Below are 66,327 nucleotides of genomic sequence, written 5' to 3'. Positions count from 1 at the left end.
TTTTAATAATCAAATCAACTGAGAGTTTTTTCTCCATATATAGGATGTTGAAACAGTTATCTGTCTGTGTCACCTTTCACCTGGATTACCATAACTTGCTGTAAATAAGACTGTCCAGTTTCACCCTTCCTTGATTACAGATTGTTCAAAACTGATTTTTTAATGGTGCACAGAAAAGACAGCACATTATCCTGTTTTTGCTCAGTTGCACTGGTTATATGTGAAATAATTTTCTAAGTTTATATTATTAGTTTTCAAATACTCCATTTATTGGCTCCATAATATACTGCAGATCTTTTAACTCCATATTCTACCTTGAGGTCACTGAGTTCATCCTTCCAGTTTCTGTCAGTGTCAGTGACCCTTTCTTGCCAGAGAACAAAAGGTAACCATGTCTTTGCTGTTTTTGCCCTCAGGCTCTGGAGTCTGCCATCCCACATAAAAACCACTGACAGTGCTAAAGCCAATACAGAAGTGCCTTAAGTCTGTATTCTATCTGACAGCCAATAAATGGCAATAACTGTCATTCCAGAAAGACTTGTGGTATAGAAGTGTTTGGTAAAATGCCTTTCTGTCTGGTCTTCTCGTTAACATGCATAGATGTGAAAGTTCTCTGTTAGAAAGGGAAATAAATACATGCAACATTTCACTATGTAATTTCTGTCATACCTTCTTGCTTCACAATATTGCAGCTGAGCAATGGCTGGATTGCATTCTGGCCTGTTTGGATTGCTAAACTAGGCAGAATACAATAGAGACCTTGTATCATTTGAGCTTTTTTTGGATACAAGGGTAAATTTGTTTGAAAAGGTGTGCAATATCTAAAATTGCATTAAAAGATGAAATCAAATAAACTAATAATGTGGAAATCAGAACAGAGTCAATGGTATCGTAACTCTAAGTCAAACGGCGGTAAACTGCAGAGCAAACTTTTAGCAGTATACTTTCAATGAATGTAAATGGACTGGTGCTTTCTACAAAATCAATCATTCCCCCAATGCTAAATGTATTTTTTTAGACCAAACATACTCTATTTTGGAAACAATTTTTAATCTTACAAGTATAAGCCAATGCAATAGAAAACATGATCCAAAAACACATCGAAACTGTTTTTGGAATAGATAAAGCAGGCTAACATTAAGCTTCTGGAATGGTCTTCCCAAAGGTCGAGTTGCAACCCTGTTGAAAATTTGCAGACTACTCTTAAAAGCCGAGTTAATGCCAGGAAACCAGTTAGTTTAAATGAACTCTGCCAATTTTGCCAACAAGAGTGCTCAAATATCCATCCAGAATTATGCTAGAAGCTTGTTGATGGCTACCAAAAGCATCTGGTCAAGGTGCAACTTGTGACCTTTGTGCAACCATTCAATCAATCAACAGTTAAAGAAACAATTAAAAGCCCCTAATTATCATAACATTATTGCCCTAGTGGAGTGTATGTAAACTTTTGACCACAAGTGTAAATAATTCCCCTACTGCACAGACCATGACCATCCAGTAAGCTGTGTGAGAACCTATCATGCATCATTTGAAGATAGCACCGTGTTTTTCTGACACATGGTCACAGGAGCACATGGTTCAAGAAGTAGATAAGATTATTTCCTATAGAAATTTTAGCATTCAGTCAGGTTTTAATTTACTGCACATTGCATTAACTGTTTAGGAATTAACTGATCAAGCTCTCATTTTTGTTAATATAGTAATAGTTTTTATTACTTGGATAAAAACCCTTTGCAGTCTGAAGGCTAGAACCGATGGAAACCCTTTGATGCAGCTGCTGTCTTTAGTTTCTTGTTTGCGCATCTTTCTGCCTTCAGTTTTTATTTAATAACTGAAAAGTATGCGCTAAAGGGCTGAGATCAGATGACTGAGTTGGCAGTTAAAGAATATCTCCTTTCTTTGTCTTTATAAACTGTTGGGTTGCTTTTGCAATATGCTTTGAATCATTATCCATTTGCACTATGTGGACTATGTAAATTAGTTTAAAGCGTTCTTTTTGTACTTTTTACTTAAAGATCTTGTGATTTTTCTATTGCTCTCAGAACATTATTTCCTTCAACTAAACAATACCAAAACTGAAGTTATTTTATTTGGCACAGCCAGCTCTATAAATATTCTAATTAAGGCATTCTATCCACATAAATTCGGACTCTAGTTACTTTAGTTACTCTTGTCACGTTTTACACTGGTTTCCCTCCTCAAATATAGGAACGTCATGATCGAAAGACGAAGCTAGTCGGCTTCCAGTAGCTGTTGCATCCCACAAGGATCCATTTTTGTTCCTCTTCTGTTTTTAATCATACGTGTTACATACATCATGCATTGCCTTGATATTTCTGAAATAGATAAACACATGTTACCATTTGTCTATCTCTGTTATGTGAATGATACGCAGTTTTATCTACCTGCCACACTTGACAGTGACTGTTCTCATGCTGACCCTTTTTGACTGTTTCAATGAGCTGAACTTCCTTCAACTAAACAATACCAAAACTGATGTTATTTTATTTGGCACAGCCAGCTCTATAAATATTCTAATTAAGGCATTCTATCCACATAAATTCAGACTCTAGTTAATGTTTCAGTGGATAGTTTCATGTCTTTTAATAATCAAATCAACTGAGAGTTTTTTTCTCCATATATAGGATGTTGAAACAGTTATCTGTCTGTGTCACCTTTCACCTGGATTACCATAACTTGCTGTAAATAAGACTGTCCAGTTTCACCCTTCCTTGATTACAGATTGTTCAAAACTGATTTTTTAATGGTGCACAGAAAAGACAGCACATTATCCTGTTTTTGCTCAGTTGCACTGGTTACATGTGAAATAATTTTCTAAGTTTAGTATTATTTGTTTTCAAATACTCCATTTATTGGCTCCATAATATACTGCAGATCTTTTAACTCCATATTCTACCTTGAGGTCACTGAGTTCATCCTTCCAGTTTCTGTCAGTGTCAGTGACCCTTTCTTGCCAGAGAACAAAAGGTAACCAGGTCTTTGCTGTTTTTGCCCTCAGGCTCTGGAGTCTGCCATCCCACATAAAAACCACTGACAGTGCTAAAGCCAATACAGAAGTGCCTTAAGTCTGTATTCTATCTGACATCCAATAAATGGCAATAACTGTCATCCCAGAAAGACTTGTGGTATAGAAGTGTTTGGTAAAATGCCTTTCTGTCTGGTCTTCTCGTTAACATGCATAGATGTGAAAGTTCTCTGTTAGAAAAGGAAATAAATACATGCAACATTTCACTATGTAATTTCTGTCATACCTTCTTGCTTCACAATATTGCAGCTGAGCAATGGCTGGATTGCATTCTGGCCTGTTTGGATTGCTAAACTAGGCAGAATACAATAGAGACCTTGTATCATTTGAGCATTTTTGGATACAAGGGTAAATTTGTTTGAAAAGGTGTGCAATATCTAAAATTGCATTAAAAGATGAAATCAAATAAACTAATAATGTAGAAATCAGAACAGAGTCAATGGTATCGTAACTCTAAGTCAAACGGCGGTAAACTGCAGAGCAAACTTTTAGCAGTATACTTTCAATGAATGTAAATGGACTGGTGCTTTCTACAAAATCAATCATTCCCCAATGCTAAATGTATTTTTTAGACCAAACATACTCTATTTTGGAAACAATTTTTAATCTTACAAGTATAAGCCAATGCAATAGAAAACATGATCCAAAAACTCATCGAAACTGTTTTTGGAATAGATAAAGCAGGCTAACATTAAGCTTCTGGAATGGTCTTCCCAAAGGTCGAGTTGCAACCCTGTTGAAAATTTGCAGACTACTCTTAAAAGCCGAGTTAATGCCAGGAAACCAGTTAGTTTAAATGAACTCTGCCAATTTTGCCAACAAGAGTGCTCAAATATCCATCCAGAATTATGCTAGAAGCTTGTTGATGGCTACCAAAAGCATCTGGTCAAGGTGCAACTTGTGACCTTTGTGCAACCATTCAATCAATCAACAGTTAAAGAAACAATTAAAAGCCCCTAATTATCATAACATTATTGCCCTAGTGGAGTGTATGTAAACTTTTGACCACAAGTGTAAATAATTCCCCTACTGCACAGACCATGACCATCCAGTAAGCTGTGTGAGAACCTATCATGCATCATTTGAAGATAGCACCGTGTTTTTCTGACACATGGTCACAGGAGCACATGGTTCAAGAAGTAGATAAGATTATTTCCTATAGAAATTTTAGCATTCAGTCAGGTTTTAATTTACTGCACATTGCATTAACTGTTTAGGAATTAACTGATCAAGCTCTCATTTTTGTTATTTTAATGATAGTTTTTATTACTTGGATAAAAACCCTTTGCAGTCTGAAGGCTAGAACCGATGGAAACCCTTTGATGCAGCTGCTGTCTTTAGTTTCTTGTTTGCGCATCTTTCTGCCTTCAGTTCTTATTTAATAACTGAAAAGTATGCGCTAAAGGGCTGAGATCAGATGACTGAGTTGGCAGTTAAAGAATATCTCCTTTCTTTGTCTTTATAAACTGTTGGGTTGCTTTTGCAATATGCTTTGAATCATTATTCATTTGCACCGTGTGGACTATGTAAATTAGTTTAAAGCGTTCTTTTTGTACTTTTTACTTTTTACTTTTACTCGGAACATTATTTTGAGGTGGGGGTGCCAAAAAGTGTTTAATCAATAACATGACCCAGAATGAAGTCATAAAGGACAGGGAGGAATTTTTATTGTGTACCGTTACAATGTGTGAAGTGTAGGGGAACTGGTCTCAAGGTTTAAGTGACCTTTTCAGCCTGGAATCTGAACCTATATTATAACAATAGAACTCCTTCTGAAACTCCACTCTTGGTTTTTATTGTTAAATGATGAGATATTAGCCCAATTTAATCAAAGACTTCTTTCTCTATCAGCAAAGGAGCAGCCCTACACTGCAAATATGACTAGTATTAGTAGTTACAAAGGGAAAAACAGTAGATAACTGTAAAATAAAGTAGTTCTTGATAAATGGTTCCTGTGACATTGCTCTAAATTACATTAGTTTGTAATACATTGTAGTGGATATGTGTGGAACTGACCCACCCTGCTGCACTCACAGCAGCTGTCCTCTGTATTTCAGCAGCTGGCAGTATACTCTGGCTCTAAGTGTGAGTCATACATTCAAATCATTTTGAGGATCTGACTCACTTCCAACATTTCACTTAATTTCAACTCTACCTAGAATTTGCCACAGATTTATTCCAAATGCCGGCATTTGATCTTACTGTATGCCCTGAGCTATATACAGTAAGTGGACATTAAGACCGCTGGCTCTGCTAAATATTTAGTTGTCTCCCTGGTAACAAATACACTTCTATTTTTAACTCCAAGTCTGCAGTTCCCCTCACAGTCAGGCTCAGCTCCACCAGGTTAAAATGTAACAGTTTGGTGTTAACAAATGATCTTTCACTAATTAGCCTCACTTCACCAACATCTGCAAGTATTTGTTAACTGCTAAATTAGTTATTTACAGCTTTTAATTTCACTGTGAGTCAGCTCTTGGGTGTTTAGCAATGGCACAATTATATTGGCTGTTTGAAATGTCACTCAGGTTGAAGGCACCGCCCACCCTCTATATACTGGAGTCATCTGGTGGGGTGCAGAGAGGCAAGGCCCTGCAGCACTTTCATTTCTTCTCAGCTGTACTTAACCTTCTGCATCTGCCAAGATGATGAATGTAAGTAAAGATTTGACAACAATAGTCAACTTATATTACTTTGATTTTCATATGACTCTTTGGTTTACTGATATCGACAGTCTTAGGCCTTAAGCCTATTTTAAGCATTGAACTGACAGCTGGTCCTAGCTTTATCTTTACCAGGCTGATGTAATTGCATCAGCTAAACTGTACTAACTAAAAAGGATGTTTGCATTTAGTTTTTATTGACCTGTTAGGAGTTCTAATGTTTCAAATTTTTTGATGACCTTTTATGGTCAAAATATTCACCACAGAGCATATGCTTACATTATTTACTTCTCAATTGTTATTTTCTTTTTCTCATCTATAGTAAAAGATCAATGCCATGCCTATACATGAAAGTTAGCCTTAGTAATATAAACACATGATAGCACTTGAGTCTTTCATTTCAGTCACGCCTTCTCTTTTTCCCAGTGTCAGAGCTGAACAAAGGCTGCATTGCATTCTAGCATCTCTGAATTGATAAAATAGTCAGAATACAGTCAAGACCTTGTGTCTGTTTTTCCTTTTTTGGGCTAAAGGGGTGTTATGGTTTTAATGACATTAAGGGATAAAATGAAATAAAGTAATAACCTAGAAACAAGAACAGAGCCAACAATCCTGCAAATCTAAGCCAAACAGGGGTCAACAACAGTGCAAGCCTTAAGCAGAAGTGTAATTATCTCTCAAATAATGTCTCTGGCACTGTTAAAATTCACTTTGTGTTGATTTCACACAGAAATGACAATTATTCATTCAGTTCAGTGAAGTTTATTTTAATAATGACTTTATTACTAGTAACGTGTTACTGTTTTAATAACTTGCCAGCTCGATTTCATCATCACAACAGTGACAGATTCAGTGAAGTGTCATGTCTTACACATTACATTATTCAGATTCCTTCATTAGGCAGAATGTCTGGGAGACATGCAGCGTCACCGCCAGCTCGGACACAAGCCCAGTCCAGCACAGCAAGCTGCGCTGCCAAACACACTTTCTAACAGAGGAAGAATGTTCACATTACTATGCCTCCCTTACTTTCACTGGTTGATCTTTAAATAAATTATATGTTTTGCAGTGAGCTGTGGCGTGCCACGATTTCAGCCTGTTTATAGAAAAGTGCAGATCATTACATGTTTGTGTGTCTACAAAAGGGATATAAATGAAAGTACTGTTATCTGTGTACCAATAAACTCTTATATGGTTGTGACATATAAGTTAAGATGAACAGAATTTGGTTTAATTGGAATTTGACAGTGAACATATGTTACAGAATATGCAGAGGTCCTTGGAAAACTATAGGATTGAGAATCACTGTCAAGAAGAGGTTGAGGTGAACAATGTTGCTCTAAGGCAGGGATGTCCAACTCCAGGCCTCAATGGCCAGTGTCCTGCATGTTTTAGATATCACTCTGGGTCAATACACTGGAATAAAATGATTAGTTCATTACCAGGCCTCTGGAGAACTTCAAGACATGTTGAGGAAGTAATTTAACAATTTAAATCAGCTGTGTTGGATCAAGGACACATCTAAAATCTGCAGGACACCGGCCCTTGAGGCCTGGAGTTGGACACCACTGCTCTAAGGTATTGCAACCTGACAGTTTGTCAACCTAGAAATCTAAATTATTTAATCAACAAAATATAGATACTAAGTCTTCATAGTCATGTTCAGTGGGAAAGTTTGGTCTCTTCACAAGCGAATCTAAAATTGTTAGCATGATCTAATATGATCAAGTATTCATGGTTATTTTTAGTAAGTGTTTGGTTTCTTGTTGACTGTATCTAGGATGTTTCTCTAACAACTGCAGCGTTTAAAACCCACACAAGTAGTCTGGGTTTCTGATCTTGTCCCTTGAAATGGAGGCAGGCAGTGAAGAAATACAAATGAATAAAAAAAAATAAAATCTATAAAAGTTGCATTAGGAATTTAGGTGGAGAGTCTGACAGACTTATCTGATAACCTACATCTTTAGATTACTCTTTTAAGGACTTGTGCACTTGTACTTTTTGACTTTAGTGGTAAATTTTGTCTGTGTAAGCTGTCTCTTCAAAGTAGCTGAACCTTCAGAAATAAAGTTATGGAACATGTCATTTAGTGTTTCTTCCTAAATTTGGCTCAGTTACTTCTATTTGAAAGTGACTATGAGAATTTAATTGAGTCAGTAATCTAAGGTAAATGCGGTTTTAAGCCGTGAAACGTGCTTGATTGTTGCTCTTCTTCCCCTTCCCTTTTTCTGTTTCAAATTCCCCATTAGAACAATTACAATTTCCTAATTGTTACACAAACCAGTATTTTCCTGCCACATGTACAGCAGGAACTGAATTTCTGCTAAGCTTAGTGTTTTTCCACTCCCGGTATCTAGTATTGCACTGAGGAAAATTTGACTCAGTTTAACAGTTGTCCCTCATCATTTTTCAACATTCAGTCTCTGCCAAAATCGGCATACAGAAAAATGTCCCTGGCAACCTCAGGACAAGAAAGAGCTGGAATATTTGACCAGCCAGTCAATGGGGATATAACTGAAAACACATGTTCTGCAATTTCTAGGGATAAAGTGAGGACTGGAGAATTGGCCGAGACTGTAGCCAGTGCTGTTTTTTGCCTGAAGCTGTAATAATAATTGGATCTAATAAAAGTCAGTAGTATTAGTAGACAATAATACACTGTATCACCAAAGTTGCCTTCTTTTTTGAACAGGGTGTGTTTGTAAAGAACATGTCCTTCAAGGTTGGACAAACCATGACTGTTGTTGGAGTCACCAAACCTGAGGCTGGAGAGTAAGTATTGATTAAGGACGAGCTGTGTCATGATTTTGTAAATGAATGAATCACAGTAAAGTTGGAAAAATCTTCAATCAATATTCAACAAAATAAATTCTTGACAGGGTGTCGTTATCGCTGTATTTATCATTTAGTGCAAAAACTGATAGCTAATGTTATTGGCTAAAAAATGAGTAAATTAGATTTTGTCTGTGTTAGCTGTCTCTTTAAAGTAGCTGAACCATCAGAAATAAAGCTATGGAACATGTCATTTATCTTCCTGAACGTGACTTAGTTACTTCTATTTGAAATTGACTTTGAGACATTAAGTGAGTCAGTAATCTAAGGTAAATGCGGTTTTAAGCCGTGAAACATGCTTGATTGTTGTTCTTCTTCCCCTTATATTTTACTTACTATGCTTATTTCTGTTTCAAATTCCCCATTAGGATTAGACTGAGCTACTTATTTAAAGTAAATGAGGTTTGACACATGTCTGTACATTGCAGTTTTGCTGTGAATATCGGCCCCGGCGAGGACACAATTGCATTTCATCTCAACCCTCGTTTCAATGCCCATGGAGACTCAAATATAATTGTCTGCAACTCTTTCGAGGGAGGCAGTTGGTGTCAGGAGCAACGCGAGCAAAGTTTTCCTTTCTCCCTGGGACAGGAGTTCAAGGTGTGAGAGTGTGTGTATATTTTAGCCTTGCATGGGTCATATGTAGTCTATTAGCTTCCTCTTTAGTCTGTATAGTGCCTCTCTGTGAGAGTGACCTCTGGTGGAAAATAAGTGCCACTGCATCTTTGATAACTTCATTATTTGATACTGCACACTCATCTGTGAGACCTTGATCGTTATACATCACATCTATTACAATATTTGATTCCTTTGTCTGTCTGTCTCTCTCACTGATAATACCTTTTAGATCTCCATTGAATTCACTCCTTCAGAGTTTGTGGTGACTTTACAAGATGGCTCAACATTCCATTTCCCCAACCGCGTCGGTGCAGAGAAATACTCGGCCCTAAACTTTGATGGGGATGCTCGCATTCAAAGCATTGACATCAAGTAAAGCGCCATCGTTTCTCATTTCTCATACCTGGATGTGAAAAATGTTCTTTTTTTGTTTGTCTAGCAGCAGGTAATATAAAGTCCTAGGTCTTCAGCTTCCTTGTTAACCTTTAACCTTTATCACAGATTGTCATAGTTTACAGGATATGAGTTTGTTGAGAGAGAGGTCCAAACAGCTATAGTCATAAAAAAGGAGCCTTACAAATTATAATCTTTAGCTCTAAACCTGAACACCCTTTTCTGGAACTCTACCATGAGTAGTTTTAAAGCAGTTAAAGAAAGTTATTTTTCTGTTTGCAGTTTTTTGCTTGCAGGATTCATATACAGTACAGTGTGGTCAGGTTTCTTTAATGTGTCTCGAAATGCTCCACAAGACATTCCACTTTTTAATTCTTACCTGCAAAAACATCAATTAAAGAATTTTCTTTTATGAAAAAAAAAATGACTCTGGTGACTTCTTATATTTGTTCTGCAACACCTTTCATCCTTTCACTGTGAAATTACTTTATAGGTGATACACAGCCAGTGCCGGGCTCTGTAATTTAACCCTTACATATAGGCAATATTTCATGTGTCACAGTAGGGTCTGGGTCTAGTTTGATTTTACAACACCTATTTTTGAAGAAAAACATTGACGCAACACCATGCGTGGTTTTACATAAGGCATAAACACAAAACATCCACAGATTTCTATATTTTTATGTGAAACTGAAAATAAGGAGAACATTGTGCAAATGTTGGGATTTATTATATAACCATGTATAACCACTACAACAAATAAACACTGTCCTCACTGCCGTATTATAAACCTTCTTCACACCCACTGAATATTAACAAGGTGGGAGTTGATAACCGCGTGTTTTCACCAGTAGCGTCCACTATACCCCCTCACTGGTATAGTGGACCAATACCAGCGAGGGGGTCGTTCATGTAATTACAACTTTGATCAGCACCTCTGAGTAGAGCAGCATGACTGGTAATCTGATAGGCTATTATGTTGTAATTAGCCTTTAGCACTCCTGAACTACTGTGGATGTAATGGAAGACGATTTTAATAGCTAATTTTAATCATTTAAAATGAATAATTGCAATAATTATTTTGGACTTTTGGTCTGAAACACAGCAAAAGGTCAGAGGTGGATCTAGAAGGGTGGTATGAGGTGGCATGTGCCACCCTAAGATGATCTCTTGCCACCCTAGTTTTGCATATGACAGTGTTGTTTATTAAAATAACATAGCATTAACACTTTGAACATTGTTACAGTTAACAGTGAATATAAATTCCTAAACTGAATATATTTCCTCCACCATTACCAAATGGTTCAGCCCATAGTGCAGAACGGCTTTATTTCTTGTTGTCAGTAGCAACCAATGCCTATGATTGCGCCAGACCATATTTTGAACGGCACCATGGGAATTTCAGATTTCACACAGGTGGTTGGTTGTTACACTCTGGAAATGGAATGAAGGTGAGTGTTATTAACCCTCTGGGGTCCACAGACACGCTGCACCTCCAAATCACATGACTGATTTAAGCTGACATAGCAACAAGCTGCAGCCGTGCTGAGTCTCTTTTTCACGCCGTGTTGAAAGTTCGGACTTGAAAGTATACACCAGTTTTTAAATTTTAATGACAGGCCACTAAATCCAGAGCTACGATATATATACATATGTATATATATATATACATATATATGTATAAGCCATGCTTTTTTCTAAATACTATCGTCACTTTTTTTGGGTGTTTTTTTTCTTGCTTTTTTAAAGCATTTTCTAAGGACAGTGCAAAAACAGTAAAGAAAGAAAAGAAAAGCAACCTCTTTGCTACTGGATGAAAAACGTACCATGTCGAGCAATTAAAAAAAAAGTCAACATGTGGGATTTGGTTGTTTAGGAAGAGGGGAACGTTTTGGGAGTGATGGCAGCGAGATAGAGCGAGTGAGGGAGAGAGAGCAAGTTTTGAGATGTGGGAGATTTGTGACGTTTAGCGTGGAGTGTATAGTTAGTGTGTTGTGTTGTCTTGTGTAGTTAGTCCGTTGTGTAGTCATTGTTTTGTTTTGCGTGTCAGTGAGGGTACTAATAAATGTCACAAGGGCAGACTGCAATGTAAACGCTGTCTCTGGGCGGAAAAGAGGAGTGATACACCTCCTGTTGTCAGGCCTGCAGGGTCTTGGTCTGTGGTGTTCTCTCCTCTGTCTTGTGGCGGACAAACAAATTATTTTTTTTACTGGCACAAATAATTTGTGGGGCATCTTATTGTGGCACCTGATTGTTCTCTCGTTTTAATATTTTTAAATGGTTGTGCAAAATTAAAAAAAAAGGCAGGTGTATTGGCTGCATTTTTAGATAAATAGTTGTATATGTTTACTTCGTATTTGCATTTCAAGTTATAAAAGTAATTTACTCGACACATGTGAAAAAAAAAACTACTACTAGGATTTTATGTTTTTTGTGTGATTACAGATCAGTTGTGCTAATGAAAAAACAACTACATTCACACACGTGAGGTTGAGCTGAAAAGAATGACACCAAGCAAGGCAAGGAAAAAAATAAAATAAAACAATTAGAAGGTGAAATAAAAATGTAAAATCAAAAGCAGTCAAAAATGGCCATTTATATTTTGGACCTTAGGGGGTTACCTCAGCAAATCATGAAAAATTTGGTTTACATGTTTGTTCATGACAGAGCAGAAGCTGGCAACAAAATGAATGGACAAGATGTTAGTAAACTTGCACATAAGCTTCATTTCTTACAGTGTGAAAAAACTGGCAATTAAAAGCTATACATCTCCAACACTCAGAGTAAGCATCCTTAGAGACCTTCACACCTGCATCAGTGCTCATGATTTTCCTTTTGTCACTGTGTCATAACAGCTGCCTCAGTTTTTTCTTGCATCAATGCTGATTCGTCGTTGGAGAATGTGTACTGTTGTAGTACTTCACTGTGACCACTGGAGGGCAGTGAGTGCTTAGATCCCACTTCCTCTATGGACCACCACTGTGCAATACCAATTCTATGTGCAATAACCCAACTGTATGTACACAACGCTATTTATTACATATTACTTTTTTTTAAAACCGGCTTGTATATTTGTACATTTTATATATATATACAGTGTTGGGAAGGTTACTTTTAAAATGTATTCCACTACAGAATACTGAATACATGCCCCAAAATGTATTCTGTAACGTATTCCGTTACGTTACTCAATGACAGTAACGTATTCTGAATACTTTGGATTACTTAATATATTATCATGCTGTTTACAACTACGTGAATGTACTATTGCTGTGATTTATTACTGTTACTGAAGGTCCGCGACTCCGAACAGTAGTAAAGGGACCTCGGCTAATCACGGTGGGTTCCGTGTCGGGCTGGTAGCCGAAAAATAGCTTTACTTTGTTGTCTGGGTCAACTTTGCTTGCGGGAGACAGAGAGAGGCGTTGAAAGGCTGCTCCAACGGAACTTATTTTTTCCGGAGGAAAACACGAACACAGTGTACAGTTGAGTCTTAATAGCTTACTTACAAATGGGCTCGTCAGGCACTCTTCTTGGCTGCTGTGGTTATTATTATATTTACATGCTTCCAGCTCCCGTTTTGCTCCGTGACAGCTCGGACTTTTCCTTTCTCTCCTCCCTCGCTCACAGACACATAACGTGTATGGTAGTCCATTCTCGCTGCAGCACGGACTACACTGCCCATGAGGCTACATTCTTTAGGGCCATGCCTGTAGCATTCTGCCTTTTAGCTTAGCACAACAACAACAACAAAAAAAAGCGCTCTCTCACCCAGGAAACACGCAGGGAGAGCGCGTCCACCCTGTAACCATGGCAACCGTAACGCTGCCGCCTGGTACAACATTACGTAGCTGTCAAACAAACCCAAACAGTCCTGACCAGCGACAATATGAAACAGGGAAGTACCGCAGTGTAATCCATTTATTTCAACAAAGTAACTGTATTCTGAATACCACCTTTTTAAACGGTAACTGTAACGGAATACAGTTACTCATATTTTATATTCTGAATACGTAACGGCGGTACATGTATTCCGTTACTCCCCAACACTGTATATATATATATATATATATATATATATATATATATATATATATATATATATATATATATATATATATATATATATATATATATATATATATATATCTTTTTCCCTATGTTAATACTGCCCATATGTATATAGCGCTGCAGAACTGTACCCCCCCAGCATGTTTGCACTGAGTAGGAGATGCTCTGTAGCTGATCAACTATCAACTTTGCTAATTCTCTGATCACAGCCAATTATGTAAATAGTGGAAAAAAATAAAAATATGTGTTTTTTTTATGTGTGTGTCTGCAAGAATGTGTGCAAGTGCAGGCGAGAGGCCAACTTTGACAGGTTGCTTCAAGGATAAGCAACCTGTCTTAAACCACATCATGAACCCACACGCACAATATCTGTAAACACACAGTACACTCATAGTAAATTTACAAGTTTCAAGTGAGATCATGCTTTAGAGACAGCCTCATGAGCAAATAAGTAGCCTACTTCCCAAGGTCTGAACTACATAGGTCGATTAGTGTTCTCCTCAGTCATGCTTCTACGATTGGTGCAGATGCCCAAAGTGTGGGTTGCTGGTACAACAGAAATCCAGTTTGAAATTACTCACAAGTATGTACTGGTACGTATTTGTAAATGAATGTATTCATTTATATGAAAAGTTAATTGAAACATAGAAGTTGGCTAGTTTGTGATATAGCAGGTAGGCCACACATTTGTCTTACCTCTTTGGATATAACCAGGTAGCATTAGCAACAGCCAACAGCCTATGATGTTTATGGGTTTTAATAACATTTTCAAGTAAATGCATCACTTTCTGATAGATTTTGTTTGGAGTAATGATTTAAGATCATCCTAAGTGCCTCATGAGCAGTGTTGGTCAAGTTACTTGAAAAAAGTAATCAGTTACTAATTACTGATTACTTCCCCAAAAAAGTAATCCCGTTACTTTACTGATTACTTATTTTCAAAAGTAATTAATTACTTAGTTACTTAGTTACTTTTTAAAAACACAATTTACAACCTGAATAGGTAATAAAGCGATAGATCTTTCAGCCCAATTCTACTTTTTCTGCATAATCCATCATACAAAATGTAATCAAATGGAAACGTCTCTTTTTAAAACTTGTTTTATTAGTTTTAATCTTTTAACTTAAATTATATGCAACATTCTCTGACTGGAAGAAATTTGTTTAACATTTAAACCTATTTTCTGCACATTCCAGCACATAAAATTAAATATTTTTTTGTGTTTACACTCACTCTTTCAAATAGATGCAAGTAAAACACAGCAGAAAATAAATAAAGTCAAAGACTAGTTGCTCTATTTTCACCTGTAAAGCAGGAGGTTTAGGCGGAGGTTTGCCCTGGTGCAGGTGTGCCGCAGCGGTCAGTTGAAGACTCCGCGAGTTTCTCTGTGAATTTCCCATTACAGTCGTAGCGCTAGTGATGGGTAGATGAGGCCTCGTGAAGCGTTTCAGCACATTCCCCAAACTGTATCGATACTGTGTCGACACAGTGTTGCTGTTTTGCTCCATACTGACACCTGCTGGACCTTAAATATCATTGCAGGGAACTTACTTGAGACTCACAACAGACACTGATTCAATGACATAGTCATACGTGTATACACTGTAAGGTATTGTACTTTCCATGGAATCATTTTATATGTTTTACATTGCAAATATTGTAGACATCTTTAAAATATATTGTGAATGACATAAAGTAAAAATTAAAATGAAAGTATTGTGAATATAATATTACCCATTTAAATGTAATTGATTCAGAGTTTATTATAAATTTCTATTCAGAAAAATAAGTTTATCCAATGTTTTTGCATTCAGTCTATTGCGGGTTTTTTTTCACACCATTTCCCCAGCTTTGGAAAACTCACAGGCACAGATGAAGCTGGGGTACACAAAAACTGTAAAGTCAGGTGGAAAAGGTTCTGATAAGATGTCTTCCTCATCCCCCAGTACCTTAAAGGATCCTCTAATCTTGGAATGTTTCTCTCCGACACTCTCCACAATACTAAGGGGTTGGCAGTCCTTTATAATAAACTTCAGGACTGCCTGGTCCAGAACAGTCTTCCTAGATGCTTGATTTCAAAATAATAAAACACATATTAATAAAAAAAAAAGTGTTGATAAAGCTGTTCAGTGTCAATATAGGCCTACCTGTGTTCATTCTCAGTGTGTCTCCTCATTTTCATGTTTGGCTCTGTAATGCCTCTGTAACACTGAGGAGGTGCTTTTGTTTGTAAGAAAGCTCCGCAGAACAGAGGCGACATTTATCCTGCATAAAATGAAATAAATAATTTACACTGCAAGTCACATTGCTGTTTTTCCTATTCTGATAGATTACACTGAAACAAAGACAGACAAACTATTTGCAGTTAAAAGATCAAAATGATCCCACACAGCAGAAACATTTCCATTTTGTTATGGAAAGATGTGTATTTTTATTTATCTTTCCGAGAGTCAATTTGTGGGGGGTTTTTGGTGGCGACTCGTTCCGTTGACAGATGCGGATGCGGTACCTTTTAAACACAGCTTGGCGCGTTGGTAATGAGCGATACAGCAGCTGTATCGATCACGTGACTTTTTCTTAAAGCGACGCACGCACCGATACAGGCATCGGTAGGTGAGCTTGATACATGCGCCGGTGCGTCAGTGTTGCTGGACCCATCACTACGTATCGCATTCGGTGCTTGCTTGGAAGTTTAGGGGGGTTTTTTCGCTGTAAAAAGAAGTTTTCTTCCCACGCACAACGGACACTAATGTTTTTGTCACTTTTTATGGAATCAAACTCAAAATAAGGTCAGTACTTCCACACTTTAAACGCTGCATGCTCATACTTTCTCCCGCACTCGATATATTATCCATTGTTGATCTGCAGACAGCTGTTGTCACGAACGTCGCACTCGCTTACGTCACTGTCATGAGACATTCTCGCAAAAAACTCACGGTTTTAGTAACGCAGTAACAGCGTTCCTACGGGAGGGTAACGGTAATCTAATTACCGTTTTTGCAATGGTAATCCCTTACATTACTCGTTACTTGAAAAAAGTAATCGGATCTCTGCTCATGAGATTTTCTGATTTTCAGAAAGAAGTTAGCCACAGTGCTCCTGACTTTGGGAATGGGGGAGCTTTAAGCTGCTATTGACCAAATAATGACACAGGCTTGGTTGGTGCTATAATTTGGAACAGAGAAATGTGTGAATTTATAGGATTTTATTTATTTATTTATTGTCAGCTCATAATTTTTTAAAGATGTCCCTGCACTACACTCCCTTTACAGTAATTACAAAGCAGCCCGTCTCCTAGTTTCAGCTCTAACAGCAGCAGTTATGTATATAAAGTTTTTTCTTATCCTCACAACAAATTTTGACAACCAAAGATTGTCCAGTCCAGTTAACTTGGACTGCTAGATTCACATTTGCTGATGAGTGGAAGCCTAACATTTAAAGAGACCGCTCGGAAAAAGCTGTAAGGCCTCCGGGGGTCCCCGAACCATACTTTTATAGGCTCACTCTGCCGACTGCAATAACATCCACGCCTCTGTGCTGCTGCCTCTGCATCCTTCCTGCATGCTGTCGGGAGTCTGCTGCTGCTGCCAGGGTTAGTCTTGTACTTTAGTAAGCGGCTGTGAGCGCACAACAGGGAAGAAAACTTGGGTCAACTTTGCAACTTGAGATGTGAAGACGCACAACAAGGAGCGAATAGTTCAGGTAAAAACTGAAACAAGGACTTGTAGGAGCAGGGCAACGAATTGGATTGCCTGCTAATGTGCCTGTATTTATTTTCAGGATGCAAAGGATATTGTTTTGCATTCTGGGCCTGCTTGTAAGTAGCTGGCACACCTTTGTGTTTGTGTGTTTTTCTCTTATTTCATTTTTTGTCATCTTTTGACTGAGCTCATTTCTCCTCAAATAAACTGGCACAAAAAAGGTTTTACCTGAAGTGGTTCACTTGTTTGAGAAGGTAAAGCAAATCAGAAACCTTTTGTAACTCTAGAGGATTCATTTTGGTCACTGTCACTTTTTGACTTTTTGTCACTTGTCATTTTTTTTGGTAAACATGTCTTGTGAGCAGTAATGAGTTACCAGTTAGCTCCATATGACATCTTTTGTGTATCATTTTATTCCTAAAGTAAATAAATAGGTTTTCCCCAAAAGCTGTGAACATTTTAGGGAAATAAAATGAACGGACTTCAGTGAAAGTGGCACAGCTGGATGGTCAACAGTTTTAATAATGTACAATTTATATAAATTAGTCATCAAAAGGAATAGTTAAAAACAAAAAACATGAGGAGGGTAAGCTGGCAGTGAGATTATGGAGGAAAAAAGTCAGAATTCTGAGAAAAACAGTCAGAATTCTGACTTTTTCCTCAAATTTTTTTTGTTCTCAGAAGTCTGGAAAAGAGGAAAAAAAACGTGCCCACTTTTTTTTTCCCCCTGTGGCCCTAATCCTCTCTCGTACAAGCATGTCTGGCCTGTTATCGCAAATATAATTGGTCATGTTGGCACTGCTGATATTGTAACCATAATAATAATAATAACACTATGCCCCGGTCAGGATCTGGGTAGGGGGATGGACCATACGGTAGTGCAATTCGTCCTGATCGGTGATTGGTCAAAAGTCTAGAGTGAAAGAAGGGGACTTCTGATTGGTCAAAAATGTGCAATGAAGGAGACTTCTGTTTTTCATTCAGTCTGTTGTCTTTTTTCTTTATCAGCTGATGTTTCCAGCTCCTATATCCCACCTCATGGCTCAGCTGCTGTCTACAATGACACGAGAGCAACAATTGTACAATAATGTACAATAAAAGCATCTAGATTTTACTCCAACATTGATGAGGATTTTTCTTTTGCTCTTTTGAACCAAAACAGGTTGGAAAATAACCTGAAATGGACAGAAATTGAGAATGAATTTCTTTCTTTTCTTCTGTGTTATTATGATGTGCAAAGACTAGCTATAATAGGAGTCTTTTAGGTTGCACCAATATGACAATGTAATTGTTTTACTTTTATAATGGTAAAATGTGAAGGATTATTCATACCATTACACTGTCATTTACAGACAGGCAAGAAATTAAAGGCATACCCTGAACTCTTGACCTCCTACACAGAGAGACATTAGGGGGTGTCCAAATTCATTGGCTGCATCCTCCTGTGGCCGCATTTGTAGGCCGATTATGTCACAGCGACGCAATGAAGGCCGTCGAAATTCGTAGACTCTTCCAAATGCAGCCGACAAATGCGTCCTCCTTTTCCCCAGATTTGAAGGATGGGTTGGGTGTGTCCTTCGTGGCCCACCATATCCCAAAATTCATAGCGCAGCCCAGCCAATTCCAGTTTCCAACAATGGCGGCAGCTACTTAGTTTTAATATTACTCTTGTTGCTCTTTCTGGGTCACAAAATAAACTTTTCAGATATTTTCAGGCGAGAATGTAGCTGTGTAAACTTCAAATATCTGCTCGGCTTATCAAGATATCACATATTTGCAAAAGTGCTCCGACGTTTTCAGAGACGTCTGTTACTCACCAGCTCGATGGTTAGCTGGGGCGAGAACAGCAAACTCCTGGCACATCATTTTCAACCCCTCTACGGTCTTTTGCTACTCAGGTTAAACATGATATCTAAGTCACTCAGATAGCTTAAAAATGTTATTGTTTGGCTTTTTTCAGTGTTTTATTTGTTTGTGAGTAAATCGATTTGGCTGATATTGAAGTTATAGTTTTCACACAGCTGAATAAACGTCAAACAGAAAAAGGATTAAACAGAAGTGTGAGATGATCGAAAATTTACGCCAGTGTCCTGTTATATTTTAGATAGGAAGGAGGAGATGGCTGAGTTTATTAAACTCCACCGAGACAGCTGGTGACGCAAAACTGAAAGCTAGACCTTCCAGTTTCACAGCCGATCACTTCTGGCCTACCTGACCTTTGGAGGACCTGGTCCACGTAGGCCGCGAAGGCCAGGTCCTCAGGAGGATGCAGCCTGTGAATTTGGACACCCCCATTGTTGCACTTTGCTCCCATGTTAGGGTCCACTTGTCAAAGGGAAGAGTCGTATCAGTGCAAAGTTGCTATGAGAGATTATCTTTGGCCTGTGACTAAGTATTTGAAGAGGGGTCAATGAATAGTTGATTATGAAAATGATGTGAATCATATACCATGGCTTTCACAGTCATCAGATCTCAACCAAGACTATCTGGGGGAAATTTCACTGACATAACAGATAGATAATAGCTCTGTTAGTGTTTCCAAATCAATTCCAGGAAACACTGAAGCTGTTGCGGAGGCATGTGTTGTACAAATACTTCACAAACTTGTCTTTGTCACCTGCTTGTACACATTGCTTCTTTGGTTCTGGTCTGTTATTTGGTTCTACATAGTCATGTTTTGTGAGCCTGTTGGCAGAGAATGCTATTTGTGTGTAAGTTAATAAAAAAACGTATCAAACATGTTTCTCTTTCTATAGACGGTCACCATAGACTTTACGCAACTCGACTCGACTTCTGCAAGCAGTCAAGCCGAGAGTCAATACTCTCATGGGGGTTAAGATGGATGTAGCAAAGCAGAAATTGATAATAAAACTAACTAACTAACTAATAAAAGAGGCAAGGAAGCTAACCCTTTGCGTAGCTTGCAGGTGCTGCTGTAATTATGTTCACTGTGCTTACTGAATTTTCCTTAATTCCAAGATTACTCTGCCAGATATCGTTTACAGTTGCCCGTTATGGATGGTTGTTCATCTTCCCTAAATCAATACATTTAAAAAAAAGATGACCTGATTTGTGATATTACAAGATTTTGTTACACATAACTTTTTTGAATTCTTTTTTTCAGCCTTTCCCCTCGTATGCAACTTGTATTACAAAAAAGACTAAAACTATAACTAAAGCAAAGCATTTTCAAAAAGTAAAAACTAAACTAAACTGGAAAACTAATGTTAAAAACTAATTCAAACTAGAAAACAGAATTAGAAATCTCAAGTTGAAACTAAATAAAAATAAAAACGAATGAAAACTACAAAACTAACCTTGGTTGCTGACTTCTTAACTCTTATTTTGTCTTCTCATCTGCATAGCCATGCATAGACATGAAAGTTATATGAAAGTTATCTTTTTGACAGCGAGATAAACACATGCTAACATTCCCCTGTAATTTCTGTCACACCTCAGCAGAACACAATAAAGACCTTTCAGAACATGTTGGCTTTTTTTTTTTAAATAAAGCACTAAACCTGTTTGGAAAGGACTTAGTGACTAGACAAGGAGACATATGCATAAAGGTTACCTATTAGACAGTAAGATAGTAAGAACATTTCCCTGTGTCATTTCTGCGTTGCATTCTGGCCTCTTTGAATTGATAAACTAGGTAGAATACAACACAGACCTGTCAGATCATTTTGAATTTTTTTGAATACGGGGTAAATGTGTTTGGAAAGGAGTGACTGTAGCTACGAAGATATATGTATAAAAGTAATCTCTTAGAAAGGGAAAGAAGTAAATGCTAACATTTTCCTGTGTCATTTCTGTCACACCTTCTCTCTTTCCCAGTATCACAGCTGAGCAAAGGCTGAATTGCTTTCTGGCCTGTTTGGATTGATAAACTAGCCGGAATAAAGATCCAGTATTGTTTGAGCTTTTTTGGATACAGGGGCAAGTATGTTTGGAAAAGTGTAAATGACATACAGTAAATTTGCTAAAATCAAAATCTTGTTGACTTCTTATATCATTAAGGGTTAACTGAAATTAGGTTAAATGTGCTATATAAAGTTGACTTAGGCACTAAGTTTAAAATATTTATAGAATGAATGTCAACTTAAAAAAAAAGAATTTCAGTAACAAAGGAGCCATATCTCGTTTACCAAACATACTATAATTGAATTATAATTAATTTAAACCATTTTAAACTTTATAAAATGTTTCATAAAGAGTTCACTTGTAGTTTAAAAATGTTTCTCTACAGTCATCATGGGCATGAATGTCATGGTAATTTGAGTCAATTTCTTTGAACTATTCTTCTTCCATGGTGGAATTATTGTACCCATGCATCTTTAATGTCGTTCTAAATAAGAATGGGATGCACAAGTTTGAATTTATTTGGGATTTTATGTGATCCACACTGACTTGTTCAATTTGAGAAGGTCTCTTATAGACATTTCAAACAATGGGAAAGTCCAAAGAACAAATACAGGTTACAATGTAACAGTGTGATGTTAACAACTGATCTCCACCAACATCTGCAAGTAGTTGTTAACGGTCTATAATTTGACAACGAGTCAAATAGTGGGTCTTAGGCAATTGCAAAGTAATATTGCCTGTTTGAAATGTCATTCAGATTTAAGGCTCCTCCCACACTCTATATAATGCAGTCTTCCTGGGTGCGGAGAGACAAGTCCCTGCAGAACTCTCACTTCTTCTCAGCTGTACTTAACCTACTACATATGCCAAGATGATGAAGGTAAGCAAATATATACAGTCTTAAGCAGATGGTACAAGCTTATTCTTTACCAGGCTGATGTAACTAAATCAGCAGAGTTATGCTTAAACTAAAGTATAAGCAGTATGCTTTTAGTTTAAAAAAAAAAAAAATAATAATTCTGACATTTTGGATTTATTTGATGGCCTTTATTATTGAAATATTCATCGCAGAGCATATGTGTGCATTAATCATTTCTTAATTGTTATTTTATCTTCTCAGCTACAGACAGTTGATGCAGGGCATTATTGATTATGGGTTGAGTGCATTATTATTTTGTAATGCTATTAACTCTTTTTGGAGTCATTTATTATTTCAGCTTCAGCCAGTAAACAGCACTGTCCAGTGCAGTATCACCAAAAGTCCCTTTCTTTATCGGCACAGGATATGATAATAAAGAACATGACCTTCAAGGTCGGACAAACCCTGACTGTTGTTGGAGTCATCAAATCTGATCCCAAAAGGTAAATACTGATTAAGGATAAGCTGTATTAGGATTTTTTAAATTAGTGAGTGAGTCATAGTAAAGTTGAAAAATAAAATACATTTATAATGAAAAGCTTTTGGGGACTTTTTGGAGTAAAAAGAGTAATTGTACTTTCAATCAAAATTCCACTAATGTGCATCTTATTATACAGAGAAAAGTTTCAGATGTCTCCAAATGTTAAAATTCACACCAAAATGAAAACTAAATCTCCAGGTAAGAGGAAAAATTAGTAAATTTGATTTTGGTGTGTAAAGTATCTCTTTAACCTCCTAGGATCTGACATCCACATATGTGGACATCACATTTTGGGTTGTCCAGACCAAAATATTAAATTTTGCTCTACAAGGGCCTGATATCACTTACGAGGACATTATACTGCCACTGTTCTATCGAATTTAAAACGAATGTCCTCTTATGTGGATCTCATTTTTCTCAGAAACAAAAATCAGGTAAAAAATGCATTTATTCATTCATCAGGTCCCAATCAGCCCAAATAGAAAAGAGAAATTAAAAATGCATGCCATGAAAGAGTTTGGGTTTTAGGAGGTTAAGGTAACTGATATGAAATATGCAAATATGAGAATTTTTATTTGGGGGCGAACTTTCCCTTAAAGGTAGGTAACTACACTCTGTCTCCATTTTATTAAGATTTACTATCTTGGGGCAATTATTGTAGCAAAATTATTTGCAAATCTGTGCCGATAATTTTGTATCTCTATGTCAATCCATTTTAGCCCCATATTTTCCGATCCTAAATATAATGTAATATGTAATTGCTTTCTCTCATTGCAGGTTTGCTGTGAATATTGGTGAGAGCGAGGACAGAATTGCACTTCATTTCAACCCTCGTTTTGATGACAGCAAAGACATAAATATAATTGTCTGCAACTCTTTTGATGGAGGCAGTTGGCGTCAGGAACAACGTGAGAAAAGCTTTCCTTTCAGCCCGGGAAAGGAATTCAAGGTGTGAGAGTGTGTTTGTCCGTACTGTAGCCTTGCTCTTTCATGCAATCTCTGTTGGAAAATGTGTGTCACGGTATCTTTGATAACTTTAAAAATGTCATTATTTGACCGTTTTCTTACAGTGTTCACATCCTTTGTCTCTCTGTTTCTCTCACTCAAAATGCCTTTTAGATCTCCATCCAGTTCACTTGTTCAGAGTTTGTGGTGACTTTACCAAATGGCTCAACGTTCCATTTCCCCAATCGCATGGGTGCAGAGAAATACTCTGTTATGGGCTTTCATGGGGATGTTGTCATCAGAAGCATTGAGATCAAGTAAAACGACATCCACCTATAACCTATAACATCCTGTTATGGAACTGTGCAGTTTTAAAGTAGTCCAAGGGATTTTTTGGTTTGGATTTGTAGTTTTTTGCTTGCAAGAATCATATACAGTAAACTATCATCAAGTTTCCTTTAATGTGCCTTTAAATGCTTCACTATTCACTATTTGTATTTTCCAAGACTTTTTACTTTTCAATTCTTTCCTGCAAAAACATCAATAAAAGCATGTTCTTCTATGAAAAAAACATGACTCTGGTGACTCCTTATACTTGTTTTACAGTGTCTTTCATCCTTTCCCAGTGAAACAGGCACTGCCCCGCTCTGTGATTTGACCTTTCATATATTTCATATTCAGTCATATTTCATACCTTCACAGTTTTGGGTCCACTTTATGAGAAGTGTTTGTACTATAGATTAATTTATCACATATAACTAGTCTATCTACTAGTCTATACATGAACTGTTAATCCTTAATTAATGTTTTTCAGAGCAGGATTTTGGAATTATTGTTATTTATTAGGATTTATTTTTGGAGAACAATATCTACACAACATCGTGCACAGATTTATATAAGAAATTAACACAAAACAGACATGAAATGAAACAGTCATTCATTTTAATGAATGTGAAAATGGCAGGAACATTGTGGGACTGTCGGGATATAACCATTAATAACCACTACAACCATTAAACACTCACCTCATCGCTGTAATTCTTATACTTCCCTCAACTACGATTGATAATTATAAATATTAATGCAATATCAATTAACACTTGGAATAAAAAAACACAAAATATGGTTTGATGTCATTTTGATGGCAACTTTGCAGTTTACTTCACTGTAGTCTCAGAATGTGGAAACACAGCTTTTAATAAAATGACTCCAGCTGCTGGTGGTACATATACATAATAAATGGGATTCAACTATTCTTTTTGAAATATTTTCTTTTTTTTAAGTAAACTTTTTTTGGTTTACACCAGATTTTGTTTCTGAGAAATAAATTTTAAATGTTTTGAACCTTTAAACCTTTGAAAAGGAAACTTAAATATTTTAAATGTTCTCCAAGGTATGGAGGCCTGTCTCCCCTCACCACACTCCCTCCCAGTGGCTGATGCCCTCAGACGTTTGTGTGTTGGTGGTTCTTGGTGTCTGGGGCTGGGCGCTCATGTATGTACCGGCTCACTCCTGGTGGCCGATTGGCGGGGCCTGGTACCTGTGGCCCGGCTGGGCCCCTTCCGGGGGGGTGGGGTGCCCTCAGGCCTCTGGCCTCTGGGCCTGAGGCCCAGTCCTCTCTGGCACAGCTGGCTGCCGGCAGAGCCCGCGGGCACGTCACTGCAACCCCCTCTGGCCTCTGCTCCGTGGCTGCTGGGTGACCTCTCGTCTGGGGCTCTCCTCAGCTCTTCCCAGGAGGGTGGCACGGTTACCCCCCGGTGGTCCTCCTTGGGTCCTCGTATTCTGGGGCCTCTGGATGTCTGGGGCCTGGATCTCCTCCATACCTGCTTCATGCCCTGGGGGACGGGGCTATGGCTCCCCACACTCCCTAGCAGATTGTTACATGGAGAAACCTTTTGAATACAAGCGTGCTGATCCACACAGGTGTACACACTGGTGTTCACAGACACAAGCTACACCTTTCTTGGCTGCTACCTCAAAGCACATTGTGCGCTGTCGATCTTGCATGCTGCACAATAACATGTAATATTTAGTATCTACTGTTATCTATTGTTAGCTAGTTTATTGTGATGGTGTTGTATTTATTATGTTGCTCTGTTTTGTTTGTTTTCTCGTCTGCTTTTTCTTATCCCTATACAGGTGATCCAGGTGTTTTGTTTGTTTTTCTTTCTTTTTCTTTCTTTTTTTTCTCTTTCCCCCTTTCTCACCATCTCTTCTCCCCTCTATTTTCTTTCTTTCTCTCCCTCTCTTTCTTTCATTTTTTCTCCCTGTCCTATCCTAAATATTTTAAATATCAGGTGAGTTGATTACTGCTATTTATTAAGAAATGCTGAGCAATGTTGTTGACTTCTACTTTTGAAGCTACTAGGTAATCATTACTGGTGAAATAGCCCCAAACAGACTGATATTCCTGCATTTACCCAAGAAGAGTGGGATATTTATTTACTTAGTTATGTTGATTGCTTTTTGAATGACATGTGAACAAATTGCCACTTTTACAATAAACTCAGGCGAGTCTTATGTGATTATTTTCTGTATCACATTTTGTTATAACAGTGTAATAACAGTTGTCTCTTTTTCTTTATTGGAAGAAGTAGTGAAAGGTTTTTGCAGAATGTGGAGTATTGAAGTACCTTAGTGTTATCACTGGAGGACAGTGGGTGCTCAGATGAACTTTGCTTAATGTAAATTCCCCTCAAATTCCTTTCCCCTCTAACCATTTTAAGTAAAACAAACAAGATGGTAACAATGGGAATTGTCATCTCAAGGCTTCAAGACTTCATGTCATCCTTTATACTCGGTATACTGTCCAACAAATGATTATTTTAAATCAGTTCCAGAAACCTTCCTGTTTTTAGCTGCCCCATGGTTTTGTCAAGTTCATTTTTCTTGCTCTGTATTACTATAAATATTACTTTTACCTGTCTGTGTTTCATAGACATTCTTAATACATAACTTTAAACACTGATAGCTGGTGCAAGCTTCGTCTATAACTGAACTGTGCTTTAATTAAAACAGATGTTTGTATTCACTTTTAAACATTTATTATTTTAATATTGAATATTTGATCTTTTAAGGTCAAAATATTCACCATACAGCATATGTGTACGATAATTACTTCTTTTTCTTCTCATCTGCATAGGCATGCATGAAAGTTATCTGTTTGCAAGATAAGCACATGCTGCCATTTCCCTATTTCATTTCTGCTACTGTTCCCAGTATCAGAACTGACCAAAAACTGAACTGCATTTGACCTCATTGGGTTGATAAACCCAGCAAATTAAAATAAAGACCTTGTATCATTTAGCCTTTTTTGGATATTATAAAGGGAGTGCAGTGACAGAAGATGAGAAGACATATGCATAAAAGTTACCTATTAGACAGTAAGATAAGCACATGCTAACATTTCCCTATGATTTCTGTCACACCGTTTCTCTTTCACAGTAGCTGAGCAAAGGCTGAATTGCATTCTGGCCTCTTGTACCTTGGGCCTTGTATAATTTGTGTGTGTGTGTGTGTGTGTTGTACTGGTGCACAGTGACGGTGCGTTCATGGTCATTATTACATCACGTGTAGCCCAGGTAAATTAGAACTTATGTTGGTGATGCTTTGACTCATTCGCTGCATTCATTTTTTATACCAACTGTATACTCTATATGATAAAGACAACATAAACAGCAGTTAATGGAAATTGTGCATTAGGAAACATCTGCTTACACCTTGTTGAATTTAGTTGTGCAAATCATTAAAGAGCAGTAAACATCAAAGCAGCAGCAACACAGGTCAGCTAATCACAACCGTTACACAAAGAAAATCTCCTGGAGCTCTGAATAGAAATTACTGTCATTTTTGTCAAGTCCCATTTTAACCCCTAAGAACAATAGAAAAGTCCCCCCAGAAAAAGTCAGTGAAGATCTAAGAAGGAGAATTGTAGGTTCATTCAAGTGCAGACAGTCTTTTGGAGGCGTTTCAAACAATGGGAAAGTCCAAAGAACAATTACAGGTTACAGTGTAACAGTGTGATGTTAACCACCAATACCAACCACCAACATATTCAAATATTTTTTAACTTCTAAATTAGTTATTTATGGTCTATAATTTGACTATGAGTAAGGTAGTGGGTGTTTAGCACTGGCACAGTCCTATTGGCTGTTTCACATATCACTCAGGTTGAAGGCTCCTCCCAAACTCTATATAATGCAGCTTTCTGGGGTGCAGAGAGACAAAACCCTGCAGCACTCATTTCTTCTCACCTGTACTTAACCTTGTACATCTGCCAAGATGGTGGAAGTAAGTAATATGACTATTTTCTCTTTGTGTTGCATGACCAATAAGGACACTCTTAAACTATAATTCTAACACGGATTCAACCGAATCAGACATTTGCTTTTAGTTTTATTAAGCTTTTGGATGTTTTGATGATCTTTGATAGTCAAAATATTCACATTATTGGGCATTATTGAATATGGGTCATACAATGCATTGTTGTTTAGTAATACTACTGACCTTTATTAGGGCCAATTATTACTGCAGTCTCAGTTAGAAAACAACACTGGCCAGTGCTGCACCACCAAATGTTTCTTCGTTTTCTGCACAGTGGATGACAATAAAGAACATGACTTTCAAGGTTGGACAAACCCTGACTCTCGTTGGCGTGATCAAACCTGATCCCAAAGAGTAAGTACTGATTAAAGACTGTATTATGTTTTTACACATCATTCTATGATAGTAAAGTTGGGAAATAAAATCAAATATTTTAATGCATAAAAGATAACAGTTACTGTATTTTCTATTCCAAAAATTCTTGCACATATCTCTCATATATTTTTATTCTGTCCAGCTGGCACAAAAAGTATAACTTGATCCTAAGGTCATAAGATAAATGTGTACATTTGATTTTGGTGTGAACTATCCTTAAGACAGCTGAAGCTTAAAGTACAGCTATGAAACATATCATTTTTGTGTTTAATACAATATGAGAATTTCATTAGCGATTTATTTAAGTTACACGATGTTTTAAACTTCCTGTGCTTATTTCTGTTTTAAAATTGCTTTAAGAATTTGATTATGGGGTGAACGGTCCCTTAAATCTATTGTAGCAAAATCATTTGCAAATGTGTGTTGAGAATGTTATATCTGTATATCAGTTTATTTCAGCCCTATGTCCTTCCTACGCATCCTAAAAGGAATATAAGATGTAATAAATATTTGTTTGTCTGTACATTGCAGGTTCACGCTGGATATTGGCCCCAGCGTGGACAGAATTGCATTTCATTTCAACCCTCGCTTTAATGCAAAGGGACAGACAAATAAAATAGTCTGCAATTCTTTGGAGGCAGGCAATTGGTGTAAGGAGCAACATGAGGATTGCTTTCCTTTCTGCGCGGGAAAGGAGTTCAAGGTATGAGAGTGTGTGTGTATATTTACATATATATATGTGTGTGTGTGTGTATTACAATCAATCTATAATTTGTCTCTCTGTTTCTCTAACTCAAAATGCCTTTTTAGATCGCCATTAAATTCACACCTTCAGAGTTTGTGGTGACTTTACCAAATGGCTCAACATTCTGTTTCCCCAACCGCATGGGTGCAAGGAAGTACTCTGTCATTGGGTTTGGTCAAGATGCTCGCATTAGAAGCATTGAGATCAAGTAAATCCACATCGTCAATTTGCATTGCTTGCTTTATTTTTCTGCTTGTCTATCAGTAGGTAATATGTCCCCAAAGGTGGATGGTGACCGTGCCAACCTGTAATCTCATCACTAATTTCATTTTTTATCTTAAAGAAATTTAGTTTGTTGAGAGCCTGATCCAAACAGTTTTGGATGTAAAGATGGGATGTAAGATAAATATTTTCTTTGGTTCTTGACACAGATAACTAAAGATGCCATACGCAGTTTTAAAGTAGCCAAAGTGTTTTTTCTGTTTGGAGTTAGCAGTTTGCTTGCAAAAATCTAATAAAGTGTGATCAAGGTTTTCTGTAAGGTGTCTTAAAGTACTAAAGTATTTGTTTGAATTCCCAAGACATTTCAACTGTTCTTTCTTTATTGCAGCAACATTAATTAAAACATTCTTTTATGAAAAAACATGACTCTGGTGACTCCTTATTCTTGTTACACTAACATGGAATGTTTTATGATGCCTCTGGGCCTTCCCCTGTGAAATTACTTCATAGGTGAAACTGTCACTGCTGTGGTCTGTAATTTAATTCTTATTATGGGTCATATTTCATAACACGAGGGTCAGCTTTGACTCACAGTATGTATCAAGGTTTGTACTACAGATCAAATTACAATATATATCTATTCTACTTGATATTATTAAATGAATAATTAATCCTAAATTAATACATTAATAGATGAAGTAAAAGAGTAGGGAGAGTGTATTGTTTTTTGGAGAAAAATATCTTCACAATATCATGCACAGTTTTATGTAAGAAATGAACACAAAAGGGAGATAATGATATTTATAAATTTTATTAAAATGTGAAAATTGGATGAACATTGTGCAATTGTGCATAGTGGGATGTTTTATTTAAACCAGCTATTAAACACTGTCCTCACTGATGTATCATAAAAACGTCATCATAACTACCATTGATAATTATCAATATCAATTCAACATGAATTAACTTTGTGAACAGAAATCATGGTCTCACCTTACGATGACTAACACTGCTACACCACCTCATCAATAACAACACATCTGTACCATTTGTCTGCATTTGAAAATGAAAAATGAATACTACCAGCACTACTGAATATTAACGAGAAGGACATGAATAATCATGTGTTTTTATGTCCATTTTACGGCAGCATTTAAGTCACTGGGAATATGCAGTGAATATGCAGCGACTATAACAGTGGACCAATACAGTGAGGGGGTCATTCGTATGATTACAATCGTTAGATGAGTCCCTCAGAGGGGAATAGGTCAGCAGGGTTGGCGATGCGATAGGCTACTATATTGTAACCACTGTGAACGTCTAAAGAGAACAAAACTCTGTAGGTCGCTCCAAGTCCAACTAAAAATCTCACAAAATGGAGCAAAATAGTGTGAGAGTGCAATCCCCAAATTTTGCTGGTATCTACGGTCAGTTTTATAGATGAATAACAAAAGTTGCACTATATTTTCAAACACAGGCAGTCAGGCAGACAGAGTCATCACAATATAAACAGCCTTCAGTAATTGACAGGCTCCACAATAGGACTGGAAACTGTGTGACCATATTTTGGCATTGCGATGTTTTATGTTTTATGAATTCTTATATCAAGACAATTTAAATCCCTTCAAGGGATAAACTGATCTGGAAATGCTAGAGTTCTTTTCACTGAGACTAAGGGGCTGAGCTCAACTCATGAAAAGTAACCCCACACCATAATCCCTCCCGGCATGATGCAGTCAGACAAGTAGCATTCTCTGCAAACACTGGGTTTTCCTTGGCATGAAAGATAGAAACTTCACAGTTGCATTTAATTAACATCACACATCTTCACTTTATCCAAAGCACATTCTTTGTTGATTCTCCCACTAATTATATTCACAATATTTCCTCACCTCACTGTGTCTTTAGGGATTTGCTAGCTTAGCTTAGTTCGTAACTGACTCACTAGTAGCATGGCCTCTTTACTTGTTCCTCCTGCACTTTCCTGCTCAGTGTGTCAGGGTTTAGTTACTCCTCGACTTCCTTTAGCAGAATTGATGCTTATAATAAATGTAGCATATCTGCTGCTCTGGATACCAGGATCACTGAACTGGAGACTTGGCTTTGCACCTTTAAAAACCCCATAGCTAGCTAGGCCCCTGTAGCTGGTGCAGCTAAAGGTAGTGTAGGGCCCATTAACTCTTCCCCGGCAGATTGTCCCAAGCAGCCAGGAACACAGGCTGGCTGAATGACAGTGAGGAGGAAATATACTTAAACAGAAGCCCCCAGTACACTACCAAACTGTTCATGTGACTGACCATTTTCCCCACTGGTTAAGGGTAAATGCAAAATTGACTAAAATTATAATTCACATTGGCAGTAAGGACAACCAGTAACATAAATCTAAAATTAATATTGAATTGGTGTGTAACTTTGCCAAAACAATGCTAGAATCTGTAGTTTTCTCTTGTCCACTCCCAAGTTGGACCAGGAGTGACATGCTTAGCAGCACGTTCTTTTTAATTTGCTCTCTGTCTGAGTGGTGTCCAAAAAACGATGTGGGCTTTATAGATAATTGGGAAACTTTCTGGGGGAAACCTAGGCTTGTTAGGAGAGACAGCATCCATTTCACTTTGGATGGAGCAGCTCTCATTTCTAAAAATCTGGCCAAATTTATTAAACCCATCCAAACGTAACTGTCCAGATTTGGGACCAGGAAGCATAGTTGCAGTCTTAAATACCTCTATATAGCTTTTCTCCTTCTGCTACCCCCCCAAAACCCCATCCCCTTAGAGACTGTGTCTGCTCTCAAACAAACAAAAATAATCTAAAAATCTGCAAAAAATAACTTAAAAAAAATTCAATTACAAAGAAAGAAGAATACTGTATCCACATCTGCACCGAAGAGTAAAAGAGTCAAATCTGATTTATTAAACATTAGGTCTATCTCTTCCAAGTCCTTGTTAGTACACAAATTAATAATTGATAAACAAATTGATTTACTCTGCCTTACAGAAACCTGGTTATAACAGGATGATTATGTTAGTTTAAATGAGTCAACACCCCCGAGTCATACTAACTATTAGAATCCTCGAAGCACAGAATCCTGAGGTGCTGATTCAGCCATTCAGTACATTTTCAGTAATTTCTTTTCAAAAACGCACATGTACTTACATTTATTTACATTTACTTGAGTAGGGTAAGGGGTTGCCACCTCAGCATGCAATCAAGTTCAATAGAGTCTTGTTAATAACCTAATAATTTTATTCAGGTGTGTGGCATCAGTGACACATTCAAAGGTTTCAGGGCACGGGCCCTCGAGGGATGGAGTTTGATATTTGATGGTCTAAGCCACAGCTGTTGAACTCCAGGCCTCGAGGGCCGGTGTCCTGCAGGTTTTGGATGTGTCCTTGATCCAACACAGCTGATTTAAATGGCTAAAATACCTCCTCAACATGTCTCTAGGTTCCCCAGAAGCCTGGTAATGAACTAATCATTTTATTCAGGTGTGTTGACCCAGGGTGATATCTAAAACCTGCAGGACACCGGCCCTCGAGGCCTGGAGTTCGACACCTCTGGTCTAAGCCATCAAATGACAATTTTAAATCCTCTCTAAAGATCTTCCTGTCTGCATGGACATACATAGGCATGTCAGTTATCTGCTAGATAGAAAGATAAACACTTGCTAGCATTTCCCTATTTTAGAGCTGAACAAATGCTGTGTTGGATTCTTTCCCCTTTAGTTTGATACTAGGCAGGATATAATAAGGAGCTTGTATCACTTGGACTTTTTTGGATATGGGGAAAATGTAATTGGGGAAGCAGTGCAGATATGGTAAATGAGATGACATATGCACAAACATTATCTGTTAGAGATAAAGATAAACACACGTTATATTTCCTTGTGTCATTTCTGTCACACCTTCTCTCTTTCCCCGTATCATAGCTGAGCAAAGGCTGCATTGAATTCTTTCCTCTTTAGATTGATAAATTAGGCAGGTGAGAAGACATATGCACAAACATTATCTGTTAGACAGCAAGATAAACATGCTAACATTTTCCCTGTGTCATTTCTGTTATGAGTTCTCGCTTTCCCGGTATAAGAGCTGAACAAAGGCTGCATTGCATTCTTTCCTCTTTGGATTAAAACTAAACAGAACACAACAAATACTTTGTATTAATTGGGCTTTTTTCCCCAAACCCCAAATATTTGTAACACTTTTTGGAAAGGGTTACAATTATTTAAATCACATTAAAGGTTGAAATTAAATTAAGTAATAATGTAGAAGCCAGAACAGAGTACTCGAATTCTATGTGAAACAGGGGTAAGCTGCAGTGTAAACGTTTAGTAGTAGTGTAGTATTCCTCAAAGCAACTCACTGTTACGGTCCACTTTGTGTTGATTTCATACACAAATGACAATTATTTTATGATTCATAAAAATAGTGAATTTATGATTATTAATTAAATGTCTCTGACTGTACATTACATGTAGTGTAAAGCGCTTTGGGGTCCTTAGGGACTGAGTAAAGCGCTATACAAATGCAGGCCATTTACATCCAGAATTCAAAAACTTGCCAGTGACAGATTTGCTGAAGTGTCATGAAGTGAATATGGTTGTGACATGTCGTTTACGATTAATAAAAAGCATATTTAGATGTTTTATTTTTCTCACAATATTTTTGCTTAGCATTCAGCCAGTCTTCACCAACATGGGCAGTATTTGTTAACTACTAACATTTTTATGGTCTATATTCCATATACAAGTCAGCTGGTGGGAGTGTAACACAGTTATACTGGCTGTTTGAAATGTCATTCAGGTTGAAGGCACCGCCTACCTTCTATATACTGTGGTCTTCTGCTGGAGTGCAGAGAGACAGGACCACACATCACTCTGATTTCTTCTCAGCTTTACAGCTTGACCTACTACATCTGTCAGGATGGAGACTGTAAGTACAATTTTGGCAGCAATATTTAACTTACATTACTTTTGCTTCTCTCCGAGTCCTATGACTGATATGGAGAGTCTTAAACCATAGTTTAAACATGGAACTGAGAGCTGGTGCAAATTTAGTCTATACCAGGCTGATGTAACTGAATCTGCTTTTTTTTTATTTGTTTTGTGTTTAATTAACTTTTGATTGAAAATGTGGGAGTCCTGACCTTTTGGATTTATTTGATGACCTTTGCTATTTACTACATAGTGTAAGTGCATTAATCACTTCTTAACTGTTGCTTTGTATTCTCATCAACAGTAACAGGTAAGTTGTCTCTTAATACAGCGCATTATTGTCTAGTAATACTACTTAATAGATTTTTTTTATTAGATCCAAATATTATTGTAGCATCAGACAGAAAACATCACCATATCATCAACCTGCCCAACTTTTGTGTTTGTATGTGTGCGTTATCTTACAGAACATGTTTCTCTCGTTTGTCCACGATATATTTATCCCGAGGGAAACACTAAAGGCTAATCTAATATAAACTACTAATTTTTCTTCACAGGTTATGTCAATAAAGAACATGACCTTCAAGGTTGGACAAACCCTGACTGTTGTTGGAGTTGTTAAACCTGATTGCAAAGAGTAAGTACTAGAGGAAGGGCAAACTGTATCATGATTTTGTAAATTAGTGAATCATAGTAAAATTGAAAAAAATAAAAAGGATAAAATAAAAACTCTCTTTGGAACTTTTTAGTTTTCAGTAATTGTAGTTTCAACCAAAGTGTAACAAAATTAATTCTTGTTATACATTTGGGAGATGCAGCTGTCAGATTTCACAAAAAAATGCTAACCAGATGAAAAATGTCTAAATTTGAATTTGTTGTGAACTGTCTCTTTAAGGAAGCTGAAACTTTAAAAGTACAGCTATGAAACATGTTTAATTCTTGTTGTTCTTCTCATTATGTTTTACCTAGTATAGTAATAATTAATAAGTGTTTTAAGCGTGTAGCTTTGTGTGTCTGTTCATTGCAGGTTTGCAGTGAATATTGGCCCCAGCGAGGACAGAATTGCACTTCATCTCAACCCTCGTTTTAACACCAAGGGAGACATAAACATCATTGTTTGCAACACTTTCGAGGCAGGCAAGTGGTGTCAGGAGCAACGGGAGAAACGCTTTCCTTTCAGCCTGGGAAAGGACTTCAAGGTATCTATCTATCTATCTGTCTATCTGTCTATCTATCTATCTATCATTACAAGCTATAATATAAGTCCTCTGTCTCTCATGCCTTTTAGATTGTCATCAAATTCACTCCTTCAGAGTTTGAGGTGACTTTACCAGATGGCTCAACATTTTGTTTCCCCAACCGCCTCGGTGCACAGGAATACTCGTTCATGAGCTTTCACGAGGGTGCTCGCATTCAAAGCATTGAGATCAAGTAAATCTCTTTCCTCTCTTGAATTGCTGGATTGAAATTTTTGTTTTCTTTTTCGCTTTGTCTAGCAGCAGGTGATAATGTTGCTCTAGGCCTTCAGCTTCTTCAGAAATTGAGTTTGTTGAGAGCAAATCCAAACAGATGGACTCCTAAAGAATCATAACCTTTTTGTAATGTTTTGCTTGCAAGAATCACATACAGTACAGTGTGATCAGGTTTTCTTTAATGTGCCTTTAAATGCTTCTTTGTTAGTTATTTGCTATATTTTGATTCTTACCTGTAACAGCATCAATAAAGCGTTTTCTGTGATGAAAGAAACACGACTCTGTTGACTCTTTATCCTTGTAACACTTTCCCAGTGAAATTACTTCATAGGTGAAACACAGTCACTGCTGGGGTCTGTAATTTAACCTTCACATATGGGCTGTATTTAGTGTCTGTACCAAAGTATGAACTACACATCACTTTACAATGTATAACTAGTCTCACATTAATAAACTGATGAAAAACATCAACACAATATCAAACACTCTTTTTTTTAATAGTAAATTTAAGTATTGTTGTGAATTAAAACATAACGCTTTTTTAAAATTGTCCTTTTATTTTCTTTTTTATTTTCTGTCCCTTGCAGTGAGCATCACGTGTCATTTGATCACAGAATGATTTGATGTAATGGTACTGTTTCCATTTTCTGTGGATTTTTTTTCTTTATTTAACTCCATTCTGTACACCTACTCACCTAAACCTGGGCTGTTAGGTCATGCCACCCATACTGAGTGAGACGGAGCTTAGAATTCTGGAAGAGGAGTCACAGTACTGTCAGGAGATGAGGTGAAGTAGGTTCAGAGATTAGAGCAAGACGGTGAAAGCTCAGAGGAGGAAATACCAGTTGAAGGGGGAAAATGATGACCAAGTCCATTATGGGTAAGAAGTAGTGCGTAAGCTGGAGCTCTGAAGTTGAAGGATTTGGTTACTCAGCTGCATGACCGCAGCACAGTGACGTAACCTTTTGACATTCTTGTTAAGAGAGTTTTCAACTTCCAGAAGGGTTCATTGTTTTCCCATTATCAGAGACATCAAGATCATTTTTTACTTTGACGGACTTCCTAATCTTGGCTATAACTAGCAACCAGTAAACCATACTCTAGCCACAGACATGCTGAGGAGTGTTTTGCAGTTGTCTTCGGTTTTGATGCTTCCTTCAGAGATGAGCACCTCGCTCTAGTTTCTGAAAACTGAGCTGCCTATTTTCTTTTTGATATTTTTATTAGAAGACCATCAGTTTGGAGATTGTGGGCAGCATTTTTCATTTTTCCCTGGTAAAAATGATTTGAACCCAATTTCAGTATGGTCAGAACTGAATTATAAAGATGATATGTACATTTTAATGCACTTTTGTATATCCATTATTAATTATATAAATAAGAAATCCGACTCTTAGCTGGTGTTTGTGTCTGTGTGTGTGTCAGTGTTTGTAAATTCAGTTGAAAAGATTCTTATTTCTGCGTAGATGTCATAATGCCTAAAAAAAACAACAAATATTATGAACGGTGGGTACATCACACGGTCTGTGCTCTTGCTCCCTAAAAGCTTATATGTCTTCCCCTGAGCTTTAAACTTTCTGGTTCTGCTCTAATGTCTGGCCTTCGTCCACCTCATCCCCTGACAACAATAAGAATAACTCCCTGTCCTCTGAGTAAAATCTTTTCTCCTTTGTTTTGGAGAGGGTACAATTACTCCATATTCATAAAATCCTACTTAATAAAAGTTAAGACTCTCGAATTGAAGAAACAATTAGACTCATAATATCTTATCACTTAACCTCCACCATGTCCATAAATGAGGATGCTGCAGTTGCCATCATTGTGAAAAAGGGTCCACATGTGCGACCTCTCAAATGTTGCATCACATAAAAGCTCAGGATGTCCAGAATGACAGAATAATGAGAGTACAGTAGGAGTTGTATAGATTTCATAATCTGCTTGACATAGAGTTCTCAGACTCATGCCCCCAACAGACGATAAAAGGAACTATTTTTTGTATTTATTATTATTATTAACCACACTAAATCTCACATGTTAAAAAAGGTTTATTGCAAACTAGTCTGTGCATTCAAAACAGCGTTAATCGCGTTAAAGTGACGTTAACGCCAAAAGCGTGTTAACGCGGCATATCTCCGTTAACGAGTTAACGCGGATCACCCTCTGGACGGCATCAACACGTTAGCACGGGTAGCTCGATTTACTCATTAGCACTGTCCAGCCCCACCAAAGGGTGACCCTCGTTAACTCATTAACGGAGATATGCCGCGTTAACGTGCTTTTGGCGTCAACGTCACTTTAACGCGATTAACGCTGACAGCCCTACAACAAATACAGGTCAACTTTGATTTTGACAGCATCAGTGTATAAAAATATGTGGTACCTGTACAACAGTATATAAAATTAGATTTTTTTTCCCTTTCTTATTTTTCAGGTCACATGGCTTAAAGAAAGACACCACCACCATCAACTTTGCTAAATTGCTAATGAAAAACATTGATCAGGCAGCTGTGATTGAGCAGCAATGTCCATCCAATTATTTTCATGGTTGTTGTGGTCATGATAATTTTGTGAGGCCACATCGAAAAGGTTCAGATGAGCTTGCCAAAGTTCTACAAGTTGTGCCTCCATCGCTTGTGTCCAGATCACATTTTGCACTGCCATGCTGCTCCGTCTTTTCACTTTCATTTCTTTGTTTGCACGTGCGCAGTGTGAGAGGCTGCGGTGACACCCTCACGACGGCTGACGGGATTTCAAACAGGTTTGATTTTGTTACGACCAAGCGATTGATGATCGGGAGCTGGTCGTGAGGTGTTAATCGCTTCTCGTTACCCCATATATACTACACGATGCATGACACACGATGAAGGCAAACTCGGGCCGATCACCAAAACGGTCGCACGACTGAAAAATTGGCTCAAAATGAGCCAAAAATCGCACAGTGTATGCCCAGCATAAGACAATCTCTGCCATATTCATTTCGGAACAGCAGCTTTGAGAAGACTGTTTGCATCATAGATTGTTTAGAAATATTTCTAGAGAAACCGAGTAGATTGCTAGCTAGTGCTCAGTGTTACTCCTCGTACAAGTCACATCACACAGTAAAATATTTAATTGCAACTTAACCTCAAGGTTCTATTTGTTTCATCTCCTCTGGATGGGGAGGTCACACAAGTGACAAGTTTATTACAGAACAAAGTAATTTTTTATCTCATTTGCTCCCAGGTGATGTATTTTTTGCAGACAGGGGGTTCCTGGTTAAAGAGTCCATTCAGAGATGCCAAGCAGAATTAAAGATTCCAGCATTTACTAGTGGAAAGAAACAGTTGGATCCTGTTGATTTGGAGAACACCAGATGTCTAGCTTCTCTCAGGGTACATATAAAAGAGTAATAGGACCTAACAGTCAATTTTTAAAGGAATTCAGTGACTTTTTATCTTCCATCTTGAAGTTGTCCAGATTGCTAATAATTGGCGATTTTAACATGCACATTGATGATGACTCTGACCTCTTTACCAGAGGTTTTCTTAGCATCATGGACTCTTTTCATTTCACACAGCATGTATCTGGCCCCACTCACACCAAAGGGCACACTCTGGACCTGGTTTTTACTATTGGCTTAACTATGGACTGTATTAGTTCTGAGGATATTTTTATTTCGGACCATCATTGTATTATATTTAATTTGTCTTTTTATTTGCCTCCTCCTGAGCGTCGTGCTCTTAGCTCGCGCGTCTTAGATTCTTCTACTGCGGCTAAATTTTCTGACGTTTTTAATTTGGTTCTGCCTGCTTCTAATGATGTTGATTTATTAACAAATCTTTTTAATAATTACTGTCTTTCTATTATCGATAATATTTGTCCTATTAAAACTAGATTAGCCCCCGTTACAAAACCCTCGCCCTGGATAAACGACAGCATTCGCTGCTTAAAGCGTGTCTGTCGTAAAGCTGAGCGTTTGTGGAGAAAGACTCATTTACAGGTTCATCTCTTTCATTTAAAAGACCTTTTAGTTTCTTTTAACGCTTCAATTCGTGATGCAAGGGCTGCTTATTTTTCAAACCTAGTCTCTAGGTAACCCTAAGGTTCTATTTGACACAATTAGGGATATTGTTGCTCCGTCTTCTGCTGCTGTCCCTATTTCTTCGAATGAAGACTGTGAAAATTTTCTTTCCTTCTTTGTTGAAAAGGTTAGCAATGTAAGGAGCAACATCTCTCCCTCCATGTACCATTTGCCTGTTCCCATTTTAATTAAGCCTGTCATATTTGAAAGATTTTCACCAGTGTCTTTACCTGAGTTGTTGAAGCTGGTCTCTTCAATGAGATCATCCTCTTGCCCCCTTGATATTTTATCTGGGTCTTTACTTAAAAATGTTTCTGAGTCTATTGGGCCTAGTGTTCTTAAAATTCTTAATGCATCTCTACTCTCTGGTCAGGTCCCTGTTTACTGTAAAAGTGCTGTCATTCAACCACTCTTAACAAAACCTAAACTTGATCCTTCTTTGCTTTCCAGTTACAGACCCATCTCAAAACTGCCTTTTATTGCCAAGATTTTAGAAAAGGTTGTGGCCAAGCAACTCACGGATTTTCTAGATGAACACAACGTTCTTGATAAATTTCAATCTGGCTTTCGTAAGGCTCACTCTACCGAAACTGCACTTCTTAGAGTGTCTAATGATATTTTGACGAATTATGATGCTGGAGAGTGCACTGTTTTGATGTTGCTGGATCTGACCTCTGCTTTTGACACCGTTGATCATCTTATTTTGTTAGACAGATTAAACCACTGGGTGGGTGTATCGGGTACCGGATTGGAATGGTTTAAATCCTATTTGAGTAATCGATCTTTCTCTGTGGCTACCTCTAAGTTCAGATCCGCTGTCAGCTCTCTTGCCTATGGGGTGCCTCAGGGCTCTGTCTTGGGACCGTTATTGTTTTTGTTGTATTTACTCCCCCTTCTGCAACTTCTTAGCTCTTTCTCTGATATTTCATATCATTGTTATGCAGATGACATTCAGCTATATATCTCTTTTAGGCCACCTGATGTTTCTAAGCTCCAAATCTTGCAGTCCTGCTTAGATTCCGTTAGAGATTGGCTGGCTGGTAACTACCTTCAACTAAATGCTGATAAAACGGAAGTCATTGTCTTTGCTCCTGAGAAATTTGTTCCCCACGTGGTTAAAAATCTAGGCCCTCTTGCTTCTTATATTAAATCATCCATTAGGAACCTTGGTGTTACATTTGATACAGCTCTGACGCTGGACACACACGTTAAATCTTTGGTTCGCTCTTGTTTTTACCACTTAAGAAATATCGCTGAGTCCCATTGTGTCACGTTCCGAATTGGAAATGATTATTCATGCTTTTGTTTCATCCCGCTTAGACTATTATAATTCCTTGTTTACTTGCTTAAGTAATGCCTCCCTGGAACGGCTGCAGGGCGTTCAGAATGCTGCTGCTAGGCTTCTGACAAAGCATCACAAACACTCCCATGCCACTCCCCTCCTGATTCAGCTGCATTGGCTCCCTGTCAAGTTCAGGGTCCAATTTAAGATCATAATCATGACTTATAGGGCCCTGCACAGTGTAGCTCCAGCTTACTTAAGTGATCTTCTTCTTTCTTATCACCCCAGCAGGTCCCTGAGGTCCTGTGACCAGGGGTTGCTGGTTGTCCCGCATACAAGGTTAAAAACAAAAGGTGACAGAGCGTTTGTATCAGTGGCTCCCAGACTCTGGAACTCGCTCCCTTTGAGTTTGAGATCTGTGGACTCAGTCATGTCTTTTAAAAAGCAGTTAAAAACCTATCTGTTTAAACTCACTTTTGGTTAATTTTGTTTTGTTTTGAATTTTAATGTCTGTTTTCTGCCTCTGTAAAGCACTTTGTGATTTTTATCTTGAAAGGTGCTATATAAATAAAATTTTACTTACTTACTTACTTACTCTGTCAAAAGTACACGATCTTGCAGAGCACTATCCCCATAACTTTCACAGACATAGTCAAAGCAAATGATGTGACCTACCTTGACAAGACTGTGGGTGTATGTTGTGCACTTACAAATGTATCTGAATCTGTGGTGCCCTTCCAGTGATGTGCTCAACCAACAAATACACATTACTAACTCTCACTTTTTGTTTGCTTATTGTGACTTGACTTTTGAAGGGAAAGCTTTCTTACTTGTCCTACAAATACCAGAATAAGAGAATGGCAGATGTCACCTGGGCTCACTATTTTTTGATCTTCACATCCATCTCAAATGATTTCCACTAACCACTTTTCATATTCCTGATTGACAGATACAGATCAGAATCAAAATCAGAAAAAGGTTTTATTGCCTTTTTCAGCAAACAGAAATCTACAAACTAGCCACTTGCTTCAGTGGTAAGGTGCAAAATAAAACACTGAATTATACTAATAACAAAAGTAGCATTAATTTGGAATTTTAATTTAGGTTTGATGATCTTCCCCTCTTGTGTGCGGCATTGGGAGAGGTTGTGATACAGTTGGTCTTGCTCAGCAGCAGTCAGAGGTGGGAAAGCTGGGAGGCCAGGATGATCTTTTGCAGATTTCTCTTTTTTATTTTGTTTAGAGTTCTTAAAAATGATGTCCTTGCATTGCTGATACTCCACTTTCTTTAAAGACTCCTCACTTGGGATGGCCCACTTGCACTTCTTAGATGTAACAGCTATCTCTTCTTTTTTCCACTGGTATGCTGCCATGTGCTGAACAACACAGCTGACACATGTGACCACCTCTCACCAAGGCCAGCTGTGCAGTTACAGTGTGCTCCCAAGACAACCCGTCTTTTCTCACTACTACCCATGGCCTTAACTGTGGGTCATTAAGTCTTTGGAAATGTTGAACCTATAAATACAATTACAAATGTTAACAATCTTGGTTAAGTACATCAAAAACAGAAAATAGCTACTGACAACCAGACATGTTTTAGCCAAGCTAATGTAAACAAACCACAACAGTAACAATGCTAACGTTACACCACCTGGGATAATATGACATTTACCTTTCCAGTGATGATGCAGAAATATTTTTGCAACCTTTTTTGTAACCCTCCAGGCTTTTGTAAGCTTTTAAAGAGTCCCCCGAGTAGGACCATGGGAAGTTTATAAGGTAGTTATATATGTCATAGATCTGGGACGTCTTCTTCCGCTGAAATACTTTTGAAAAGCATGCCAGGAGCATTATACGGGTCGGTAATATTTAACCTATTTCGTTTTTTGATATACAGCTCGATGTCATGCAAATTGAAGTGAGATGAATACTCCGATGGCTTGAAAGTTTCTGCAGTGCCGCTTACATTGGCGCTGTTGATGTTGCTGCCAAAATGGTCACCTGATAACTGGTAGTCATGTGGGGTCCGGTGCTTGTTTTGGTTCCTGCAACTGGTCTGTCGGGTTATTTGCTGATAAGGCTCATAAGGACACTACCTACCTACGTCACAAGGTAGTGTCCTTAGACGGAAAGGTAGTCAGGAAGTGAGCGGCTGTGGACAGCCCCCTTTTTTCTCCATAGAAACTTTATTGAACAAACAATGAGTATACAACATAACAGATGGGCTGTGGACAGCCTTTTAGCCTTCAAGTCCAAATCTGCCCTTACTTGCGTGTTTTTCCGGTCGCTAGCGCCACAGCGCGAAAACTTTAAAGTGGACCCAGAAATGTTGCTCCGTTTTTTTGTACATTTGTAATTCTCGAGGAGCTAGAAAAACCTTATCGTCGTCGCTGGCAGATTTTGTCCGGCAGATTCAGCAACACTGCCAGAGACTTCCTGTAATCTATTACAGTTGTTAAAGAAACGGTCCAGGAACAGGTCACTCAGGTTAATCCTGTGTGAAGAACTGAAAATATTGTTTTTTCATCTTTAAAACTGTTGGCGTATTTGAAATATTCTTGTTTAAAGGTTTTTGCTATTTACTTTATTGATATCAAATAAATATCCATGTAATATTGTTCAAAGTTAGCATTATGTTCATACAAATACCAGTAAATTAAATTGACTTCAGTGATAATTACTGTTTGTTTTAATTAATTTATTAATAACATAAAACCTTTACAGTAATGCAACACATAGAACAACATAACAAATATATACAAATAAATAAATATCTTAATGCATAACTCATTTTGGAACTAATCTTTCTAGAAGTGAAAATAGTCTGTCCATCCTCTCCCTGCTCTCCTGCGCTCTCCTCTTCTCAGCCTCTCTTTTCTGCCTCATGTCCTCTCTGAGGTCTAGCAGCTTATCATCTCTATCCCTTCGCCTCTTTCTCCCTGTTGTGGGTGGCTCACCCGCTTCCTCATCGCTGTCGTTTTGGTCACCCACTGCTGCTCTTGGCCCTGGAGTGTGCTCAGGGAAAGAGGACATTAGGACAGGAGGCCTAATGGAAGGCCTCCTTCCTATCACCTCATCCATGAGGGCAAACCAGGGCCAAATAGCAGCAGTGGGCTTCCCACTGACTCCCTCTCCTGAGCCTGGATACTTGCAATCCTAAAGGCAGAGGAAATCAAAAATGACAGCAGGCAAATAAAACAAACACAACAACTCTTAGTAATTGTACATTTAATAACTTGTGTTCTTAAGAATTATTGTCTTGATAACACACATACACACTTTGTATTTTTTAGTTATCCCATGTCTTCTGGTCTGCAGGGGGGTGACTTTCCCCTGCAGGCCCATCTTCCCCAGAATTGTCCTGATCACACACAACAAATAAGAGAAGAAAGGAAACCATGACACTATGTTAATCCCTAAATCCAAAAGTTTTCACAGCAGAACACCAGAGGAACACCGTCTGGACATCACAGGTTCTGTACAGCAGCGGTCCGTGAGTCGTTTGGTACCGGGCCACAGAGTTAAGGCTCCGGTGTGAAATTTAGGGTTTTCAGGGTTTTTATCGTTAACTCGGTTTCCCTGGGTCTTTTCCCTTGTTGTAGCTTTGTGTCTTATTTTGAAAGAAATATTTACAAGTTACCATAGTGACCAGAGAGCATTAAGCGGCAAAGAGGAGGATGTTACTCTTAATGTTGTTGGCGCATTTTCAGGAGGACGCTGCTAATAAAGTTACACAATTACACAGTACATTCACGTTTATTATTGTATTTACAAAATACCACAGTTTTTGTCTTGGTCGGATCATTTTATGTGGTTGTATTTATCTGCGACACCTTAAAGGCCGCTCCGTGTCTGACATAAACCGGTCTGTGGCGCAAAAAAGGTTGGGGACCGCTGCTGTACAGCATGAGGGTTAATAGCACCGTACTCATATGAATATGATGTGTAAACTGATTTGTTCTTGGACCTCCACGCCATAGCGGCCCAATTCTTCACCCCAGTGAAGAGGTGATCGTTTTCTCCTCGTTTTAATAAATTAAGCCGTTTGGTCTTTGTTCCCCACAACATATCACCAATTCGAAAAAATCAAAATTATCTGTATGTAAGCGGCAATACATGAAAAACAACGGGACCCACCATACAAGCTGGTTTACGGTTATTTAAATAAAAAACAAAAACAAAAAACATGTCTATGCAGATGCCCAAAGCTTAACAACACAACCGCTATAACAATTTAACTTTTGTACAACCAGATTTTCATATACTTACATGTGAAAGTGTTCTCCTCTTCCGCTTTGACCACCATCGTTATCAGAAAAAAATCTCCTGTATGACCCGCAATGAATCCTGGGATATGGTAGGACACGAAGGATACATCGGACCCATCCTTAAAATTTGGGGGAAAGTAGGACGCATTTGTCGCCACATTTTGAGTACTCTTTGAATTGGGACAGCTTTCGTCGCGTTGCTATGATGTCATTGCCTCCAAATATGGCATTTTAAGCATCCTTCCCCTGAATTCGGACACAGCCATTGTCTCCCCAGAAACACTTCCGTTGTGTTTTTTCCTATTTGTGTTTTCTTTTTTCCTATTTCCATTGTGATTTTTCCTATTTCCGTTGTGTTTTGGCGTGCTTTTGCAGCATTTTTCTTATTGCTGGTGTTTTCTGAAGTTGCAGTCTGTTTGGCCTCTCAGGGCCACCGTATCTAAGCCAACAAATGACAATTTTAAATCAGATCTAAAGATCTTCCTGTGTTTAAGTGCCTCGTTGTTTTACCAAGTTTACTGTGTTTCATGAGAAGTCTTAAGTTATAATTTAAACATGGAGCTGACAGCTGGTGCAAACTTACTCTATACCAGAGTGATGTAGCTGAACTGTGGTTTGTGAAAGCAGATGTTTGCATTTGGTTTTTAATATTGAATATTTTGATCTTTTCTAATTACTTCTTTGTCTTCCTGTCTGCAATGACTTGCATAGACATGTCAGTTATCTGCTAGATAGAAAGATAAACACTTGCTAGCATTTCCCTATTTTAGAGCTGAACAAATGCTGTGTTGGATTCTTTCCCCTTTAGTTTGATACTAGGCAGGATATAATAAGGAGCTTGTATCACTTGGACTTTTTTGGATATGGGGAAAATGTAATTGGGGAAGCAGTGCAGATATGGTAAATGAGATGACATATGCACAGACATTATCTGTTAGAGATAAAGATAAACACACGTTATATTTCCTTGTGTCATTTCTGTCACACCTTCTCTCTTTCCCCGTATCATGGCTGAGCAAAGGCTGCATTGAATTCTTTCCTCTTTAGATTGATAAATTAGGCAGGTGAGAAGACATATGCACAAACATTATCTGTTAAACAGCAAGATAAACATGCTAACATTTTCCCTGTGTCATTTCTGTTATGAGTTCTCGCTTTCCCGGTATAAGAGCTGAACAAAGGCTGCATTGCATTCTTTCCTCTTTGGATTAAAACTAAACAGAACACAACAAATACTTTGTATTAATTGGGCTTTTTTCCCCAAACCCCAAATATTTGTAACACTTTTTGGAAAGGGTTACAATTATTTAAATCACATTAAAGGTTGAAATTAAATTAAGTAATAATGTAGAAGCCAGAACAGAGTACTCGAATTCTATGTGAAACAGGGGTAAGCTGCAGTGTAAACGCTTTAGTAGTAGTGTAGTATTCCTCAAAGCAACTCACTGTTACGGTCCACTTTGTGTTGATTTCATACACAAATGACAATTATTTTATGATTCATAAAAATAGTGAATTTATGATTATTAATTAAATGTCTCTGACTGTACATTACATGTAGTGTAAAGCGCTTTGGGGTCCTTAGGGACTGAGTAAAGCGCTATACAAATGCAGGCCATTTACATCCAGAATTCAAAAACTTGCCAGTGACAGATTTGCTGAAGTGTCATGAAGTGAATATGGTTGTGACATGTCGCTTACGATTAATAAAAAGCATATTTAGATGTTTTATTTTTCTCACAATATTTTTGCTTAGCACTCAGCCAGTCTTCACCAACATGGGCAGTATTTGTTAACTACTAACATTTTTATGGTCTATATTCCATATACAAGTCAGCTGGTGGGAGTTGAGCAGTAACACAGTTATACTGGCTGTTTGAAATGTCATTCAGGTTGAAGGCACCGCCTACCTTCTATATACTGTGGTCTTCTGCTGGAGTGCAGAGAGACAGGACCACACATCACTCTGATTTCTTCTCAGCTTTACAGCTTGACCTACTACATCTGTCAGGATGGAGACTGTAAGTACAATTTTGGCAGCAATATTTAACTTACATTACTTTTGCTTCTCTCCGAGTCCTATGACTGATATGGAGAGTCTTAAACCATAGTTTAAACATGGAACTGAGAGCTGGTGCAAACTTAGTCTATACCAGGCTGATGTAACTGAATCTGCTTTTTTTTTTATTTGTTTTGTGTTTAATTAACTTTTGATTGAAAATGTGGGAGTCCTGACCTTTTGGATTTATTTGATGACCTTTGCTATTTACTACATAGTGTAAGTGCATTAATCACTTCTTAACTGTTGCTTTGTATTCTCATCAACAGTAACAGGTAAGTTGTCTCTTAATACAGCGCATTATTGTCTAGTAATACTACTTAATAGATTTTTTTTATTAGATCCAAATATTATTGTAGCATCAGACAGAAAACATCACCATATCATCAACCTGCCCAACTTTTGTGTTTGTATGTGTGCGTTATCTTACAGAACATGTTTCTCTCGTTTGTCCACGATATATTTATCCCGAGGGAAACACTAAAGGCTAATCTAATATAAACTACTAATTTTTCTTCACAGGTTATGTCAATAAAGAACATGACCTTCAAGGTTGGACAAACCCTGACTGTTGTTGGAGTTGTTAAACCTGATTGCAAAGAGTAAGTACTAGAGGAAGGGCAAACTGTATCATGATTTTGTAAATTAGTGAATCATAGTAAAATTGAAAAAAATAAAAAGGATAAAATAAAATAAAAATTCATACCCCCTGGCAAATTTTGACTTAAACTTACTTTTATTCAACTAGCAAGTTATTTTTTGACTGGAAATGACACAGGCGTCTCACAAAAGATAATAAGATGATGTACAAGACGCATCATTGTGGAAAAAAAATATTTCTCAGCTTTTATTTACATTTGAGCAAAAAGTATCATGTCCAGAATTATTCATACCCTTTACAAACTGTCACAGTCTCTGGGAAAATCCAAAGTTCCATACCATTCCAAATAGTCAAAGCTGTTCTAAAGCATCCTAATTACCCTGATTAATTGGAAATAGCTGTTTTAATCAACTGAATAGGTGAAAAACAGCAGCTCTCTGCAGGTGGTCTGTGGACATTCATGGCTAAGACAAAGGAACTCACTGAGGACCTGCAGCTGTGCATTGTGGCTGCTCACAAGTGAGGAATGGGCTACAAGGCCATATCCAAATGTTTTCAAGTTCCAGTGGCTACAGTGCAAAGTATTATTAAAAAATACAAGATGTTCTGCACTGTGGAAAATCTCAGAGGATGTTGTCGGAAGCCAAAAGTGAAACCTGTGCTGGCCAGGAGAATAGTGAGAGAGGTGAAAAAGAATCCAAGGATCACCACCAAGGCCATTCTGGTGAATCTGGGCTCTGCTGGTGGCAATGTCTCAAGGCAGACAGTCCAACGGACACTGTTGGGTTCCACGGATGCAGACCAAGGAAAACGCCACTTCTCCAGGCACTTCTAAGGCATGCAAAAGCTCATTTGGCCTTTGCAAATGCTCATCTGGACAAAGAAGATTTCTGGTCTTCAGTGTTATGGTCAGATGAAACAAAAATTGAATTATTTGGTCACAATGATGTTGCCTTCATTTGGCATAAAAATGGAGAAGCCTTCAACCCAAAGAGCACCATCCCCACTGTCAAACATGGTGGTGGGAACCTAATGCTTTGGGGGTGTTTTTTAGCCAATGGACCAGGGAACCTAATCACAGTAAACAGCACCATGAAAAAAGAGCAATACATGAAGATTCTCAATAACAACATCAGGCAGTCTGCAGAACAACTTGGCCTTGGGAACCAGTGGACATTTTAGCATGACAATGACCCAAAACATACAGCAAACGTGGTGAAGAAATGGTTAGCAGACAACAACATTAACGTTTTGCAGTGGCCTAGCCAGAGTCCTGACTTGAAACTCTGTGGAACTTTTTAGTTTTCAGTAATTGTAGTTTCAACCAAAATGTAACAAAATTAATTCTTGTTATACATTTGGGAGATGCAGCTGTCATCTCCCAAATGTCAGATTTCACACAAAAATGCTAACCAGATGAAAAATGTCTAAATTTCAATTTGTTGTGAACTGTCTCTTTAAGGAAGCTGAAGCTTTAAAAGTACAGCTATGAAACATGTTTCTGTGTTTAATTCTTGTTGTTCTTCTCATTATGTTTTGTATAATAATAATTAATAAGTGTTTTAAGCGTGTAGCTTTGTGTGTCTGTTCATTGCAGGTTTGCAGTGAATATTGGCCCCAGCGAGGACAGAATTGCACTTCATCTCAACCCTCGTTTTAACACCAAGGGAGACATAAACATCATTGTTTGCAACACTTTCGAGGCAGGCACGTGGTGTCAGGAGCAACGGGAGAAACGCTTTCCTTTCAGCCTGGGGAAGGACTTCAAGGTATCTATCTATCTGTCTATCTGTCTATCTATCTATCTATCATTAGAAGCTATAAGTCCTCTGTCTCTCATGCCTTTTAGATTGTCATCAAATTCACTCCTTCAGAGTTTGAGGTGACTTTACCAGATGGCTCAACATTTTGTTTCCCCAACCGCCTCGGTGCACAGGAATACTCGTTCATGAGCTTTCACGAGGGTGCTCGCATTCAAAGCATTGAGATCAAGTAAATCTCTTTCCTCTCTTGAATTGCTGGATTGAAATTTTTGTTTTCTTTTTCGCTTTGTCTAGCAGCAGGTGATAATGTTGCTCTAGGCCTTCAGCTTCTTCAGAAATTGAGTTTGTTGAGAGCAAATCCAAACAGATGGACTCCTAAAGAATCATAACCTTTTTGTAATGTTTTGCTTGCAAGAATCACATACAGTACAGTGTGATCAGGTTTTCTTTAATGTGCCTTTAAATGCTTCTTTGTTAGTTATTTGCTATATTTTGATTCTTACCTGTAACAGCATCAATAAAGCGTTTTCTGCAATGAAAGAAACACGACTCTGTTGACTCTTTATCCTTGTAACACTTTCCCAGTGAAATTACTTCATAGGTGAAACACAGTCACTGCTGGGGTCTGTAATTTAACCTTCACATATGGGCTGTATTTAGTGTCTGTACCAAAGTATGAACTACACATCACTTTACAATGTATAACTAGTCTCACATTAATAAACTGATGAAAAACATCAACACAATATCAAACACTCTTTTTTTAATAGTAAATTTAAGTATTGTTGTGAATTAAAACATAACGCTTTTTAAAATTGTCCTTTTATTTTCTTTTTTTATTTTCTGTCCCTTGCAGTGAGCATCACGTGTCATTTGATCACAGAATGATTTGATGTAATGGTACTGTTTCCATTTTGTGTGGATTTTTTTTCTTTATTTAACTCCATTCTGTACACCTACTCACCTAAACCTGGGCTGTTAGGTCATGCCACCCATACTGAGTGAGACGGAGCTTAGAATTCTGGAAGAGGAGTCACAGTACTGTCAGGAGATGAGGTGAAGTAGGTTCAGAGATTAGAGCAGTGGTTCCCAAACTTTTTTGGCTAGGCCCCCCTTGTTTTACAAGAAAAATGTTCGCGCCCCCCCCACCCCCGCGCGTGCACGCGCACACGCAAATCCTCCAACCACACACCCATATTTTGCTCCATTCCGATTTATTTCACACCTCAAACATTTAGTAAACAATTAAGCAAATACAAGTAATCTGCAAGAAATTACAGGTAGTAATAAAATAAACTACTAACTCTTTTACACTACGTCCACACCTACACGGGTATTTTTGAAAACGCAGCTGTTTCGTCCACACGTAAACGGCGTTTCGAATCACCGAAAACGGAGATTTGTTTAAAACTCCTTTTTTGCGTTTACGTGTGGACGAGGAATACAGAGTTCGTCAAGCAACGTCAAAGGTATGTGCCTTTTTTCACCTCACGTTATTGTTTACATGAGATGAATTGCAGAATGGCAGATAGAGACACAATACTGTTAATCTGACTATCTTCAGGTTTTACACGCTTACATATACACACGCAGTTACTGTCCCTCCATTTAGAAAGGCATCACGGTGTGATTATTTTAGGTGGTGTTGTTTTTTTCCTGTGTAATAATGTTCAACATGGCTATCAATACATTTTTCAAAAAATGCCTCTCTGTGTAAAATGGGTTTAAAAACATAAACAGCTGTGGGATACTGTTTGTCCGTGATTTAGACAGGGGGAACAAATCGTGGCAGGATCAGCCTGATATTATTTGTATCCCGCTGTAACTTTACTGTATAAAGAGCTTACATCTCCAAAATGTCAGGAGTAGTTAGTCATTACAACAAGTGTTTGTGAACTAAAAATTAAGAATGTGGGATACTGTTTGCCCGTGATTTGGAGAGCCCAGTGTGCGCCCGATGCAGGGAAAAGCAATTCTGCAGGGGAGACCTACAGTACCTTGGCACTTGGGCAGGTGAAACCAAAGGGAAGATATGCTTCACCATATTTTCTAGTCTTTGGCTTGGAAGGAAGTTGGTTTGGAAACATATTTGGCGATGCTTCATCTCCTGCTTTGCGTTTCTGTGGGTGCACCGTGCTAGCAGTGTCCAAGCGTTTTTTTGTTTTGTTTTTGGGAAGGTCTGGATTAGAGCAAGACGGTGAAAGCTCAGAGGAGGAAATACCAGTTGAAGGGGGAAAATGATGACCAAGTCCATTATGGGTAAGAAGTAGTGCGTAAGCTGGAGCTCTGAAGTTGAAGGATTTGGTTACTCAGCTGCATGACCGCAGCACAGTGACGTAACCTTTTGACATTCTTGTTAAGAGAGTTTTCAACTTCCAGAAGGGTTCATTGTTTTCCCATTATCAGAGACATCAAGATCATTTTTTACTTTGACGGACTTCCTAATCTTGGCTATAACTAGCAACCAGTAAACCATGCTCTAGCCACAGACATGCTGAGGAGTGTTTTGCAGTTGTCTTTGGTTTTGATGCTTCCTTCAGAGATGAGCACCTCACTCTAGTTTCTGAAAACTGAGCTGCCTATTTTCTTCTGGATGTAATCAGACGACCATCAGTTTGGAGATTGTGGGCAGCGTTTTTCATTTTTCTCAGTGAAAAACGATTTCAACCCAATTTCAGTATGGTCAGAACTGAATTATAAAGATGAGATGTACATTTTAATGCACCTTTATCATATCCATTATTAATTATATAAATCAACAGGGCAAAATCAGACAGCTGGTGTGTGTTTGTGTCTGTGTGTGTGTGTCAGTGTTTGTAAATTCAGTTGAAAAGGTTGTTATTTCTGCGTAGATGTTGTAATGCCTAAAAACCTAAGACAAAACACAATACTACAAATATTATGGACGGTGGGTACATCACACGGTCCGTGCTCATGCTCCCCAAAAGCTTATATTTCTTCACCCTGAGCTTTCACCTTTCTGGTCCTGCTCTGGCCTTCCTCCACCTCATCCCCTGACAACAATAAGAATAACTCCCTGTCCTCTGAGTAAAATCCTTTCTCCTTTGTTTTGGAGAGGGTACAATTACTCCATATTCATAAAATCCTACTTAATAAAAGTTAACACTCTCGAATTGAAGAAACAATTTTATTTTTATCACTAGACTCATAATATCTTATCACTTAACCTCTGTCATATAAATGTGGAAGCTGCAGTTGCCATCATTGTGAAAAAGGGTCCACATGTGCAAACTCTACAATGTTGCATCATATAAAAGCTCAGGGTGTCCAGAATGACAGAATAATGAGAGTACAGTAGGAGTTGTATAGATTTCATAAATGCTGCTTGACATAGAGTTCTCAGACTCATGCCCCCAACAGACGAGAAAAGGAACTGTTTTTTTTTTTTTAATTATTATTATTATTAACCACATTAAATGTTACATGTTAAAAAAAGTTTATTGCAAACTAGTCTGTGCATTCAAAACATTGTTAGAAAACCGTGTGCCTGTGAGATTTGTGCGTGTTTCTCACATTCACTGAGTTGCAGCTCAGGTGATTTTATAATCTTATGAACCCTCCCGTCTCTTGTGTAATCTATGTTTTAAATGCAGTTAGATTAGTTTTAGATAATTATGTTTCATTGCAGCTGCTCGTATGTGCAGCTTCACATCTCGTGTCTATGTCAGAGTATCCTCTGACCTCTTCATGACCTCTTTGGCCGTTCATTTGGCACCTGGCATAAAGATCTGCCAAAATCAAGCATGCAGCGCTACCCGCTGGGGTGACCCCTTGTGAATGCAGTTTTCGTGACAGTGTCAAGATCCCCCTTGTACTCTGTCACCACTGTTCAATGAAAAATACACACAGACATGGCACCTACAGTTCCACAGCTTCAAGCTGCTTTGAACCACCAGTTTCCCTTATTTGACCCACATTAGTGGATCAAAAATCCATCACAATAAATACAGGTCAACTTTGACTTTGACAGCATCAATGTATAAAAATATGTGGCACCTGTACAGCAGTATAAAAGTTAGATTTTTTCCCTTTCTTATTTTCCACGTCGGAATCGGAACACCATTAGGCTATAAATAAGCCCTCCATGAAAGTTGATTATGACCTTTTTGAAGCCATAACCTAACTTATCACATTCATCTTTTTTTCTGTCATTTGCTCATAGTGAAGTGGAGTGTAGAGCTGTTTCTTGCAGGTGCTCCCTAGCAAGAAAAACTTGCCTTAACTTGCAAATGTTCCTTCGAAACAGATGCCTGGAAAGACTCAGTCTAATTAACAATCTACAGAGCACAGAATTTCCTTTTTTTCCCAGTAAAATGTTCCTGTTTTGTTTAAAGAAATGCAAATATTAACCAGTAGATGTCACCATTGCTATAGTAAAGAGTGTAGATGGTAGGGGAAATGGTTCAGGTTACTCTCTGCCAACAAAATGTATGCTTCTTTGGCAGTGAGTTATTTTTGTGAAATTTTTAGTATAGTTAGACACAAAATCCTGTCCTTGGTTGTCACACATCAGATATCTGATTCCTTACTATCCAAACCCCAGTATTGAAATGCTGTGGTATAAACTGTACATGTACTGTAGTTAAGGCAACTGAAAGAGTTTCCATGATGTGCTGTGCTTGAAAGTGAGAGAAGAGACTGGCATGTTAAGCACTATGCATATGATCTGACCAGATTGCAAAATGCCTGCTGCCAAACAAAATTTGCTTCAGATGCTTTAAAAATCAGAATATGATTAAAAAAAATAATCAGTAGAAGCTCTATTGAGATGCCTTTTCTCTGTGTGTGTGTGTGTGTGTGCGTGTGTGCTTTTGTGTGAGCTTGTGAGCCTTATAATAATCTAACCTGATGTAACACAGGGCAATATGTGTGAAGCTGACTTAAGAAGGGATAGGCAGACAAGAGGAAGCAAAGAACAGAGCTGACGTCTAAGGACAGGTTCCCATGCTCTGATCCTCTAAGACAAAAGGCTGATGGGATCATGTTGGATGATGCTTTATTCTTTGTTAGATTTCATTACTAACATGTCTTTGCAGATGCTGTATGTGAGTGCATGAGGTAAACACAGCTCTGAAAACACATGGTGGTGTCAAAGGTTGATGACTAGAGGAGCAAGTTTGTATTTGACGATGACCACAGTTCAGTCCCTCTTGCTGGTCAATGCTCCTCACCTCTTATCTTTGCACTTTCTTCACCTTCTGAAGAGCTATCTCTTAATTAGAAACTTATTTCAACACCTCTCTTCTTCATTATTTTGTGGCGGATGAGATCAATATGCAAGGGCTGTGACACTGATTTACTCCAGCGGTTCTTAAGCTTTCTCTGACGTGCTCCAATTGAGAAGCCATAAAAAGTTCACGCCCCAGAAGCTGTTCTTTTATTTATTTATTTATTTATTTATTCCTTTTTCATTCATTCAGAACAGAAGGGATTGAAGCTGAATTTTACCTTAAAAAGGTGTGTACAATAACATCATTTATTTTTACCATCCATTTTTTTTTTTTTTTTTTACCTCCAGTGACTCTGCACTCTATCAGTAGAGCTCACCCCACATTTTGAAAATATGTGACGCTCTTATTTTTGGGTTTGTTCTGCATCCACTTAGATCATTTTAGCTCAGCTTGAAACAGGACCAACTTGACCTGCAAATAGGGATAGTGACTACTATCAGGTGACCTGTCATGCCAATCTGAATGTCTGTTCCTCAGAAATGTTTGATGGGGTGTGTGTTGTTCCACTACACTGATCCATTATCTCCATTCTTACAAAAAACAAAAAAAACACTGGGATGCTTGTGGGAAGGACAAAAATGCCTTCAACACATCCAATCAATCATGTTAGAGCTTTGATTAACACATTTAAATTACCTTGCTCATAGTAGGCCCCAGAGGAAAACACACACAGCTACAAATGCACACAAACACACTCTCACATACTCATTTCTGTAAATGCGTGCGATTTCAGCTGGCAGACAGCATATGCGGTGTTGTCAAGTCACTAAATCCATTTCATGTAACGGGTACCGTGCATGTTTAACACATTCATTTCCTTCACCTGTGCCATGTCACTTTTCCAGTGTGTGTGAGTAAATGTGCTGAAATGTGTGGAATAGAATGATTCACCTCAGCTTACATAAAACCTTTGTCTATATTTAGTGCCAGCATGACTCCAGATTTCTGCACTGAAGCTATCAGCCACACATTGAGATGTGCGTGGGCCTGCCCTGAGCTGACTGCGGTCCTGGAATCATGCTCTGCAAAAATGAAAAATAAATATGAGTTTAAGCATCTCTTGAATGTATAATGGTCCGTGTGCATTGATGCTGCACAGCCATGTGTAAAAGGTGACGAAAAGTGAGTTTAAAGAGGAAGAAGAGAACGATTTATCTGACGCTGGGCAGGTATGTAATTTTTTGCTGCAACATCACTGAACACTAGGCACGCAGATGAAACACAATGTGATAATACAACAACAACAAAAAAGCCAACAAATCTGCAATATCCTAGCTATCCCAGCCATTAATACACCAAGATATTAAATTGTAAGTGTAACATTGATATTGATAGACTGTTTTTTTTTTTCATTAATGATTTTAAAAACAGTTTTTTATGGGATATAATGCAATGGTTCATAATGGATAACCTTTAGAAATTTATGAAGAATTTGGTCTCAGAAAGAACAAAAAGTAGAATTTTGTTAATTAGAAAATTAACTTAGCCTCACTTTTGAAAAGGAGAACCAATCGTTGGATATTATACTGAAGAAATTGTCTCATATGTAGTTTTTGTTACTTATTGGTGTCCAAGAACGGTCTGTTGTGCAACTCTGCATATGAATTGATCTTCATTAACAGAAACACTGAGAACAAGTCCATTGTTCACGATTACTTCACACAGTAATTGAACTGACTGTAAAACTGGCCATGCTTTGCAGTGAGTGAGAAAGATTCTGCCAGAAACCGTGGTGGTGTTTGGGCCAACTGTTGTGATTTTTGAATCATGTTGTTCTTTCATTTTTTTCACTTTTTCCACTGTGTGAATCTGCAGTAATCATGTTCAGACAATAATGGGCAGTAATATTATTGTGTTGTTAATAGAGCCCCCTTTGATTTCCAGTTCAAAAGCAAACTGCCCCTTGAACAAAAGACATATCTAAGCTCCCCACCTTTGGTGTGACATTCAGAGTGATATGACTGACACTGATATTCTTTGGTTGTGCACTGGGACTGATAAAACCTGAGCTGGGTTGTGACCCTGAAGCACAGCTTGATTCTCAGAGGTGTACCATATAAGATGTCTGTCTATCTATAAATATCAGACTGAGTATGATACGTTCTACGCTTCTCAATTTGGTGACATTAAGAAACTTTTATGTGAACCAAAAGATTGTCACATTATCGAAGTCAAGTGTTAATTTCTATCAGTGAGTCTGTGTGTAACTCAGCATAGTATGTGAGCCTTTGCTAAAACACACTATGAGTTTCGTCTAGGTTATGACAAATGAAGAGTCCGTCTGTCATACTACAGTTTCAAACTCTTGAAATTAAGAGTTTAAGCTGAAGGTAAACGTTTGCTCCCACTCTCATGTGGTATGCATAGGGACACGCTGCCAATCTGCTGTAATCCCACAGTAATCAGACCTTGAGGCTGTATGACAGAACGCATCGACCTGCCTGCTCAGCCAAATCACTGCAGGCTTATACTGTAAATACAGTTAAAGCCTGCATGCTTTATGGAATATTTTACATCTGACCTTTTAACTCTGCTGATTAACATTTCTAATGCAACACTTTCCATAGCACTTATAGTTATCTGTAAGTTTCCCCTTTCTGAACTTGATGTATTCACTTATTTTTGCTTTGCACTTTGAGTAAATGTGAATCCTAAATAGCAAAATTTTAAATGTATTGCTTTTCGGCAGCCGGAAACATAACATGTATTTAAAAGTCATGCCTTCCTTACAGTACAACATTCAAGCAAAGAAAGAGAATCAGCACTTAATGTGGCAATAAACTTGGAAAGTACAGCCATAATAGTAAAATATTTTAAACATGGCTGCCTCCTTATGCTACAGTAGTAAATTGTAATGTAGGAATTGTAAAGTAATGTAAGGTAGGAAGTTGTGGATCAGGTAACTATAAATGTTAAGGAGAGGACTAGCTCTACTGAGGGCTTATTGGATGCTGTCAAAATCCAGCACAAATTTTCATGTCCCCTTAAAATCAAATAAACAGTGGCTCGTTTGTGGGAGTTTTATGATTCATGTTTAAAATGTGTCCTTAAGGACACTATACTCTTTATGCGAGGAAATGGGGGTTCTTCTCATTTCAACAACTCAAAAATAAAAGAGCATGCATCAAAAACTTTTTTTGTAGACATTGTGAGAGCAGAGCTGTCAAATTAAACATTGTTCTAAGTGACAAAACTACACTGAGGGAGATGACAAGAAAGACACTGTGATTGTGGGTGTGTGTCAGTGATAAAATAAGCATATGGAGTCATGAGCTCTGTTATAGTGTTAATACAGATTGCACTCTTGTTAGCTTTCTTACTGAACCTTTTAAACATACAGTAAGAGTTTACAATGCTCTTCTCCCCCCATCTGTCTGTGCAGTTCACTGCTGACATGCTTTTTCTTGTGCATCTTGTACAGTCTTTCATTTTGTCTCTTAGTTGTTTTGATTTAAAAGCTACTCCCATTCTCTTGGCGAACGTGTTCTTTCGGTCACTACCCACAGCTCGTGACCAGAGGTGAGGGTAGGGACGTAGATTGACTGGTAAATCGATAGCTTCGTTTTTACCCTCTTCACTACGATGGACCGGTAGTGTCCGTATCACTGCAACTGCAGCACCAATCCATCTCTCAATCTCCCACTCACTTCTCCCATCACTTGTGAACAAAACCCTAAGATTCTTAAACTCCTCCACTTGGGTCAGGAACTCGTCCCTGACCCAGAGTGGGCATGCCACCCTTTTCCGGCTGAGGACCATGGCCTCAGATAAGTAGGTGCTGATTCTCATTTCCATCGCTTCACACTCGGCTGCAAAATATTTCAGTGCGAACTGGATGCCATCACCCGATGAAGTCAACAGAACCACATCATCCGAGAAAAGCAGAGATGAGATTCTGAGACACTCAAGTGAAAGCCTTCCGCCACTTGGCTGCGCCTAGAAATTCTGTCCATAAAAATTACGAACAGAACCGTTACAAAGGGCAGTCCTGGCGGAGTCCATAACCCACCGAGAGCAAGTCCAACTTATTGCCGGCTATGCAGACCAAGCTCTTGCAACGGTTGTATGAGGATCAAATGGCCCATAGCAATGGGCCAGACACCCCATACTATCAAAGCATCTCCCACAGGACACTCCGAGGGACACGGTTGAATGCCTTCGCCAAGTCCACAAAATACATGTAGACTGGTTGGACAAAGTCCTATGCACCCTCAAGTATCCTTGAGAGAAGAAAGAGCTGGTCCAGGTTCCATGTTCCATGACCCGGAAGAAAACTGCATTGTTCCTCCTGTATCCAAGGTTCGACTAACGGACCGACCCTCATTTCCAGCACCCTGGCATAGACTTTCCCAGGTAGGCTGAGGAGTGTGACGCTTCTGTAGTTGGAACACACCCTCCGGTCCCCTTTCTTAAAGATGGGAACAACCACTCCGGTCTGCCAATCCAGAGGTACTGCCCGTGATCTCCACGCAACATTGCAGAGACTAAGACAGCCCTACAACATCCAGAGCCAGGACCTCCGCTCCCGGCACACAATGCACCCGACTCTACGGTGCCTCCTGCGGATGGTGGGTCTGCAGGAGGAGGGGGCCCATGTCCCTTTTTTGGGCTGTGCCCAGCCAGGCCCATGGCCCGGCCACCAGATGCTCGACCTCGGGCACCCTCCCCGAGCCTGGCTCCAGGGCGGGGCCCCGGTAACTCTATCTTGGGCAGGGTCAACTGTTCCCTTGATTTTCTACTCATAAAAGTAAAGTAAAGTGTAAAGTGTAAAGTGTGTTGTGTTAGTCCCCGAAGGGAAATTACTCCTCTGCATTTAACCCATTCACCCAGTGAAGCAGTGGGCAGCCACCAATGCAGCGCCCGGGGAGCAGTGTGTAGGGACGGTACCTTGCTCAGGCGTACCTCAGGGTAGCCGTTCAGTGGAGTCAAACCCCCGACCTTCCGATCATGGAGCAGACACTCTACCTACTGAGCTATCATAGGGGTCTTCTGAATCACTGGTCCCTCACACAGAACCAATTTGCGATACCAGTGGTCAAAAGTCCCCGGGCAACATAGCCCCTGGATCCCTGGGACACACATACCCCTCCATCACAATAAGGTAGCGATTCACAGAGGGACATTCAATTATATATCCGTTTAGCAGTGCCAGGGAAAGCAAGGCAAGCACTGCTTGTCCACTGAAATCTAAAAATAGACAACCATTAAAACCAAAATGAAAGTGATCTCTGCTCTCGCATCAGCATGGAATAAAGCTTCTCACCAATTTGCATTCACCCAATATATTACTAGTATCTTCTGGCCACAGTTGTCACTGAAAGCTGGCTTAATTCTGCTTGACTCACCCACTGAAATCTGTAGTACATTTCATGGCTTGCACTTGGTGAGCTGTGGTACAAACAGCTTTTTTTGTGACTGTTTGTGTAGGCACATTATGCACATCTGGTCTTTAATAAAAGACTGATGGGAGACCAACCTGCTAGGCAAACTGCCACTGGCTCTGCTTTCACTGCTCTGAGATCAGTTGTCATCTGCGCCCATTGTGTAGAAACAGAACTAGCATTAGCAAGTAAATGAGTTTCTGTGACTTATCATCTTAACAGATAACTTTCCTCTTATTAAGCTTAGTAGAGGCCTTAGAGTGTAATGTGAATGGGTTTTTAGTAACTCATTTAGTATGTTAGCAAGGAATTCCTTGACTATGAAGAGGGGATTTAAATCCTGCCATGCCTAGTTTAATAAAGAAAAAATCTTAACAGGTTCACCGTAACTGGTGGCATAGCAGCTTTGACAGATATCCATCTTTTATATAGTCAGCAGTGTGAACTAGGTCCCCTGTGATCCTGTGAAACATGCTGTTAGAAGACTGTTTTCCATTTTTCTGAAGGTTTCAAGGTTTTCCTCTTGCTTCTATCATATTATGACTATATATTTAAGAACTTTTTGGATATCTTTGGATTGGGTTGTTTTACATGCTTTTTCATTTGCTGCTTTATGGTGACTGAGTTTAAATTTAGTTAGGATCTGTCTGTGTTTCACTTCTGACTGAATGAACATGCACAGCTAACAAAAATCTTTTTATAGGTCAGAGTAGCACCGACGTTTGTGTTTTATTTTCGTATCTTGTTGATTTTTGGCCAAAAAGATATCTGTTCATATATCTATTTCGTTCTTGCCTACTTCTGTACCTTGCCTGATCCCCATATCACCTTGGGTCCTTCACACCCCTCTCTGAATTCATCTCTTCCTTTATCCGCTCCAGTGCCTTTTGCCACCATTGCCTTTTTTCTCTCTCACTTGCCGTCTACTTCGTCTCTGAAGAAATGTTTCTCATAATCTCTCTCCCTAATTCTCCAGGTTTACTCACACTCACCCCCTCAGGCAGGGTGAGTCAGGTGTGACCACATCTCTGGTTTCCGAGTGCTGCCTGGGTCACAGATCACACACGCTAACAAACTACAATCTCTAAACAGTACAGCACAGACTCCCCAAGCTTCTACAGATATGTCTTTTTATATCTGTCTGACTCTTGCTCACCAGTCTAGCTGTGGTCACCTCACAGTTCAGTACACAGGTGTGTAGACTTGTCCATGTGTGTTTCACTGCACAGGTCAGTGCAATGCTGTGTTATGTGTGATGCATTTTCCATGTGGTTTATTATTCAAATAATATGTACTCTGTGTATGTCTGTGTTTATGAATAATATCAGAGCATCAGAACACTCACACAACACATAATAATATATTCGCTTTCTCTGTGCAGCTTGTATGAATTCCTACAGGAGAAAGCACTTGCGGTGTGTTGCAGCATATGTTGCATTATCTTCAAATAATGGCACCAAAGATATTGTAGAGTATGTGACCTACTTTCCATATGTTAGCCGTTATTACCAGCTGTGATAGCACGGCTGGTATTTTCTGGATTTTATGAGTTTGTCTTTGAGTCATCATAGCAAAATATATTCACTGGGAATCACATGGCAGCAACTCAATCCATTTCGGTATGCAAGCATGACCAAGATAATCTGCTGAAGTTCAAACTGAGAATCAGAATAGGAAAGAAAGGTGATTTAAGTGACTTTGAAAGTGGCATGGTTGTTGGTGCCAGATGGGCTCGTCTGATGATTTTAAAAACTGGGATTTTCCCACACAACCGTCTGAGAATTGTCTAAAGGAAATGGTAACTCAGATTAGCACTAGTTACAATGAAGGTGCAATCTGAATGCATAACATGTCCAATCTTACACTGCTACCCATGTCAGCTGAAAACAGGAAACCAAGCCTAAAGTTTGCATGGCCTCACCAAAATTGGACCACAGAAGACTGAAAAAATGACCATGTCTATCACTTTATGGCCACAGTGTACCCATCTTCTAATGGCTGCTTCCAGCAAGATTGCATGCCATGTCACAGAGATCATCTCAAATTAGTGTTTTGAACATTTTTCGAACATGCAATCAAATGGCCTCCACAGTCAACAGATCTCTGTCCAATGGAGTGCCTTTGGGATGTGGTGGAACAGCTATGCAGCCAATAAATTGTTGCAGCTGCAGACCAAAGTTTCTGAGGACTGTTTCCAGCATCTTGTTGAATCTATGCCATAAAGAATTATGGCAGTTCTGCAGCCAAAGGGGTCTAACCTGGTACAAGCAAGGTAGGTGCTCCTCACTGGCACATCAGACCTGTGACAAAATATTTCAGCAATCAGTGTTTTTGCATCATGTGAATTATTCTTTACACTCACACCAACACAAATATATATGTATATTGTATAATGTTGGGAAATGTTAAATGCAAGAAATCGCTGAAGGGTTGCCTTCAGCTTGTGTGAGTGATCCTGTGCACCTTCTGTAGTGGAATCTATCACAAAGACAGTTTTAAGAACTTTGGCCAGCATTTCCATGTCTGCCTATCTGCAGGTGAAACGAATCAAAGCAAATTCCTCAGCCTGTATACAGATATCATGACTGTTAATATGAGCATGGCACAAGTTCATTGTTTACAGGTGGCTACAGATGGATCTCTACCCTTGCCTTCCTTTTTTCAATCACCCCTGTCCTTATCTTTTTATTTCTTATTTTTATCCCTGCACTAAAAGCACCCCCTCACTCCCACCTCTTCCCATCTCCATTCTCAAACCACAGTCGCCTCCACTGGGCTCCACTTGCTACTTTTCTTGCATGTCTCCGTGAATGTTTGGATCGATAGGAGCTGGCTGCGTAATAGAATTAGGCTCTAATGGAAAGTACAAACTAGCTTTCTATTTACTAAATCCCTCCAGGGGATTCTGGGTAGGTTAGGAGGAGACTGCGAAATGAGACTGTAGTTGAAGGCATATGTCCACGATTTTAATGTGAATAGTTGAGTGTGTGTGTCTCTCTATGTGTGTGCACGATAGTGCATGAGGGGAAGTGAGATGCTGTAAATAGACTTGAAATCAGGTCTAACTGGTGTGAATTCTGCTGAAGTCATCTTGACGGCTGGTAGATGGATTTTTTCCAGAAGTGGCTAGGGATAGCAGAAGTAAGAAACTTCTCTCTGTGCATACCTGTAAATGTCTAAAAACTAGAACTCTTAGATCACATCCATCTTTGAAAATATTATAGTTATAAAAGATTAATTTGGGAATTAGAGCTATGTCACAGCTTACAAAATGTGAGGCAGTCCCGCAAACTGCAGGAGAATTCATAATTCAGTTGCAGTTTACTCATTACTCACATTTCAGACAAAACCCATCTTCAAACCTGTTCTTGATTTAGATCTGTACCGCACACCTGCAAACTATATTTCGCTATTACATAGAAAATGGTCTGTCCACCGTAAAAATACATGTAAACACTCAACCAAGGTACAAAAAAAATCCTTTCAAGAGGTTCCCACTGCAGGTGTCTCCAGGAATATAATGGCATCATAGCACACAAAAACACAGACAGACTCACAAGGTGAAATTGACACCAGCCACACAGTAACAGCAGCTATACTTGGTCCATTGGATTGCTGTTTGTGTTGCTTTCACACAGGATGCTGCAAACTCTTTGCTGCCTGCTGGGTTCAGCTCACCGTTCGAGGCAGAGCAAAATAGGCTGAGTTTTCAAAACTCCCAACAAGGTGTTAGGCTGTTTTCTGTACCTCTTTTCCTCACCCCCTCAATATCTCCAATACAGCTGTAGAGCTGCGGGAGGAAAACATAACAACTCTAAGCTGTGTTTGACACATTGCCTAGCTACAACTCAGTGATTGTAAAAGCAATCACCTAACGTGCCTACTTGGATGAAAACCTGTTTCAGAGAAATATTTTTCCTCCTGTAGTCTCGATACAAACTCAGATGCATGCTGTATAATTCGGGTAATTCAGACACATGATGTTAAGTTTTCCCAGCCTTCTTCCTGCTGGATGGTTCCTTTCTATGGGCCAGATGGGCGGTTGTGACAGGTTGCAGTAGCCAAACTTCAAGACCCTGGTGTCTGCAAGAACTCCCAAGCAGACCACTGTGCTTAGCTGAGGTTCATAGTGCCATGCAGTCATTTTCGCACAATACTCAGTATTTTGCACATTTCCATTGCACTGTCTTGTGTCTGTATCGTCCTGTTCTGTCAAGTGTTGCACTGTCTTGTCTTGGGTTTTTTTGCAGTTTTTGCACATTGCACACGTAGTCCTGTGTTTGAGGAATACAAATGGAAAACACTCGCCAGCCTGCCCCAGACCCTGACACATAAACTATGCTTTCCCATCATCCCCAAAGTATTGTGCTATCTTCGCTTACACTGTGATACATTATGTAGAAGGCGTGTTATACTGTATATCCAGTGCTAAGTAATAGATTTGTGGTAACCGAGAAGACAGTTTTGTAATCAATTAATATGTGGAAGGGTGCATTTGTACCCAAACTCTGATCACTTCCTAATTAGAGCTTTGTGAAATCATACGATAGCATGTGAAAACAAAAGTACACAATAAGTAAAAAGAAAGTTCAAAATCAAGTCAAAAACAAACACTTGGTTCAATAGGCAAGAATCAAACTCCCGTGTCATGATGGAAAGCCAGAAGGGCCGTCTTTAACCCACCACTCCTGCATCCTTTTGTCCTTATGGAATCCCTCCATCCAGCCTTTCCATTCAGCAAAGCAAACTAACCAAGATCGAATAAGGTGATGAATGCCTGCTGGGCCTAGGTAGAAGAGACTGTTTACTGATGATATGAACAGCAACCGAATGGGCTAATAAGATTCAAAAGAGGCAGTCACAGCTGGAAATATATGAATTTTTTTGTGAGGTCAATTAGAGTTTTCTATAATAAAAGCAAAAGTAGCAATAAGTTCATAGAAAAGTAATTCAAAGCACTGAACATGTGTGTGGATGCATTAGTTTGTTCACTAAAAACCAAAATACAAAATTTGATATAATAGTGTAATTAACTATTACAATTTACACAAAGCACAATGTGTTCTTGAATATTTGGCTGCTGTTATTGCTTAAGCGCTTAAAAAGATTATAAAGCCGCATTCATACTAAACGAATTCTGATGGGAATCAATTACATTTCTGAAATTAAAAACATTGCTCTTTTTATAAACAAATTTTATAATATTTGTTTGAAAGAAAATCAATGCCAAAGCATAAAACTGACACCACACAGCTAAACAAACAATCTAGTCCACTGGGCAAAACATCACAGTTGGGGTTTAATGGAAGTAGAGCTGATGTGTAAATTGCTTTTGTTGTGGCTGCGTGTAGATTTGACAACCCAGACCTGGTAAATGTGAATACTTCTTCCTTTTTCTCAACTTATCTCACCTCTAGGCTCCTCTCATCTTTTGTATTCCTCCTCTAATCTTCCAATCGTCTTTAATCTTTGCTCTTCACACCCATGAGCCCAAGATTCCTTAATTCTTTATTTTTCCTGTCAGCAAACCCGCTTTGTTCTCCCGCTCTCCTTAGCCTCGGTTCCTCCCTGACAGTCGCTTTTCTCCAGTGGCACCGCAAGAAGGAGTAACATGACTCGACCGCGAGGACACCTCAGTATGGCCTAGACATGATTGATGTGAAGACACACACACACACACACACACGAGGGCGCTTATCCGTTCAAAGGTGAACACATGTCCAGTGAACTGGCACTCTGAATGTTTTATAAGAACACAGGGGAAACAGTTCAAGTTTCAGCTTTGTGGGCATATGTGTGTATAAAACAAGATCCTGTCAGAGAGGCATACAAAACTGACAGACACACAACAAGTGCTCTAAATGAGACATTTAAGACATTACAGAGGATGAGAATGAGAGCTGGGACAACTCTTTTATGTCATATAGGATTACACAAATTAATGCAGTGTCTCTTTCTGGCTTCATACGACACTCATATGGTGTTTTAGTGTGGCTACCTGGATGGTCACAGTTGTTTTTAACAGTATCTAGATAGAGGGTGTCTACTATGTGCCTGT

At 38.5% G+C, this 66,327-nt stretch overlaps 5 protein-coding genes across 5 annotated transcripts; all 5 read left to right on the top strand.

Moving 5' to 3' along the window:
• Positions 1-5,601: 5,601 nt before the first annotated feature.
• On the top strand, positions 5,602-9,965 carry LOC116329213 (beta-galactoside-binding lectin-like). The gene is made up of 4 exons (XM_031751201.2): positions 5,602-5,700; positions 8,402-8,481; positions 8,970-9,141; positions 9,389-9,965. Exons 1-4 carry the CDS (start codon positions 5,692-5,694, stop codon positions 9,533-9,535), a joined length of 408 nt encoding a protein of 135 aa, XP_031607061.1. The 5' UTR covers positions 5,602-5,691; the 3' UTR covers positions 9,536-9,965.
• Positions 9,966-21,988: 12,023 nt separating this feature from the next.
• LOC116329220 (beta-galactoside-binding lectin-like) lies at positions 21,989-24,105 on the top strand. The gene is made up of 4 exons (XM_031751207.2): positions 21,989-22,069; positions 22,472-22,551; positions 23,367-23,538; positions 23,709-24,105. Exons 1-4 carry the CDS (start codon positions 22,061-22,063, stop codon positions 23,853-23,855), a joined length of 408 nt encoding a protein of 135 aa, XP_031607067.1. The 5' UTR covers positions 21,989-22,060; the 3' UTR covers positions 23,856-24,105.
• Positions 24,106-27,745: 3,640 nt separating this feature from the next.
• On the top strand, positions 27,746-29,620 carry LOC116329222 (beta-galactoside-binding lectin-like). Its single transcript, XM_031751212.2, has 4 exons — positions 27,746-27,824; positions 28,132-28,211; positions 28,764-28,935; positions 29,043-29,620. Exons 1-4 carry the CDS (start codon positions 27,816-27,818, stop codon positions 29,187-29,189), a joined length of 408 nt encoding a protein of 135 aa, XP_031607072.1. The 5' UTR covers positions 27,746-27,815; the 3' UTR covers positions 29,190-29,620.
• A 3,319-nt stretch (positions 29,621-32,939) lies between these two features.
• Positions 32,940-35,871, top strand: LOC116329221 (beta-galactoside-binding lectin-like). Its single transcript, XM_039611551.1, has 5 exons — positions 32,940-33,013; positions 33,999-34,127; positions 34,687-34,766; positions 35,157-35,328; positions 35,418-35,871. The coding sequence occupies exons 2-5, from the start codon at positions 34,119-34,121 to the stop codon at positions 35,562-35,564; spliced, it is 408 nt and encodes a 135-aa protein (XP_039467485.1). The 5' UTR covers positions 32,940-33,013; positions 33,999-34,118; the 3' UTR covers positions 35,565-35,871.
• A 10,168-nt stretch (positions 35,872-46,039) lies between these two features.
• LOC120439987 (beta-galactoside-binding lectin-like) lies at positions 46,040-50,143 on the top strand. The gene is made up of 5 exons (XM_039611538.1): positions 46,040-46,113; positions 47,106-47,234; positions 47,795-47,874; positions 49,471-49,642; positions 49,723-50,143. The coding sequence occupies exons 2-5, from the start codon at positions 47,226-47,228 to the stop codon at positions 49,867-49,869; spliced, it is 408 nt and encodes a 135-aa protein (XP_039467472.1). The 5' UTR covers positions 46,040-46,113; positions 47,106-47,225; the 3' UTR covers positions 49,870-50,143.
• The last annotated feature ends 16,184 nt before the right edge of the window (positions 50,144-66,327 follow it).

Source organism: Oreochromis aureus, linkage group 4 (assembly GCF_013358895.1).
Source record: "Oreochromis aureus strain Israel breed Guangdong linkage group 4, ZZ_aureus, whole genome shotgun sequence".
Classification (NCBI taxonomy): Eukaryota; Metazoa; Chordata; class Actinopteri; order Cichliformes; family Cichlidae; genus Oreochromis; species Oreochromis aureus.
Note: the sequence above shows the minus strand (reverse complement) of the source record. Positions and strands in the feature narration are given on the sequence as shown.

Excerpts from the sequence above, each read along its gene's own strand:
- LOC116329213 (XM_031751201.2), top strand. Across the intron at positions 8,482-8,969 it reads ACCAAACCTGAGGCTGGAGA|TTTTGCTGTGAATATCGGCC; the intron begins GTAAGTATTGAT and ends TGTACATTGCAG. Across the intron at positions 9,142-9,388 it reads CCCTGGGACAGGAGTTCAAG|ATCTCCATTGAATTCACTCC; the intron begins GTGTGAGAGTGT and ends AATACCTTTTAG.
- LOC116329220 (XM_031751207.2), top strand. Across the intron at positions 22,552-23,366 it reads ATCAAATCTGATCCCAAAAG|GTTTGCTGTGAATATTGGTG; the intron begins GTAAATACTGAT and ends CTCTCATTGCAG. Across the intron at positions 23,539-23,708 it reads GCCCGGGAAAGGAATTCAAG|ATCTCCATCCAGTTCACTTG; the intron begins GTGTGAGAGTGT and ends AATGCCTTTTAG.
- LOC116329222 (XM_031751212.2), top strand. Across the intron at positions 28,212-28,763 it reads ATCAAACCTGATCCCAAAGA|GTTCACGCTGGATATTGGCC; the intron begins GTAAGTACTGAT and ends TGTACATTGCAG. Across the intron at positions 28,936-29,042 it reads GCGCGGGAAAGGAGTTCAAG|ATCGCCATTAAATTCACACC; the intron begins GTATGAGAGTGT and ends ATGCCTTTTTAG.
- LOC116329221 (XM_039611551.1), top strand. Across the intron at positions 34,767-35,156 it reads GTTAAACCTGATTGCAAAGA|GTTTGCAGTGAATATTGGCC; the intron begins GTAAGTACTAGA and ends TGTTCATTGCAG. Across the intron at positions 35,329-35,417 it reads GCCTGGGAAAGGACTTCAAG|ATTGTCATCAAATTCACTCC; the intron begins GTATCTATCTAT and ends CATGCCTTTTAG.
- LOC120439987 (XM_039611538.1), top strand. Across the intron at positions 47,875-49,470 it reads GTTAAACCTGATTGCAAAGA|GTTTGCAGTGAATATTGGCC; the intron begins GTAAGTACTAGA and ends TGTTCATTGCAG. Across the intron at positions 49,643-49,722 it reads GCCTGGGGAAGGACTTCAAG|ATTGTCATCAAATTCACTCC; the intron begins GTATCTATCTAT and ends CATGCCTTTTAG.